Below are 72,089 nucleotides of genomic sequence, written 5' to 3' on the forward strand. Positions count from 1 at the left end.
TAATTTCCTCTTCTATAAAGTGGAGAATACAATTTGTCTTCCATTGTTGCTTTGAGAATTTGAAATAATGTTTGTATAATCCACAACATAAAGTCTGGCATATAGTAATCTTCAATAAATAGCTAGTATACTTATTTCCTCATGATTTTGCTAAATTACCTATCTTAATTGAGCAATTTTGTTAGTAAGAATGACAAGCATTTAAATTTGTCTTTAAAGCATTCTATACAACTGATTTGTAACTACAGTGCTGATAGGCAAGGGATGGAAATTAGCTGTCTAAGAGTACTGGCTTAACCTTAAATAAGAAACAAGATTCAATAGATTATTTGTGTATATAGAAAGAAGCCTTCCTTTAAGATAGAATTGAATTTATTCTGCTTCTAAAGAAAAAAATTGATATTCAGGAGTAAATTATACAAATATAGTGGCGAAGAAACTATTTCATTCAAGTACCAACAACAGGATTATGCAATCCTCTAGATTCATAAAAGAGTAGAGGTTATGAAAAACGGAAGGAAAAGGGAGGAAATAAAATTGTCTGAGTAGCTTTCCCAGAATAAATTAGTAGTACCAATACAATAAAGTACTTATCCATATATTTGATGGAAAGTGACACTATATATCCAACTTTCCCCTTTTTGAACTCCCCAGCATCTTGATCGCTCCTTGTGTGATTCAGGGAAGTAGTCTCTGAAATTAAAGAATTACTGTTCATTCAGATCATCAAAATTGAATAGAAGGGCTGGGGTGTGGCTCAGCGGTAGAGTGCTCACAGGGCAAGTGCAAGGCCCTGGGTTTGATCTTCAGCAGCACATAAAAATAAATAAACAAAATAAAGGTATTGTGTCCAACTACAAATAAAAAATAAATATTTTTTAAAAATTGGATAGAGCATTAGAAATCATTTGTCAAGCCCCCTCATTTTAACTGACACCTAGAAATAGATAACTGAGGAATAACTGCTGAACACAAGAGCAAGGAAGCACTTATTTAAATTAGGATGTACTATATTACATTTCTTTTTATCCCCACCTATGAGTATTCTGGCTCCACTAGAATAAAAGCTCCACAGGTTTTGTAACAGAACTTATAACTTTCCATGATCCATAACCTTAATAATTACCTATTAATAAAGGTAATTCACCCATTTTGTGCCCAGGATAGACCCAATGCCATGTAAAGAAATAAGGAAATGAAGATAAAGACATTATAGAGATAAGTAAACATGATTACAATAATAATGGGGGAGTTTGGGATGGAGGGAAAAAAAAGAGATGGGGAAAAGAACAGAGTAGAAGCTGGTAGGAAATAGTACTTTTAGATTCCTAGGTTTGACAGTGATGATAAAGGACTAGTCAGGACAGAAAGTTTTCTGTAAACGAATCCCACTTGACTAATTTTAACAATAAAATGAATTATGAGTTCACTAGAAGAGTAATAATGTAGAGAAAAACAAGCAGCAGCATGGACTAGGGAAGTATCCCATATTTTCTATTATTGTTTCACTTCTGTAGTTAGCTCTAGTCTCTCTACATCCTTTATAACTATTGCTAGTAAATGCTTGTAAAATACCAACATGAATACGTCATAACAAATAAATTTGGCCATTTGATCAATTTCTTTAAAGTAAGATTTGCCAAAACCCACAGACAAATTCAGGGTGTTTAATTGTCCAAAGACAGAAGTTAAAATTAACATGTAACTGAATTATGTTAGCATAATTAACCTTATACAGTACAACAATGAAATTTTTGCATTTTATTAAGGTAATTAATAAATGTTATTTAAGTTTCAATTAAAGTTATTTATGGAAGACAAGTTTAGGTCCATATGTCATTCTTGTCTTCTATAATCCAAAGAAAAGGCCTGGAATTCACATAGATGAACTAAGAAAAGTAATTACAGCCAAATGGTATGAGTCAAAACTTCTCACTTCATCTGATAGTCTGAAGGGCAGTTGCTTTTCTTCAGGTATTATTCTTGAGACGTTACTATAGTACCATTAACTCTAATTATAGTCAGGCATAGTTTAAATTTTCTTTGGGTACTGGAGACTGAACCATCCACTTTACCACTGAACCACATCCCCAGCGGTTTTTTATATTTTATTTAGAGACAGGGTCTCGCTAAGTTGCTGAGGCTAGCTTTGAACTCACATTCCTTCTGCCCTAGCCTCCCTAGCTGCTAGGATTATAGGGTTGCACCACTATGCTGGTAGGCATACATTTTTAATTAAAGAAAATTATCAACCAGTTTACTTATTATTGGAAATCACCAACCTACATTATTACAGAACAAAAACAATTTTAGAATTTTTAGCTCCAATCCCTCCAAATGTTCTGGGTGAAAAGATAATGTAAGTTATTTCCTTATACTAAACAACATTTTGAAAACTTTACAATTAGGCAGACCCTTTCATTTCACTATAATTTCTCAACAACTTTATAAGGATGGCATTTCTGTTATTATGATGTACATAGACTCCACAGTGAATGATGAAGGATATATGACTTGCCCTGACAGGTTTTGTAACAGAAACTGGTATTAAATATTGATCTTCTGACAGATAATCTGATTTTCTTCCCTTATGATACTTGTACAACTACATTGTTTTTGCTGTTTAAACTGCAGTGATTAAGTGGTCCCTTTTAAATCTACTCTGTCATTATATGACCTTTTGTACCCCTCTTAAGGGTTCACATTTTATTCCATTTTACTCAGCACTGAACATTATATCAAATTTGCAATAGTCTCAGCATGACATATATAATTTAATTCCCCCAAAGCCAAAAGACATTTAATGTGAGCGGTCAAACAATTAACTATGATCCACATTTTGTCATTTTGCCAAGTTCTATTCAATGGAAAAATACCAAGTTACCAAATTATTCCATAATGCCAAAACCTAGAGTAAAGAGGAATTACAGAAACCTGGAGCTCCTGTGATGACATTTCAATTGTGGAAAACAATTTCATCCTTCTCCAAATTAGGGCTTCACAAAGGTTGGACCTAAGTCCTGACCTGATTTTGTTTAAGTAGGAACACAGGTATAACTAATAACTTTTATAGTTTGACGGAAGTATATGAGTTTCCTCAGGTATTAAATTAACAAGCACACCTTTACTTTGAACAGCTGGTGGTAAGCACTTTATCTTATTACCAGTCACCTACATTCAGGAAAAAAAGAAGTGCAGTTTACCAAAAGCTTGTTTGCCTTCAAATTACATTCAGAACTTATAGCTCCACCCAAAACCTTTGGTGAACTCCTGCCTGGTCTCTATTCTCACACCATTCCCTAACAATTTCAAAAGAAGAGAACGCATTCACTGAAAGGACAGGTTAAAAATTTCTCAAGGAGGCAGGGCTTGCAATCAATAATATCAATCAGTGTGGCGATTTCTGAGTCTTCCCAAAGCCAAAACACTGTCCCCGACTCTGGGATGGCAGTGGCTACCAGGGAAAAAAAACAAAACAAGTAGTGGAAACTACCAATTGATACTGGCGCTTTCACTTCTCCACTAATGTACCAAAAAGGTCAAGAAGCCTCCTAGGGCCCTAGCCCTTCAACTCCCCAGGAGCACCTTTTAAGACGGAAAAGACCACTCTCCACTTTAGATTTGATCCCAAAATCCACCCTTCCCGCGCCAGGCTGGTAGGTTTGCAATTCCACTTCCTGTTTCTATTCCCGCCTCTCGGCGGGGTGGAGCCGTGTGCATCCTAGGGGTGGGGCTGAGCAACGCTTCATTGGTAAGGATAAGTTACAGTCGCTTGGGGGCAGTAGAGGTCTTGAGGGCAAGAGGTTACGCCCCTCCCCCTGGGGTCCTTCACGTGCAGTTAGTCTGGTAGTGTGCCTAACGGTCTTCTTCGGCCAGCCAACCTTCTGGTTCTTTCCTTTGTTATACTCGGATTTCTTGATCTTCTACCCCACCTCTTCCCTCAGATTTCGCATTAATCCTGGCCCCTCACCTCTGTTTTCAGAGTTTAAATCCTATCGGATGAAGGAGAAAGGTATAGGGCTTTTAAAGTACTTTTAAAAAATATGTAGTATAAGATAATGGTTGGGGGAGGGGGTTAACGCCTTTGATAATTTTTTGAGTTGTGAAGATCAGTTGAGGATTTTAAAAGACTAACAATCCTTCAAGTTTCAGGTTGGAAAGAGAAGACAAAGTAAAGTTAGACTTAAGAGGGAATGTTGGTATGAAATATGTATTCATAATTTTTTTTTCATTTTACTGTAGACAGTATAAGATACGGCATTTACTATGCAATCCCTATTAATTATGGGTGGGGAGAAGTATGGGTAGTTGTTGGTGTTTTATAGGACTTATTAATACGTATGAAGGTAGTTTATTATGGAAAGAAAGGGATCTTTGCCGTTGAAGTTGCTGCGGTTCGATTTAAATCTTAAGAAATTTCGAAGCAAACCTAAAAAGCATTAGTTTGGAAGCGTACCTGTAACGAATTCTCTTTCTGAGGAATATAAGAAATTTGGTTTTAAAATTTGTAAAATATCAGCATGTGGGAAAAATATGTATATAATTGAATAAGGTTTTTATCCTTAGGATCATTTCCTTTGGAGCCTAAATATTTTTAAAAGCTACTGTTTTATCATTTTGTGTTAATGGTGATTGCTTATAGGCTTCAGAGTAGTACCTAATTATGAGCCCTCAAAGCTGATTAAAAAAAAAACTTTCTGAATACAAGGTTCTGGAGAAATGCAATCCGGAAATCACTTCCACCCCGGAGGACTTTCCCCAGGGAAATTTATTAAGATTATTTTTGTACCACACTTTATATTTCAAATACAATAATTCCTTTATAGAAACAAACATTTTATCAATTTGCATACTAGAAAAACATATTTCACTTTTGGAGAACTTGTTTTTGGCATAAAGTTAAAAAATTTTTTTAAAGATCCTCAGAGACCTATTTAGTAACTAACTATCTATCTATCTATCTCACTGAAGCTGCCTTTGAACCCGTGATCCTGATTCCTTCACCTCCTGAGCTGTTGGGATTACAAGTGTGAATCACCACACACTGCAGTGGCTTAGTATTTTTTAACAAGCTCTTTATGATAAATCCACATATAGACTGGAACAATCTGCTCCAAGTTAAGCATTTCCGTGTTTTATGTATATTAACATTTCATTCTTAGTGTTATATGTATTAGGCAACCTATAAAAATAAGCCTTTTAAAAATATTTATGATTTTCCTTGCAAATTGTAGAATTTTATAAGAGACATATCCTTAGAATATCTTTTTTTAAAGAAAAATTTAGATATGAAAATATTTATGGGTATTTGTTGTTAACGTCCATCTTAGAAATTATAATAACCTGTACTAATAATTTATAAGATTGTTTTATTTTTATGAATTCTGTACTAATTTTGATTCCAAAAATTACCTTCATATTTTTCTTGAATATTTGATGTCTTACACCTTTATTTGAAAAATGTTAATTTAGGCACACTAATAGAACTATATAAAGTAAATATATATTATAACTGCTGCTGTTGAAATCAAGGATTGGATATCTGTTATACAACATTTTTATTATGGAAAAAAATTAAAAAGACTATAAAATTTAGTTGTTTTATCAATGAATACCTATAAAAAACTTTTGTAAAATATGTGCACAGAATAAACAAAGGCAACATAGCAGATACACCCTTGTTGCCTATCATCCAATTTCTGTCAATTCCCTTGTGTACATCTTTCCAACAATATTCCTTTACTTTCCTCATCTGACTGCCTTTGTATTGATTTTATGTATAAACTGATGGCTTTTTTTATTGTGAGTGGGAGACAGTACAGGGAATTTTCATTATCTTTGTTATTTTACCATCCAGGAGGTATTTGAAGAAAACGCTTAAGGAAAGAAAAGGCAAAGACTTTTATCAACACAGATGAACACAAGGTAAAATAAAATATATATGCTTTAAAAGACCACTACTCTGTCCCTCATCCATTTTACTGGACATTGAACCTATACATTTAAATACAAATGCTGCTTTTGTTTATTGTCACTTTCTTATAAGTTTACCACACTTCAGCCTAGATTAATCAGTTCTTGAGATTCAAGTCAAAATTATGTCAAAGTTATTCCCATAGTTAGAAGAAAGCCTAGCATGCTTCATAATTTTTGAGTTCACTGTGTCAGTTACATACATTCTGTGATTTTTAAATATTATTATTCTATAATGTAGTCCTTGAATCTTACCTCTAGAACAGGTTTTCTAAAATACTTCAGACATTTTGGACTGAACTGTTCTTTGTTTGAAGGGGCTGTCCTGTGCTGTGTAGAATATTTAGTAAAATCCTTGACCTCTACCACCTACATAACTGTAAGAACCTACCTACTCTAATTGTAATAAGCAAATCTGTCTCTAGATATTGTCTAATATCCTCCAGAATACAAAATTGCTTCCAGGGAAGAACCACAATCTTGCTCTGGAACCATTAAACACTGCCTTTATATTAAACCAACAAAATGGTTAATAGCAGTAGACATAACCAGAATAAGAACAAACAACAGTATAATCCCTAATTTCTGAACTATTTTACTATGGTTGGTAAAATGGGAATCCATGAAAGTTATTTTAAAGTCATTGTGATTTTGTTTTTCTTTTTACTTTGGAAATAATGGAAGGAACAGGGCATTTGGAGTCATTCAAAGCTAGATTTGAATTTCTGGTTCCTTTATTAAATAACTGATAATCTTATACAGTGTATTCAATGTCTTTTGGTTTGACTTCCTTATTTTCAAGAACAAGGATAGTATTTATTCGATTTTTTTCTGTGATTAATTAAATCATTATGTAAAGTTAGAATATTTAAAGAAGACAATCTCAGAAATGATAATGGCCTCTGTAGCAAAAAAATCAACAAAGAGGTAAGCATCATGAGAAATGAAAAGAGATAACCATAGTATCACAAAAATAAGCTTAGTGCTTAGAAAAATTGAGGAATTTCTCCATTATTCATTGAGAAAGAATTAATATTTAGAAAGGGGCCAGGGAAAGACAATAAAAACAAGTGCCAGAAGTGCTTTGATCAGAATAGATTGTTTAATAATCTTTTGAATAATCACAATAGGCAAAAGTTGATAAAATTATAGTATGTAAAATCATACAGTTTATGATAGAGTAAATACGAATTTTCTCCTGTGATATTGGCAGCTTAGAATAGGTGATCTTTTTGCCTCAGACTACTCTGAAAGACAAACTCATTTTTTAAAATTTTTAAATAAGTTTAATCACATATTCTCTCAATATTACATGATTCTCTTTGTAGTTTTATCATAAATATTTTATAAGAAGTTCTTAAAATATAATAACATATTAGACTACCATGTTTCCATCTTTTTAAAGAATTTACAACACTTAATATTGTCATCCTTGGTTTAAGTCCTTTCATTTTAAAAAGAACAGTAAAGATGAGGTTGAAGTCTAAGTGTAGTCAAAGGCCACACTCACTCGTCTTATTCTTGGATCCTTTTCTTCTGAGACAGCTACTTTCATGAGTTTCATGTGTCCCTTTATATATACATAAATAGTCTTTAATTAATAATATATAATATTTAACATGCATTTTGAAATATACAGTTATTACACTTAGTATACATCTAGGTTCCATACTTTTTGTTCAGCATTGTTTTTGAGATCTAACCTAGTGTCTACATTTATGTAGAGAATAAGCTAACACATCAATATGACAAGTTTTATTATCTATTACCCTCTTTATGAATATTTAGTTATCTTTAATATATTTCATTTGAAAGAAATGCTTTAATGCTATAGAAATGCAGTGTTCCATGTGTTTCACTGTGCACATTTGCGAAAATCATTTAAGGTATAAACTGGAAGTAGAATTATTGGGACATAGGATAGAAATAGTTATTTTATGATAAATAAAAAGTACTATTTTGTATGTTAAAAGGTTTTATATACTGAAAATGAAAGTTCAGAAAGGAGTTAAATTTGCATGCATTTTATGGAAGAGCTGACTTTTATTTGGAATTGGTGCCTTAGAAATCAGACAGACGTGCTTATTTCAAGTACAGTTCAATGAAATATTTATTGCCTACTGCGTGCTCAGTACAACATAACAGATATATCAGAAACAGAATACTGAGCAGGTTGGACTATGGGTCCAATCCAGAATGGCTTTAATATGATGTTGCTCAGTAACAAGGAAAGACTATCTATAAGAGAAAATCAATATATCAGGCAAAGGTCTACAAAGTGTAAGTATATCAGGTTAATGGCATATTTGATTTGGATAACCTGTTGATCACAAATGTTTCATCCTTTCCAAACCTCATGATTTTAAAAACTGTTTTTGACCAGCTGTCACAGAGGTGTAATGAAAGTTACATTTATGTAATTCTTTTCTAAAATGAATATTGGGGAAAGTCATGTGAAGGTATGGAATAAATAAGTAAATTATAATATATAATTTCATACAAAATAATACCTAAATAAATTACATTTAATTAAAAACAGATTTAAACTAATAATTTATGAGAAAATGTGGATCTATGAGAAGTCAACCATAGGTGCTCCTGGATCTAGATGAAAAAGCGACTTATTCAAATAGTATTTATCAGATTTTTCACATAAACTTTCATTGAGTTGATCACTTGAACACAAAATATCTCAAATTCCATATTTTGCCAAAAGAAGTTTAAAATTTTATTTCACAAAAGTTTGTATATATTAGTTGCCTGAAAGCAAAACACTGAATATCTATGGTAACTGAATTCACCTAGCCCATTTCTAAGTTGATAACTAAGTTGAAGTTTATTCATGACCAGGCAGTGATCCAGACACCATAGAAGTTAATAATTTTCTGTTACTTCATTTTTTTCAGATTTAATTCTTGATAAAAAGAAACCATCCAGTACTTCAAGTCTAACTGAAGTTTCATTAACAGGAGGTAAGGTAAAAAGTTTAACAAGACATAGATTTATAAAAAAAGAGGGTTAAAGATGGGTTATTTAACTTAAAGATCATACATTAGGTTGGTGTGAATTAGGATTTATTTGTTAAAATTTCAGCCTCCAGGTAATTCATCATTTAAAATGTACATATGAACAGAGTAGAAAAGATCATCTTGAAAATTACTTTTGACAATTGCATTAATAAATAAACTACAGTTTTTTTGGTGCAGTATAAATATACATAATAATGGGATGCATTATGCCATATTCATACACATGCACATAACATAATGTGATCATTCTCATTCCCTAGTACCTTCCCTTTTGCTCAATTTCTCCATCCCCTGATCTGTTTTCTCTATTCTACTCATATCTCTTTATTGCTTTTTTAACTATGATAGTTATATACATAAGTGGAATTTATTGTGGTATATTTGTGAATGGATATAGTGCAAATTGATAGATTTCATTCCCTAGTGAAGTATGTTTTTAGTGAACCATTGTTCAATGTCAGAAAGTAGGGGGGAAAGCTATAGTCATGTATTTTACAAGCATAAAAATATACGTTTTTTTCTTTGTTTTGTTTAAACCAGTAGTATTTCTAGGTTACTTTTCTTTCTTCTTTCTTGTTAGTCATTCTTTAATTTTCTTTTTTTAACATTGTTTAATTTGTTTTATTGTTTCTTTTTAGTTATACATGACAGTAGAAATTCATTTCAATATAATAATAATGAAAGCATAGCATATATCATGTTCTAGTTCAGACTGCAGTACCTCTCCTTCTCCTTGCCTTTCTCCACCCACTGCTCCCTTCCCTCTATTCTTCTTTGTGCCTTTTACCTATAGTTATTTAAGTAATTTCTTGTGAATGTACTTGATGATGAGATTCTCTGTAGTACATTCATGTATGTATATAGGAAAGTTATGTCAGATTCATTCCACTCTCTTCATTTTCTCATCCCCCACTTTCCCTTTAAACCTGATTGTTTATTCCCCTGAACTTCTGTTCTCCCCCTACTTATTGTTGGTTAGCATTCACATATCAGTGAAACAGTCAACCTTTGTTTTGGGGGGGATTAGCTCATGCTTTAAATTTTGTTTTCTTTTTTTTACTAATTTACTTACTTATCCTTAGTACGACTCTTTGTAAAGTTGACTTTTAAAGTCAACTTCACCAGGTAAATGCAAGTTCAACATAGTTTCTGTACTTTAGACTCAGAATAGGGTCTATTGGAATTTGTAGCAAACAGTCCAATTAAGGTGAAGATTTAGTTAATATTAATAGTTTTATATTATGCAAAGAGGGATCAGACCATATGCATGGGTGCATTAATACTCAGATATCAAGCTTCTTGATATTTAGTAAACACTTTAAAAACTTCTAACAAGGTGTAAGACATTCAGAATGGTACAATCTGTGTGGCATACTTTAGAAAACTTTCTCACATAAATTATTATTACCTTCGTTTATGTGTGCCTTATATCATCAGTTAACGTATAACCTTCCTTAGAACTCCAGTTCATTTTATTTCTTATATGCCTTTTGACCCCTGGAACCAATAGAGTTTCTTTCAAATAATTGAAAATTTGTATACCTTTAATAATAATGAGATTTTATTATCACTTTTAAAATTAGAACTATACTTTTCATTCAGAGAGCTACCTTCATATTCAGTTACATCTCTATAATTGGGAGAAATGTGCAATTATTTGAGAAATTATTTTAGAAGAGACAAATGACTTAGAAAAGAAACTCTTAGTTTATTTTCAACAGCCAACCATGTCTTCTAAAATCATCCTTCTCATTATGTGAATCTTTCTAAAATCAGAAATTCCTATTCAATACAATTAGCAGTCTTTATTTTAAATCTATTAAACACTTTTGATAAAAGTAACTAAGCATGAATCAACTTCAAACAAAATTAGAAGTATAAAATACTACCCAACTTTAAATGTGTTTGAGCTAATAGTGATAAAATTTGATCAGTTTTGGTGATAACATTATTTCCAATTTAATGGCTGATATTTTTATGGATAGTATAATTAAAAGCTACTTAACTAGTGATCCTGTAATTTTAGTTATTAAATTTGTTAGTGTACCATATTAGATTTATTTTTAAGGGAAATATATCCTCTCAAAAACGAAAGAATATTTATATTGCAAATTGCTTTAAAAATAAAAGGAAGAGGGGCTAAGGTTGTGGCTGAGTGGTAGAGTGCTTACTTAGCATGCATGAGGCACTGGGTTCAATTCTCAGTAGGACCTAAATAAAATAAAAGGTCCATTGACAACTAAAAAAAATTTATTTATTAAAAAAAAGTTAAAAATAAGGAAAAAACAACAATTTGCACCATCAGGAAACATGTCCTGTTAATTATTTTAATTATATGAAACATTTTAGTGATAAAATTATAGAAATATCTTTTTAAAATATCTAAAATGGACCAGAAGTAACTGTTTTGAGTCTTGAAATTATAGGAAGAATTGAGATTACACACTTCTCAGAGAATACATAGATTTTATTATAACCAATAGTTTACCTTTCTGTATGAAGCAGATTGTTGGATTTAATTTCTTTCTAGGAAGTTCTTTGAGGAAAGCTTCTCCTTATGTTTTTATACTAATGTCATTATGGTCTGTGGACACCTTTTATTCAGTTAATTCACAGTTTTAGATAACTTCCATTTTTCTTCAATTCTGTATGAAAAAGAAATATAAGTTATGAATCTTCAAAGAAGATACAGTTTGGTTATAGAACTCAAACTAACATATACTGAATTATTAAAGAACATTCAAGTGATAACTTTGAATCACTGCCTCTAAGTTATAAAGAACAGTATTGACTAGAATGCTCAAAGTTTCATGGAAAAGGTCAGACATAAAATGTTTGGATAGGCCAATGGGAAAAGGAAGTATTTTCAGATACTACAACAGTTAGATGGAATGCACAGAAGCAATGATTAATATCTATTTCTACTCTAAAGTTATATTTGTATTTGTTGAGTAAAGAGTTCTACTTCGAAACTTAACTGGGAGACAATGAAACTCTGGGTTTTATATACTTAAATGATGTATGGCTTATTTATTCCTTATTCACTACCAGTCAAACAAAGATATCAAGGAAAATTCCTTGTCATAAAAAGCTGATTGACTCTCTTAAGTAGTAGAACCATATTAAATATGGTAATTGGTTTGGAGTTGTGCAGTATTAAAAATGTTTTACAGGTATCAGAAACAGATGGGTGAGACTGAGATATCAGTTGTCTCTTGTTTATCTATTGTCATTTATGGAAATATTACACTATTTTAAAAGACAAGCAAACACAAATCATTAGAACTCCTATTCTACTACTTGTAGTTATATCATCATTGTCCCTTTCCATTTACTATAACACAAAAGTAAGATGCCACAATAAGATCTCATGAATTCTAACTCAATGGGCAGACAAATAATCAGATAATTTATAAGATGTGAATAAAATTCAGGTTTTTAGTTTTGAAATGCATATTCTTTCTTATTCTGTTGAATTTTAAATTACTACCACCTCAGATGAGAGATCTGCTACCAAACAGTTCTAACAAAAAATATTTCTTTGTAGAACAGAATCCAATTTAGACATTTGAACCATGAGAAGTGCCAGATTAAAGTTTGATTTAAATAGAAATTAATATGTGTTGGATTAACTATACGTTATTTCAAGCAGAATTTTGGCATAAACAAAATTAATTTTGAATTTGTTCTATAAACTAGAACTAGAAAACAGTGTTAGTAAATTATGATATTTTTGTTGAAGTTCATGAATGGAGGAAGTTACTACGAGTTTTACAAGTTGTGGTTAGTCACACCAGATGGGAGAAAAGAATAATATGTTGAATTTCATAGTCTTCCCAGAGAGTTTGGAAATAGACTAAGTGTATTTTGCATTGTGAGATAAACATTTTGGGAAATGGGAGTGGAATGGCCAGTTCCAATTCAATTTATCTACCCAGAGGGGTTGAAGAATGGTAGCTTAGCTTCTTGGGATAATTGTAGTAAAGGAACAGATGAAACAAGGAATTTTTTCACTTTATAAACTGAAACAAAAGTGAAAACTATAATAATGGTAATTTTAAGTGAGTCCAGTTATTTTTGTATAGTATTCTCAGTATAGATGTCCTATGTCTTTGTAGAACAGAATTATAAAAAGTTAGAGGTACTTAAAGATTTCAAGTATATTAAACATCTAGTTCAGGGCTGAATTTGTGACACAGTGGTAGAGCACTTGTGTAGCACATGTGAGGCACTGGGTTCAATCCTCAGCTCCACATAAATATATAAATAAATTTTATAAATTTTTTAAAAAAAGATCTAGTTGAGTGCTTTCATTTCACAGAAGAGCAGACTGAGGATCATAGTGGTGAGGTGACTTTCCAAGTCCAGTATATAGTATTAGAGTCAATATTTGTTTTATTCAGCTTTTTTACTTCTGTGACTAAAAGACCTGACAAGAACAATTAGAGGAGGGAAAAATCATTATGGTTTCAGAGGTCTCAGTCTATAGAGAGCTAGCTCCATTTCTCAGGACTAGAGGTGAGGCTTGAAAATCTTGGCAGAAGAGGGTGCTAGAGGGAATTGGCTCAAGACATCACACCAGGCAATAGAGAGACTCCACTCACCAGATACAAAATGTAAATCCCAAAGGTTCACCCCCACAATGACCTATTTCCTCCTCCCACAGCCTGCCTGCCTCCAGTTACCACTCTGTTAATCCTTATCTGGGAATTAATTGAATGATTGCATTAAGGCTCTCATGACCTAATCATTTAACTTCTAAGCTTTCTTGCATTGTCTCACACATGAGCTTTTGGGGGAAACCATGACATTCTACCCCTGGCCCTCAAAAGGTTGTCTTGTAATGCAAAATACATTTATTCTATTGCCAAGAGTCCCCATATTCTCAGCAGTTCCATGATTGCCCGAAAGTTCAAGTCCTCTGGGATTCAAGGTAAACTTGCATTGTGAGCTTTCATAAAAATCTGAAAGCAAGTTTTATGTATCCAATATATAAAGGTGCAGAGTAAACATTTCCATTCAGAAAAAAAGGGGCATCGAAAGAGGGGATTCAACCAAAGCAAGACTGAAATTGAGTTGAATAACAAGTCCTGTAAATTCATGCCTACCATCTGAAGCAGGTGGATCCTGATGTTCTCTCTAAAGGGCTGTAGCTCTGCCACTCTGGCTTTGCTGGTTGCAGCCCACATGGCTTCTCTGTTGGCTTGTCTGTGCTCAATTCCTGCTTATTTCCTCAGCAGATGTCCCATGTTACTGGCATCTGTTCATTTTTGAAATCACAACTACAGCTTTGGCTTCTTTCTTACATTTCCATGCATCACCCTATTAGTGACCGACCACAGGGACTCTGACCCTGCTGCACTTTGCCTGGCCTCCCAAGCCTTCCTTTGAAATCTCTGTGGAAGGCTTCATGTCCTCCCAACACCAGCATCCTACAGTGCTGTAGGACCAGCACCTTTTGCCAGAGTCTGCCACCATGTTGAACTGTATGTAGCCAGGTCTCCAAGGAACACATTTGCAGTAGCCTCTAAGTACCTGAGTGGCTGAGCATGGTAAAACAATTTCCTAGGACATACTGTGCAAGCAGGGTGCCTCACTGATCTCAAAGTAATTTTTACTTTACTACCTTAAGCCTGAGATGGATGTAGTTTTGCCAATTTCTGAGATTCCCTCAAGCTATCTTTCTTATTATCTGTAGAAAATTCTGTAGCATTTCTTTAGTAGCAGTAATGTCTTTTAACAACTGTAACTACCTTAGCCTCAGTTTTACTCCCGCCTTTCAAGTCCAAGTTTTTCAAATATTTTTGCTTAGATTTCTGCTCCCGAATATCACAATAAACTTGACTAAAAGCCACCAATAATACCCATGCTCCTGCCTGAATACTATGCTGCCTAGAAATTTCTTTTGCCAGATTAAGAAGCATATTGTCTTTAAAATCAGCGTCACAGAAAGTCTCAGGACATTGGGCAAAATGTGGACAACTTCTTAGAACATAAAACAAATGACTTCTAGTTCAATTTCCAATAGTACCCTCCTTTTCCACTGTATCATCTTGAACCCTCTCTTTACTGTCCACAGTTATATTAGCATTATAATCTTTTGAGCTCCTATCAGAATCACCTATTAAATTTCACTTACAAAAGTCTAAAGTTATTCCAGCTTTCATCTGTAAACTTTCCAAAATTCCTCCAGCAAATTCCAGAAAGCTCCCAAAGCTTCTAAACCACATTGTAAGGTTAGATGCAGAATGACCCCAACATCTTGGTACCAATTTCTGTTTTAGTCAGAATATTTGTGGTTGTGACTAAAAGACCTGTCAAGAACAATTAAGGAGGAAAATAATATGTGGGCTCAAGATTTTAGGTTTCAGTCCACAGGCAGCCAGCTCCATTTCTCAGGGCTTGAGGTGAGGCCAACCATCATGGTAGAAGAGTATGGTAGAGGGAGAAACAGTAGAAATCACACCAGGAAGCAAAGAGTCTCACCACTTACAAAATATATGCCCCAAAGGCATACCCCCATGACTACCTCCTTCACCCACACCCTGCTTTCCTTCAATTACCACTAAGTTAATCCCTTTCAGAGAGTTAATTCGATGATTGGGTTAAGGCTGTCATAACCCAATCATTTTACCTATAAGCTTTCTTGTATTGTTTCACACATGAGCTTTTGGGGGACACCACTTATCTAAACCATAAAAATATTCAAATCTCTGTCTCTTCATTTCCAATCTCATCTTATTTTTTGTTTTTATTATGATAATTTGCCTATATGATTTGAAAGTCATTGTTTAAAAGATGGTAAGTGAAGTAAATTGCATCACCATCTTCACATACACCAGAAATTCTCAATATTCATTATTCTCATGTAATCCTTCTTTAGTATTCTCTAAAGGGGATAGAAAATTAAGGCCAGGAATGTTTCAGCATGAATTAGTTCTTAGGGGATAAAAGCTTCAAAATCTGTAGGACATGCAGCTCTTATAAATTTTGATGTGAAAAGGAATGTGGAGTGGTCTAGGATGTTGAATGGTTACCAGAAAGTACAGATTTTAGAAGAAATATACATTTTATGTCTCCCTAGGAATAAGAATGGGAAAGAACATAGAGTAATATGTGGATATGGTATAGTAATGAATATACATTTTATTTTTTCACAAATATGAGAGGAGAAAATAAAATTTTAAGAGAAGAAAATCCCAAAGTCATTTGAATATCCAAAATTTTTTGTAACAAACACTGTCTAAAACACATACCTATTGTTTTTAACAAGCCCTATGGCAGAAGGTATGGGCAAAACAGAGGTGATACTATAAATAAAGTATGAAACAACATATGAATGAGGTTTTTTTTTTCAAGAAATAGAAGTAAATAAGACTCAAATATATAGGGCTCAATTCAGAAGAAGCTACACAAACAGCAGACAAAAATATGTTTAGAATTTTAAATTCAGCCTTTATTTGAAGTAGACATTTGCTATTAAAGAGCTTGTAGTTTTATATATTTATATTCATTTTTATTTAGATGTTTTAAAGTAATGAACTATTGAGTTCTTTGTGACATTTGCTATGAAAGTTACATCATATGTTCACTCTTTCATTTGTGAGAAAAATATTAAAAGGTATTTCCAAAAAGTGAAAAAAAAATCTCTATTAGATTGCACCCTTTTTGCTTCTGAAGATGAAGTACAAAACTAATTGCAAAATTTTAGAGAAATGAAAAAAGATATATTCTATAGAATATGCAAAAGTAATAGGTTATTGAGTTTTATTCTTTCTAGCATGATGGGTCTCAATTATGCTAACCTTTTTTTATTTTCCTTTTTTAAAAAGAGAACATGTGTTCTGTCTAGATTCAAGCAATTCATACTCTGGGCTTGTGTAAATTACCTTATGTTTTGACTTTGTGGTTCTATATATAGTTTTTATAGATTCTAATATAATTAGAAAATAAGTGTGATTAACTAAATGGTATTATATACATGATGTAACCTATAATGAATTAAATAAACCAAATTAAGTGACAGATAAAGGAGATATATTCTATAGCAGCAAGTATATATGTTCAAACTGGTTTGTTTTTCCTATTTCTTTCCCTTGGCTCTTATATAAGTGCACTTTCCCTTGGTTCTTACATAAGTGCAGTCAGTACATTGTGTCAGAGATCCATTTCATTTTGTGCCATCAACTTATCTACCTTTAATCATACTGCTGATTTGTGAACTAATTCACCAATAAAAATCTTAGTCTTTCTGGCATCTTTTAAAATTAATAAAAATATAGATAAGCAACTGAATTTCTAGAGTGTACCCTCCACAGAAGACCTTAAATGACATATTGAGGTTTTCTTTTTTAATTAATTTTTTAAATTTATATATGATAGAGGAATGCATTACAATTCTTATTTCAGCGGCTGAGGATGTGGCTCAAGTGGTAGCGCGCTCTCCTGGCATGTGTGCGGCCCAGGTTCGATCCTCAGCACCACATACAAACAAAGATGTTGTGTCCACCGATAACTAAAAAATAAATATTTAAAAAAAGTTCTCTCTCTGTCTCTCTCTCTCCCACTCTCTCTTTAAAAAAAAACAAAAAAAAAAACCACAAACAATTCTTATTTTACCTATAGAGCACAATTTTGCATATCTCTGTTTGTGTACAAAGTATATTCACACCCAATTTGTGTCTTCATACATGTACTTTGGATAATAATGTCCATCAAATTCCACCATCATTTCTATCTATGTGGACTAATTAACTGGGTTGAGGTCCTTGGCAAAAATATTTCTACAAATATGCTAATATCATGATAGTCCAGATTTGGTTATAACATATGACCTACCTAGCTTTAGTAATAGCATGATGATTTCCAGGCACTATATATACATTGTAATTATTCAAGGATTCTACATTTGTGAACTTTCCTCCTCACTAAAATTTTTTGTGACCTCCATATCAGTACTTTGTAGTGTTTTTGCTCTCCTTTGCCAAATTGCATGGAAAGGTGAAAATTTTGAGTTTCCCAATATGCATGTTGGCCCAAAAAAGGTTGAACAGGATGGTACTTTGCCTTTTTTTTCCAACTCTTTTTAAAGTATTTTTTTTAGTTATAGATGGACACAATATCTTTATTTTTGTTTGTTTATTTTTATGTGGTACTGGGGACTGAACCCAGGGCCTCACACATGAGAAGCATGCACTGTACCACTGAGTTACAACCCCAGCCCTTGTTTCAACTCTTATATTGTAAATAAGTGCTCCATTTACCAATTATGTAGTTCCACATTTTTTTTTGTGGAAATTTTTTGGTGATTTTGCTGTTGAAAATGGACTACAGTCATGCTGAAGTGCTCTCTAATGTTTTTCATCACAAAAACACTGTGAGGTGGTTCATAAAGAAAATATATATGTTATATAAGCTTCATTCAGGGATGGATTACAGTGCTGTTGGTTGTAAATTCTATATCAATGAATCAATAATATATACATATACATATATATGTATATTTGTGTGTGTGTATATATATATATGTGTGTGTGTATATATGTGTGTATATATATGAGATTTTTAAACAAAAAGCACACCAAGGAATCTAATCCTGAATTTTCCTAGGAGAAATTGTTTATTATTTACTAATTTTATGATGATTCTATAAAGAACACAATTATTGCAGATTATGAGAATCTGTAGCATGTATTCTTGCTGTCTAATGGGAAATGAGTTTTGTTTTCTGTATTTATAAAATAATTTCTTCCTGGACAATTAATGCTAAGTAGCTGCTCTGAATCTTTACTACATCTATGGAATCCTCTCTCCTCATTTATATTTATATTTATGTGTGTTTATATATATACACACACACTTAGAAGACTCTTTCTCTAGAGAGTCTTCTAAGGTTGATATTGTGTAATTTTGTTCTGTAATTAAATGTATAATATCCAAAAGAGCTCAATTTATAAATGTTGTAAGTAACCTGAGGGAATTTGATGTTTTTAACATTCCAGTGCCATCTAAAGCAATAATAAAATTTATTCAGCCTTCTTTTAAAAGTAAACATTTTAGTTCTGTTCTTCTTTCTCCCTAGTAACTGACCAACAGCATTTCAGTGTTTTGTCCTTGGCTTTCTTATTTCTCTCAGTTTACTCTCTTGTGCCCTTTTTCTCCACTACTGGTTTCCTGTGCATTGATCCTGCCTTTGTAGAATATCTACTGTAAAAGACTCAACAATACAACTCTTTAGGATGAGAGCCTCTTTACTGGAATGTAAGTCTCTTTTCATTCAATGAAGAAATTTCTCAGCATTTCTTATGAACTGTGAAATAAAACATAATATCAATCAAATGAATTAGACAATTCTTATATGTTATAATTAGTGTCAGTAACCTTTTATATAAATTATTTTCTTGTCTGAGAAAAGAAAGGTGTTTCTAGGTAAAGGTAGGTTTATAAGAACAAACAAAAATGAATAAAAATTTCAAAATTTAAAACTGTGAACAGAAAAAAAACAGACTGTTTTAAGAAAACACATGGAAAATTTTCATATAACATTCAAACTGATCTACTCATGATATAAGATTTTACTTTCCTCAAACTATTATTAATTTAATTAAAGTGCATGCAATTATAATCAGGAATTTTGAAGATTTTAAAAGTACTAAACTATTGACAATTTGAAGGAAAAAAATGAGTTTTTAATCTTTTTGTTTAACATTTATTTTACCCAGGAATAACACTACTTTTCTGTGTTCTTGGTAGACTCAGAATAGGTTCTTTATTAATTATCCTAAAATAACATGACATTTTGTTATGTAATTTTTTACTTCATCATGGACCAATCCTTAACTTATAGTATTAACTTAGAACACATTGTGTATAAATACAGTTTCCCTTTTAACTTAACATCCTTAACATGAGATGGAACATAATAGCCATTTTTGTGACTATATATGGGTTAGAGCAGAATTTGACCAATCTCTAAATTTTACCTTTAGTGTCATGAACTTTACAGAGCTAATATTTTACTCTAAACCCTTTCACCAATAGTAACTTAGAAAGGTGCGTACTTTTAGATTTTTTCCTATATACATCATTTTAATGGTATTAATTTAATGTTTTATATGATGGATCATATGGTACAAAGTTTGGAATATACCCTAAAGTCGTCCAGACCCTTCTTTACAAAACACTTTTCTGTCTTAGTTATTATAATAATATACTTTCCATGTTTTAATCCCTACTCTCTGCTACTTCTTTTTAGTTTCCTTTCTAGGTTCAATGGAGGCATAGAAATTTTGGAATCAAGGTATTAAAAGATATGAAATATAAAGGCAAAATTGTTAGAGAACAGAATACTTAGAAAGCAAGTTATTGTTAAAGAATATAATATGGGAATAAATGTCTTCCATTAGACAAGAAACAATATTATTTGATAAGAGGGCCAAGATATGAAAAGCAGTGATATTGGAAGGAGGAGCATCAGTGTGGATATTAAAATAAACAACAATTTTGAACTTTTATGCATGTGTGCATGTGTATATACTTACATGCAATATTTACCTATATCAATATAAGGACAAGAATATTTACCAAAACCATTCCATTATCCCAGGTGTGTCTCATAGAGAAAAATACCAGCTATGAGTCAGAAGATTTGAATTCTAGCTTGGCTCTGTAGTTTGCTAATATACCTCATGATCTTGAGAAAACCAATACTAAATTAATGTTCTCAAATTTATTTTCCTAAAACTCATTTATTCATCAAAATATTTAAGCATTTTTAATAAGCTAGACATACATTAGTGTTAGGGAATATATTGGTCAGAAAATACTGAGGATCTCTACTTGTAAAGGACTTTCAATCTGACTATGTGAGGTTATCCAAAAATTGCCACAAGATAGCAGAAATACATTGTTTGGAAAGAACCAGATTGGAATCTGTACTTTAACTACACTATAGTGATGAATACAAAATTGTGAAGTGTCAGGACCAATCTATAGCTATGGTAGAGTAATTCTTACTAAAACTAGAAAATTATTTTTAATAAGAGGGCCATTTTATCAAATAAAAGATTACTTAAAAATTGTTAAGAGGTGCATTTTTTACTACTTGAAATAGATCAGGATTCTATATAGTTTAGAACACTACAGTTGCAAAGATGAAGTAAATTTAAAAATGATACCTTAAATTGCATTATATCTATAGAAATAATTTTGGATAAATATTTTAGTGTTATTCTTGAAACTCTTGGAGTATATATATATACATTTTTAAAGAATAAGATAACTCTTTGTTATGCATTTTATTAAAAGAGCTACAAAAGCAGCAATAAAACATGTTAAAGTAATATTTTTTTTGATGCTCCTCTGTAGCTCGCAGTCCTCTTTTCTTTGTTTTAAATAATTATCTCTATTAATTTTGTTCACAGTGGTCATATTTCTTTATAATGAACTCCATTTATATTAGCTTACTTTATATGAATTCATTAATAGTTATAGCAGGGTTTTTGTGTACTCTTTAGGGTTTTCTAGACTATGTTGTTATCAAATATCTTTTTGTTGCTGTGTTAAAAACTTCTAATACTGTAATACACAGAAATCAGATACATGTTCATTAAGCATATTCACCTCAAGTTTTCTTTGTTGTCACTGAGTGGGCTTATGGGGATGTGGCTCAAGTGGTAGTGCACTCGACTGGCATGCGTGCGGCCCGGGTTCGATCCTCAGCACCACGTACAAACAAAGATGTTGTGTCTGCCAATAACTAACTAAATAAATATTAAAATTCTCTCTTTAAAAAAAAGAGTTTAGAAGTATTCTCACCTCTTTGAATTTTTTTTTGGGGGGGGAGTTTTTGAAGAGTTGGTATTAGTTCTTTCAATATTTGTTGGAATTTAGCAGTGAAGCTCTCTCAGATCCTGAGGTTTTCCTTGATGGGAGAATTTTTTAACACGTCAATATCACTCACTGGTCTATTCATATTTTCTATTTCTTCCTTATTCAGTCTGAGTAGATTGTATACTTGTAGCAATTTATACATTTCTTATAGGTTATCTAATTTTTGGCATGTAACTTTTCATAATAGTGTGTGATTTTCCTTTGCATTTCATTGGTGTATGTTGTATTATCATCTCTCTCATTTCTAGTTTTGAGTCTTTTCTTGGTTACTTTAAAGGTGTAATGTTTTTGTTTCTTTTCAAAAAACTCTTGTTGACATGTGTAGTTTTTAGTATCTATATTTATTCTCTTTTGTTCTTTATTATTAATTTCCTTCTCCTAACACTGGACTTAATTTGTTGTCTGTTTTCTATTTTCTTTGAGGTGTAACATTAATGTATTTGTGATTTTGTTGTTGTTATTTTTTTGATGGGGATGTTTATTTCCATAAACTTTCCTTTTAAAACTGCTTTTGATTAATTTCATATGTTTTGATGTGTTGTATTTCCATTTTAATTTGTGTAAGATATTTAATTTCTTCATTGATCCATTGTTTGTTCAAGAATGTGCTTTTTAATTTCTATGTACTGGTGAAATTTCTAAAGTTCCCTCTATTATTGATCTGTAGCTTTATAGCATTTTGTGGTTAGAAAAGGTACTTGATATTTTATTCTTCGCTAAATGTGCTAACACTTGTGAGCTAACATGACATTTATTCTAAAAATTTCTTTTTGTGCTTAAGAACAATGTATATTCTGCTGCTGTTGAAGAGACAGTCCTATACTTGTCAGGTCTATTTGGTCTAAATTTTTAAGTCCAGTTTTTCCTTATCTGAATGATCTGTCCTTTTTGAAAGTGGTGTATTTAAATTCATACTGTTATGTTAGTGAAGTATGTCTCCCCCTTCAGATCATTTAATATTTGATTTATATATTTATATGTTCCACTATTAGATACATATGTTTTTACAATTATTTTATCCTCTAGATGACTTTATCATCATATAACTTCCTTATGTTTACACAGATTTCAACTTAAATTCCATTTTTCTGATACAAGTATCACATTCTTTACCTCTTTTATTTTCCATTTGCATGGGATTTTTGTCATCTTTCACTTTTAGTTTGTCTGTCCTCAAAATTGAAGTGAGTCTCATAGAAAGCATAGTTGGAATTCATCATTTTCTATCTTTGATTCACTCTGTCTTTTTGTTGGAGAATTTAATTCATTTACTTTTAAGATAATTATTGATCATTTTGTTAGTGGTTGTCTGATTATTTATATGCTTTGTTTCTTTCTTCCTTTCTTGAAGCCTGTGTTTGTTGTTTGATGGTTCCTTGTAGTGATAGGTACTGAATCTTCTCTATTTTAGTTTGTCATTCCTGAAGATTTTCACTTTTTTTATAAAGAGGCTCACATAGAATATTGTACCTTTATAAGTCTAGTTCAAGCCAATAACATTTATCTTTAATAACATAAAACTCTATAGTTTTTACTATTTATCCTTTTATGTTATTTAAATTGACTGATTGATTCATTCATTCATTGGTACCAGGGATTAAATCCAAGGGCACTTAACCACTGACTGAACCACATCCCCAGCACTTTTTCTGCTTTATTTTGAGACTGTCTTGCTAAGTTTCTTAGGGCCCTGCTAAATTGCTGAGGCTGGCTTTGAATTTGTGTTCCTCCTGCCTCAGGTCTTCCGAGCTGCTGGGATTACATGCATACACCACTGCAACTACTTCTATACTTTCACTTCCACCCCCACATTTTATAATTTTTATGTCTGAACTTATATAATTTTGTAACATGTATTTTTTGGAATTTATTTTGGCTATAATTATTAATAATAAATTTGCCCTTTGGCCCTCATATTAGAGATGAAAATATGTTCATAGCTCAGTGTCAGTAAATTATAACAAAGTTAAAATAGATGAATAAAAATTTTAAAAATATTTTAATGTCAATGTATACTTCAATCATTTTTATATAACTTTAGAGGACTCTTATAAAACTATCTTGCTAATAAAAATTATTTATCTGATATTCAATAATTTCTTCAGCTTACCATCAGTTTCTTTGCCTGAAACATATTAAAATTAAGCTTAACATTTAAATTAATACCTTATCTTTTGGGAATAAAATTTTTTATTTCTAACCTTCCATATGATATATGCATAGTGAGAACAAAGTTCTCCAGAATGTGATTCATCAACTATTAACTCCAGTAGGATTCAAATAACTTTTTCTATTTCAATTTTATTTTTTCTGTTATTCAGTTATGTTCAAGTGTATGTGTATGATTTTTACTAAATTAAAATACTGTGATATTAATTAAATGCATTTGAAATAAAAATTAAACATACTCTGGTTCCTTCTTAGTATTTGAAATATAGAATCTGACAAAATATTTAGCAAAATGACAAGTTAAAATACCTTTAATACACTGTAAGTGACCTGATAATATGTTGCTAATTTCCTTTCTAAAACCAGGAATTTTCCAGCATTTAAATTTTTTTTCTTTTGGTTTTAGATGGACACAATACTTTTTATTTATTTTTATGTGGTGCTGAGGATCAAACTCAGTTCCTCACACATGCGAGGTAGTCACTCTGCCACGGAGCCACAATTCCAGCCCCTTTGCCAGCATTTTTAAAAACTTTAACCTCTCTTACTAGCAATACATCTTATTGATACTTAGGCTGGATTTTGTTTTGTTTTTTGGTGGGAAGTGATGCTGTGCTTTTATAGGATGTTTACAGTATCTCTGGTTTCTACACACTAGATGTCAGTAGCAATTTCCCAACACCCAATTGTGACAGCATTGCCAGTTACATGCGTAGATGTAAAATCACTCCCAGTTGAGAATCACTGTGAAAACAGTACTTTGAAATAACTGTTTACACACATCAGTGTTTTTATAGTAGCTCAATTCATAATAGCTAAACTATGGGACCAAACTAGTAGTCCTTCAATAGATGAATGGATAAAGAAAGGATATATATATATATAAAATTTCCCCCCAATGAAATATTACTCAGCTTTAAAAAAGAATTAAATTTTGATATTTGCCAGTAAATGAATAGAGTTGGAGAATATCAGGCTAAGCTAAATAAGCCAATCCCAAAAAACCAAAGGCCAGTGTTTTCTCTAATATGTAGATGGTAATTCACAATAAGGGGGGGGGCACTAGAGAAGAATACAGTTACCTTAGATTAGGTAGAGGGAAGTGGAGGGAGAGTAGGGGATGTAGGGATAGAAAGGATAGTAGATTGAAACAGACATTATTACTTTATGTATATATGTGACTGCATGACCACAATATGATTCTACAACATGTATACTCAGAAAAATGAAAAATTATATCTCATCTATGTATAATATATCAGAGTGTATAAATATATTATGCAGGCATGTATGACTAATTAAAAGAAATAAGATTTTTTTAAAATCCAATGGGGGGGCGAGAAATGAGATTCTTTGTTGCTTTATGGCAGTGCCAACACATAACTAAGGAAGAATTTATTAGGCTCTTGGTTAAAATTGTCCTCTGACCTTATTGTCTGAATCATTATCCTTCAAGTAACCACCATATCTTACTCTTATTTTCATCCTTTGTTTTTCCCCAATACAGGAACTCAGAAAGTAAGGATGGTTTTATAATTCATGTATTTATATGTCATCAGGCCTACCACTTATAAATTAGTTCAAGTTCTGTAGATCTGATTCAACCTAATCTAATTGAGAAAAGCATTGTGTTAGATCTTGAATAATATACAAACATGAAAAATACTAATCTCCATCAAGACATATACATATGTAGTAATAGTGCTGAAATAAATAGATAAAACTTTAATAGGAAGAAGAATCTGCTGAAAGCCATAAGAAAGTTACAAGCATATCCAGATGTGAGGGAGATCAAGAAAGGTTTCAGTGATGAAACAGATTTTTTTAATATGAGCCTGAAGGATGACTAATAGGCATGTTTAGGGAGAGGATAGTACAGGATTTTGCTAGATATATTTAAAGGGATCATGGATTTTTTGTTATAAAAATATGAAAAATTATTAGAGACAGATGTTCTGGAAATATCACAAAACTTTTAGTAATACAAAATTCCATTAGAGGGGCTAGAATTGTGGCTCAGCAGTAGAGTGCTTGCCTAGCATGAGCGGGACCCGGGTTTGATTCTCAGCACCACATAAAAATTTTTTAAAAGGCATTGTGTTGTATCCATCTACACCTAAAAATAAATAAATAAATATTTTTTAAAAATTCCATTAGATCTTGCTTGATAAAAATCATGTTTTATATTTTAATCCTGCCAAATATAAAATACTTTTGTAAAAAAAAATCATGATGTTGTATTTAAGGTGTGAGTGTATTTTAATTTCTAGAAAGTGTACTAATATATAAATGTTTAAAAAATGATACTAAAGTAATGGGACTTTTTTCTTAAAGCTTTTTTTATTGTGGGAAACAACATGAAATTTACAATCTTAACCATTCAAAGTGTTATGTTGCTTTACTTTTTGTTATAAAAATAAACTAAATTATTCTTAGCAAGTTTACAACTTGTCTTTATTTTTCATTGTTTTAATTGTAGCCATATGTAGTAAATTTTAAATTTGTTTATTAAATGTTTTCATTTTATTATTTCTTCCCCATGTAATGTAAGATTGCTGTACCTAAGTGGCAGTAGAGAGTTAGAACTCTCAAACATGGATGAATTTTTGTTGTTGTTGTTCTTGTTAGTCACACATGACAGTAGAGTCTATTTTGACATATTTATGTAATGTTCATAGCAGCTCAATTCACAATAGCTAAGGTATGTAAGCAACCTAGATGTCCTTCAATAGATGAATGGATGAAGAAAATGTGTGTGTGTGTGTATGTGTGTGTGTGTATACACATATATATATATATATATATACACATATTTTTATTTGTTTATTTTTATGTGGTACCAGCACTCTATTCTACCACTGAGCCACAACTCCACTCTGGAGCCAAATATTTTTATTTTATAGTTTTGCAACTATCTTTTTGTGAATTCAAATTGTCATAGTTTTTGAAATACAGATTTTGGTGAGTACATATATATGTATATATGTGTATATATATGTGTGTGTGTGTGTATATACACACACACACACACACACACACACATATATATATATACACACACACACACATATATATATATATATATATATACATATACATATACATATACATATACATATACATATAACACAGCATGGATGATTTTAGAATAGAAATTAGCCATAGGATTGTAGTTTGCCTTTTTCCATATGAACAATAAGAAAAAAATCTTTATATTCAATGAAATATATTTTAAAGTTCATGAAGTAAAGCATAATATAAAGTAAATATGAGGTGCAAATGAAAGTGAATGGGAAGCTTAAACTTTTAGTTATAGTCTAATATAATGGTTCATGAAGTGTAGTTCAAGTCCTTAGGAATCCCTCAGGCCCTTATGGGGGCCCTGGGGTTAAGAACTATCTTTATAATACTAAAATGTTATTTTTCTTATTCATTATGTTGACATTTACACAATGCATACAATGATGAATAAACCACTAGTATAAATCAAGTCTCCAGTACCAAACTATTTATTTTATTCTTTACTACTATAAACTCATAGGGGGAAAAGCCAGCTTGATTTAAGAATGCCCTTGGTGATATAGTAAAAAAAAAATAACTTTATTTGATCAAGATCTTTGAGAGTATGTATGTGTAATATATATTTTGTAATATCTTTTTAATAATCTATGCAAAAAAAGTAAGGGGAAAAAACCTTGTGCCTAATACTAGGTATGATGTTTGTCTTCAGAAAAAAAACATTTGTAATAATGTTTGAATTGTCACACCTAACTGTGGTTATTCTGACATGAGTATTTTGCAAACATTTTCTCAAAAGTAAACAAAGCCTCTCACTTCAAAGACAACTGGCAGGATTTGTTGCCCATGATATAAATGTAAACTTTCAGATGAGAGAATTTTGGAATTTTTTTTAACTCTCAATTTTCATTTCTGATGAGTAAATCTGGAAAAAAATAAAACTTATATTAGCAAAAGCCCATCAGTGAGTATATATTAGTATTCTTTATCTAAGTAGGTCTTTTCTGATGACAAAAGTTTTCACTTATGATTGATGTTACTGGTCAATCATATATTCATTTATATACATCAAATTTTGAGTCTTGCCTTACTAGCAGCTTACTCTCACGAGCACATTGGAGGGTGCTTTGCACTGTCCACTCTAAATTCACAACCTGTTAACCTGATTGTTTTGTTTATTTTTGTTCTGGCCCTTCAGAGAACAATTTCTCTGCTGTTTTTCTCATAAGAACTCCAGAAAAGAATCAAGTGTTTTGCCCTAGAGTGTGACAAATCACTCAGTGATTTTAATATTATTCTTATTCAAAAACAGGCATGCAATGTTTTTTAACATATGTCAAAATTTAGTCAAAAAAGATATGGCACTGTATCAAAATGGGTATTGTGAACTTTGGAATGAATGGGTTGAAACTAGATACTTAGATTGCTAAACAGCCATTTAGTAATAGTTATTTTTTACTTCTGTTTTGTCTTTTTCTTCTCCCAACACTTCTATCTTACCTCATTAATAATTACAGTGTATTTATTTTGTTACTACATTGTTTTAACTTATTTTATGTTTGCAAATACTTTTAAAAACTATTGTAACAAGATATTTGAGAATGTGAGCCATATTTAATATATATTTTATATAGACTTATAGAACTTTGCTGAATTGATTATTGCTGACCAATGAAATGTTCTTATGATATTTTAGAACTTATTCACAATAGCTCTTGATTTTATATTAAATGGCCCATTTCAAAATACCTGATCTTTTATTCTACTTAAAACCTTTCCCCCACCTTCTGCCTGCCGATCTAACTCAGTCCATCCTGGGCCATTTTATCATTAGTCTATTCATGAATTCCTTTGTGTAAGTTGTTATTTGTTTTTCATTTGTATCATGGACTCTCTACTGAATTCTTTATATTCATCTGACTAAGGATTAAATAAGATACAGTGCTTAGCACAATTTTATTTCTAATATATAATCTTCAGTTATTATTTAATTGTATTTAAATTTTCTATGAAGTATTTAAAATTGAAAAATCTGTATTCACTATTGCATAAAATGCGTAGTTTTCATATTTTTTATTTAGAAACTATATAGATATATACTTAATTTTGATAGTCTTATTTAAAACCTTTATTGGCTATTAGAATTTACTGATACTGAGCTATGAACATATTTTTATCCCTAACATGAGGGCTAGAGGGCAGAATTATTAATAATAACTATAACTAAAATAAATTGCTAAAAGATACATGTTACAAATTATATAAATTCAGACATAGTTATGGGGGTGGAAGTGAAAGTATAGAGAGAGGTGCAGTGGTGCATGCCTATAATCCCAGTATCTCGGAAGGCTGAAGCAGGAGGATCACAAGTTCAAAGCCAGTCTCAGCAACTTAGCAAGACCCTGTCTCAAAATAAAACATAAAAAGTGCTGGGGATGTGTTTCAAATGTTTAGTGCTCCTGAATTCAATTTCTGGTATAAGAACAAAAACATTTATGGGATAATTATTATAGACTGGACATACTATAAGAAGACATGTTGGGAATAATTCTTTTAAATAGTTTTTGTTCATTTTTGGCATTCTAATTATAAAATATAATGAATCGCAGTGGTTTTTGACTCTTGAAATATTTTTTAAATTTTTATTTGGGGAGTAAAAGTTAAATGGATAGTACTCACCAAAATCTGTATTTCAAAAACTATGACAACTTGAATTCACAAAAAGATAGTTGCAAAACTATAAAATAAAAATACTTGACTGCAGACTGGAGATGTGGCTCAGTGGTAGAGTGCTCATACCACATAAAAATAAATAAATAAAAATAAAGGCATTGTGTCCACCTACAATTAAAAAATATTTTAAAAAAATACTTGGCTCCATATTCATCTATATGGGCTATCTATCTTTACTATTTTTAACCAAGATTTAGGTAACTTGAGTAGCATGTTTTTAATATTTAATATGTCCCCCATAGCATTTTTTTTCCTTCAGGCTTAGAATACAGACTAGAATCATTTAAATTTCTCATTTGAAAAGTATTTCTAACTTTAAGATCATTAATGATGCAATAGTAATATTCTTTGTCTCCTGGCAACAGTATCTATGGTATTGTGGCAAGTGAGGTACCGAGAATGTGGGGAGATCAGTTAATGGGGAGCTCTGGAGAAGAAAGTCTTCAGAGTAGGAGTGTTGATATATTTGAATTCAACAAAGTGTGTTATCAAAAGATATGGTAAGAAATGCTGTAGTAAGGGGCTTTCATTACTTTTCCTTTTAGTTTCTACTACAAGTAGATATTGAAATTGACATTTAATTTACATTTTATCCATAAACTTATTTTATTCAATTCAAATGAGTATCTGTACTGAACATCTTAGAAAATATATTTTACTGATAGTTGTGCCCATAATCATGGCTGTGGGTAAACTCAATCTGCTAAAAAAGTCATCAGTAATTTCTGAACTAATTCAAGAATAAGAGATGAAAGATATAGTTGATATGTTGATATGGTATCCAGAATTACATTTATTCTTAATTTTAAGGTAAAGGAATTACAACCCCCCCTCCAGATTATTTGGCTGACACATTGACATCCCAGTAAATAGCCTGAGAGTTAGTGTTTTCAAAATTAAACTTAAGACATTTCTAAACTAAAGCTTTAAAGTAAGTTAGTTCTTTTTCAGATATCAAATATCTTTACTACATATCAGGGAAAGAAAGTTATGTCAGGTAATCAAGCATGTTTACATATATATGTAATTTTCTATAATCCTGAACTTCCTGTCTAGATTATTTTTCTTTCTACAAAGTATTCATGAATCATCTCTTTTGTATAGTTTTTACATACCTTAAAAGTGAATTATCTTTACTTCTCTCTAGTAGAACAATTTAATAAAAGTTTACAAACAACTATCAAATTAATAGTAAACAGTGGATTTAATTAAGGCAATTCTATTTTAAAGTTTCAAGAATTACATTTTGATGGGGCTGGGGTTGTGGCTCAGTGGTAGAGCACTTGCATAGCATGTGTGAGGCACTGGGTTTGATTCTAAACATTGCATAAAAATAAATAAAGGTCCATTGAAAACTAAAAAAAAATTAATTGCATTTTGAAATTGTTTCTTTAAAGAGTTACTTTATCCAGCTGTTTTCACTTACAAGTTTTTGCAGAGTGAGAGAAAATATGAAGACCTGAATATTTCTAGCCAAACCAAGAGCAAAAGTATTGAAGTGAGGGAGGAGACTCCCCATGATAAAGCCAGTTAAGAAAAAATCTGCTAGAAAAATAAAACCTACTTGAGTTTGGCAAAATTGCCTTCCAGGCATGAAATTAAATTTGTGTTTATGTTGGAAATGACCGAAGTAAATGCAGGGAGGAGGAGAAGTGTGTATGGTGTACATAGCAAGGATGAGAGGCAGGAAAAGTGGAGGGACCAGGCAATATTTACAAGAAAGAAGAGGAAATTCATTTTCAATCCAGGAAGGGAAAAAAAAGGGTAGTATTTTTCCCTTGGAGAAAGTTTAACACTGAATGAGAATGGAAAGTATTAGATCACTCCACCTAAGGTATGTAAAACCTATATGACACAATACTACGGACCACCTTAGATTGTGTGAGGTGGCCATGGAATGGTTTTACAGGACAAGAGTGGGGAAGGAATGAGCCTGAAAGGAAGGGAAGTCTGTAGAGTTGGTGAATGGGACTAGAAGGGAATATTGGGGAAGTTATTTCATCACCCAGTTGCCCTTGGACAGCAGTGGCTTAGCAACCCTGGCAGCTATTGCAAGTGCTTGCTCTCTATGCTCTCATTCCTTTCTTCCTTGATTTCTTTCTCTCCTTTTTTTCTTTAGTCCTCTCTTTTTAAAAAAATTGCATTCTCTCTCTCTCTCTCTCTCTCTCTCTCTCTCTCTCTCTCTAATAACTCCCTTCTCCTTGTTTACCAGCAGGCTCCTTCTGGAGCCTCACTCTAGCACCATCCCCCTCCTTGAGAGGACTGAGGATTTGAAGAGAACAGCATTTGGTGAAGTGAGTTTTAATGACTTAGAAGGGGATGGTGAGGGGATGGAGAAGAGCTCTTAACAGAGAATTTTTTTAAAAAGGCTATTTTTGTTGTTGTTTTGTTTGTTTTCTGGAGCATTCTGGTTAGTTCCTATTTCCCTGCTTCTCAGGACAGTGTTTATGAGTCATGTGGAAAGTGCATGTGGTATTGGTTACAATTATGAAGTCCCTTCAGTTGTCAGAGATTCCTTAATCCCTTGATTGTTTACAGACATGTCCACAAGAGAGATTAGAGATCTGGAATGACTTGAGAAATGCCTATGAGGTTACTGGATTTACTGTGAGGGTCATGGTGAGCTATATAGCATCCCACTACATATCTTTAGTTTCCAACTTGCTAGGAAGCCCTTTGCACATTATTATTGACATTCTCAACCAGTCATTAGCTCAAAGGGCATTGGAGTTATCTCTTACCATTGTGTCTCTCTGAAGTTGGTGGAAGTTTCCAGAAGTGGCAAGTCTGCATCAAGTATATGAGAAGCAAAAGAAACTGGACTATTGGCTGTTGAATTTGCATAGCTGTAACCCCTACTAGGCCCTATAAGGAGCAGAGAAAGAATAAAAAGGAGGCTGTGCTGCCATTAGCTCACACATCACACTGCAGGGAATTGGCACTAAACCTGAAAGGAATGAGATGTTTTCCTTCTAACAGTGCACACTTTTATCACTTAAATAAACAGGAAACAACCACAGAAACAAACAATAAACAATAACACAGGAAGTGTATATGTGTGAGTTAGGGAAGAATGGAAAGAAAGTGATGAGATTTTCTGGGATTAGGGGCAGATGGTTAGCCTCAGGGGAAAACATTTCTTTTAAGCTTCTGAGTATCAAGTTTTTAAATCCACTGCAGTTCTTTTTTTGGATCCTGTGTGTTTCTTCCTCTAGGTGTTCAGGTACCTTGCATGTTTATCCTAAATGTTCCAATGCACTTTTCATGTAACCCTTTTAACTCACAGCCCATTTTAAGCATGATTTCACATATTTTGAGAAGTTATTTCTCTATACATCAGTGACAGGAAATTTGGCATTTGTATAAATTCTCTGTAAGAACACTTTGACTCTTAGAATAGGAAGGAGTGTTAAAATAGCACTTGAAAATAAATGGTCATAAAGTGAAGAGAATGAAGACCAGGATATGAATAACATTAAAATAGAAAGTTTATGCTGGCCTTTTATGTCTGAATAGAAACTAAACTTTTAACACTACAGTCATCTTTGGTAGAGGAGAAAGTGATGCCCTCCTCCCCCTCCCAGCAAGGGCCACAAGCCTGATTACAATAAGTCTATTTATAATCTGAGCACCATCCCATTTCTAGTTGTTAAAAATGTATATAATAACTTCAATTTCAATACATAAACATTGATTTTTAAAAATTAAATACCATTCATAAAAATTTCACAATTATCTAATTTTCACTTATTAGTGTGTACCACTGAACATTGTGATTTACAATTTATTTTATACACATTTTTTAAAACTTCAGCTATCATAGGCATAAGTTACTCTAATAGCCATAGAGTAAATCTGTCTTTTGGTGATGCAACTAAAAATCTTCATTTAAAGATAAATTGGATAACATTGGGGTCAAGTGTAAATATATGTACATATATTTTCTTACATCTTGCCATTAGACTCACCTGGTATAAAACTAAACTATTTTATGGAGTCATCTATGCTATTTGGAGGGGGCATACATTCTGATTTTCTGATTACTATAAACATTACTTTAGGGTTATCTAGGTAAATGTAGTAGACAATCAGAAAAGAAAATATGTATAATTATTTTGAATTTGAAATAATGGGAGATATTGGGGAAGTTTTCAATGTGTAGTGATAACTGCCAAATATCCACAATTTCTCATTTATTTTCTCTTTTTTGATGGAGGGCTTCAGGGAATGATCTCAGGGGCTTTCAACCACTGAGCCACAATCCCCAGCCCTATTTTATATTTTATTTAGAGACAGAGTCTCACTGAGTTGCCTAGTGCCTCGCCGTTGCTGAGGCTGGCTTTGAACTTGTAACCCTCCTGCCTCAGCCTCCCAAGTCTCTGAGATTACAGGCATGCGCCACTGCGCCTTGCCTCATTTATTTTAATCCCATTTATATTAATATAACAAGAGCTAATTTTAAATTGCTTTCTCTGTAATACAGCAACTAAATCACTAGAGCTCTCATGATATAGAGATCACTTTTATCACATTTAATTCAAGTTATTTGCTTTGATTTTCACTACTTTTACAATTGTTGATATCTCTGTGCTTTGGGAAAAGAAAAATTCTTTGCAGTTTTGAGAACTGCAAAAAATAAATAAAGCCTGTTAAGATAATTTGGTTTAAAAGGTTTATCTACTTTATTCCTACAAAGTTATTGTAATAGTTTTTCCTTAAACAGTTTTCTCCTCTAGTTCTTAGCAACCTAATCATAGAATTTGATTTGAGCAATCAAGTACTTATTTGAAATTATAGCTCTATTTTTCAAAATCAAAATAACAAAACAGTGGGCATCTTACATTTTTTCATCATGAAACAAGATACAAAGTAATAACTATGAAGGGATGGGGACTCTTTCTGGCTCCACCAGACTTACTTTGTTCAGATATCCCACTCTATATTTTATAAAATATTATTCCTTTCAGATTCAAATCAATCAAATATGAGTCATTCGTTTTCTTTTGGGTTAAAGTAAAACTATAATCTTTACTTCAATAGAGCAAAAGCAATGCAAGATGCTTCTGTGAGATGATTAACACTGTTTCATAACTTTTTTTAATGTACTGCACTATTAATATTGGCCAGGGCATTTTGTCTTATTGAATACAGCATGGAAGCATCAAAGCAATCATCATGTTTTCTTCCTTATATAAGGAAAATGCTATTATTTTTTTCTGAAATTGGTATCTCTATTTGTAAAGGAATGTTTGGATGTGATTAAACCATAATTAGATACTGCACTGTTGTTTCCAGCTATTTCTCACAGGCATTAATATTATTTCTTGGAAACAAATGCAGTATGTCAAAATATTCATTTCCTGTAAAAAAATACCTATTTCCTGTAGTCAAATAATATTTCATACTTCCTTGGACTGATGAAATACAGTACACTAGGGAGACCAAAATCTGTCTATATATGTATTGGTAGTATGTGTGATTATATAACTTGAAGATTTCTAAAGTCCAGGAACTCACTTCTGTATATATTCATTTAATATAGATAGGGAAACTAGTTAAAACTTCTGTTTTAGAATAATAATACAAGCTTTAGAAAAACTTACCATGAGGCTTAATGTCTAGTTGAAAAAAATGTTGGATAGTTAAAACATTTTTAAAAGTCATAGTTTAAAAACATTCCTAAGTTCCTGGGTTCAGTCCTTTGTACAAAAATGCAATTGATTAGACTTCTCCCACATTATTCAATATGTTTTAGATGAAATAGAAAAAAAATTATAAGGTACTCTTGTTCAAACTACTCTTGCTTTACCATCCTTTTTCAATTTCCTTTTGTGAAGTGATTCTTAAATTATGTTCCCCTGACCGGGAGCATTAATATCTTTTGGGGGAGTTGTTAAAAATGCAGATACTCAGGCTCTACCTTTGTCCAATTGAATTAGAAACTCTGGAGTTTGGACCCATAAATTTGTGTGTTGACAAGCCCCCCATATAACTCTCATTCATGCTAAAATTTTAGAGCCATTGTATTAAAGTAATATTTTCTATCTTCTGTGAGTGTATATGTACATAATTTGTTGGAATCCTGGCCAGGAGCATCAAATTACTTGTATTTATCTCTTTCTGTTTTTCTTTCTTCAGACTGGTTGTTTCATGACTTTATTCATTAATAATATGAAAATTGCTGTCTTCACTGAAAGATCTGCTGAATCATCATATTAAATATAGTGCATCTTTGAAAGTTATCCTTCCCATGTAAGTCTTTTATTTTTATTCTTTTTATATATACATGAGAGTAGAATCTATTCTGATGTATTTATACAAATGTGGAATATATCTTATTCTAATTATGATACCAGTCTTGTGGATTGCACACAATGTTGAGACTCACCATGTTGTATTCATGTATATACACAGGAAACTTATGTCAGATTCATTCTACTATCTTTTATATTCCTATGGCCGTTCCTTCATTCCCCTTTGTCTAATCCACTGAACTTCCTTAAGTTACTTCTCATTTTTCTTTGAAAGTAATAGTTATAGCATTAATATAAGAAAACAGTGGCTGAACCCCCTTTTACTTTCCATAGTCAGAGGCACTGTAAGGTTTTGGCAGGGAGAACGATTATACTTTATTTTACAAGTATCCCTTTATAGTCCTTGGTAAATTCTTGACAAATCTTTTGCTTTACTTTGCATTTTCAGATTAATTTAATTGGTTAAATAATTAAAATCACTTTTTAAATTTCAGGGTTTACTATAGTCAGATACATTGTAGGCAAACCAATCTTTTTAACTACATGGGGAAAGAATTAGCCTAAAGGATAAGTAAATTGGGAAAGTCTGAGTAAGATTAAATGATCTGTAAAAATGAACTGGTGATCTTCACATTTTGACAATGATTAGAAATTTCAAGTTTTGTACTTGTGTTCAGGCTTATGAAAAAGCACTGAAGAGCTTGAATTTGGACATACAGCCCATGAAAATATAACTTTATACTTCATGTTCAAAAGTGTACTTTCAGTAACTGAGAGCTGTATTGTACCCAACATAGTACTGTAAGGAATGTAGATGGTTTTGTTAAACTTGTTCCCTCTTTATATTTAGCTGTGCTTTTTATTTAGCCATAAAGAACACATTCAGCAAATTCAATTTGTTTCCCAAGTTTTCAAATGTGTTATTTCTGTCTTTGATGCATGGTGGATTGACAGTACTACATGAAGTATGACAGTTAATGCTAAGCCATAGTCCATAGTTGAAAATAAGTCTTACTACTTTAATGTCATATTTAAAATTTGTGTTAATAGCATAGCAGTATTGTCTATTATATTAAAATGGACAATAGCAAAAGAAGCATACTATTTCCATCAAATCTTGACTATCCATGTTAATAGAAGTGAGCGTTGTGGGAACTATCAATTGCATTCCATATCAATGCAAATGACTAATATTTATGTCATTGTGACATATATTTCATTATATTTTGTGTGCTCATATGTCTAAATGTGCATATGTTTGTGTGTATGTGTCACAGATTTGTTATAATTACATGTTTTTTCTAATGCAATTTATAAATTCATAATGTATTTACTATACATATAGTAGTAGAAATGATCATGAGATAGTAGCTTAGAGTTCCTCAGTAATATAATAATTTAATGGAAAAAACTATTTTAAAAACAGTTTAAAGTTATGGTAAGAGAAATGTAAAATTAAAAACATAAATGATTGTTAAAACTCTTGAGTTTGACAGTTGTTCATTCAATACCACCATTTTCCCCACATACTAGCAAGTTCTCTGCATTATTATTTTCTTATACTTAGGCCTAAATTACTAATTCTAGGCCTAAATTACTCTATATATGTAATTTTTAAAGCTCTCTAGATAATTCCAAAGACTAGAAAGTTTTGAAATCGTGAACACAGGCAATCAGGTGGCAAGTGGAATGTTGAACATTGATGAACAGTTTCCTTGTGCCACTTTCCTACCATAAAGTGAAGTTAAAATTTGTACTTGTTTCTTTTCTTTGCAAGGTCTTACTATGATTCTGTTCCTTCCTTCTTCCTCTAATATCTATAAACAGATCCACGACATTTAATAGGGATTTCTAGTTTTCATTTGAAAGACACTTGTTATCAAGGACTTCTATGTTCTGGCAATTAGCTAATTTAAGTATGTCTTTGGGTGGTTTTATTCAAAAACTTCTTTATGAAAAATAACATGTTAAGTTTGATAATGCCAATATAGCAACATTAATATTGTCCTTTATTTTCATGATTTATGTGGAGATTGTAGGTCTAGGATTAGGTCATTGAATATTATTGCATTATACTTATACACAACAGTGGAATTTATTGTTATTTATTTGTGCATGCACAATATAACAGTATAATTTAGTGAGTTTCATTCCCCAGTTTTCCCTCTTTCACTTTCCCCCCTCCCTTCCTTCCTCTGGTTTCCTTTTCTCTGTTGTTTATCTCCCTTTTATTTCCACAATATCCTCTTCACTTTTTTTTCTCCTTTTTTCTCTCTAGGTTCCACAGATGATAGGCAATATATGACCATTATCTTTCTTGGTTTGGCTTATTTCACTTAGCACTATGTTTTCCAGTTTAATTCATTTACCAGCAAGTAACATAATTACATTGTTCTTTATGGCTAAATAAAATTCCGTGGTGTATATATATTACATTTTCTTCATCTATCCATCCATTCGCTGATAGATACCTGGGCTGGTTACATAATTTAGATTTTGTAAACTGTGCTGCTATAACCATGGGTATGCATTTATCAATACATTATGTTGACTTTAATGTTAAGTTAATTACCAAGATGTGGTATATGTGGGTCATATGGTGATCCATTCCTGGTCTTTTGAGGAACCTCCGTACTGATTTTCATAGTGGTTGTACTAATTTATAATTCCACCATCAGTTAAAAAGAATTTCTTTCCCCCCCCACATCCTTTCCAACGGTTATTGTTATTTGCATTCATGAAGGCTACCATTCTAACTGGAGTGAGATGAAAACCTCAGTATAGTTTTATTTACATTTCCCTTATTGCTAAAGATGTTGAATATTTTAATTTGTTCACCATTCGATTCTTCTTTTGAGTTGTGTCTGTTTAGTTCCTTTGCATATTTACTGATTAGAATTTTTTGGTATTAAAGTTTTTTAGTTCTTTATATATTCTGGTTATTAATCCTTTATAAGAAGAGTACCTATCATATATTTTTTTCTTTCTGTAGGATTTGTCTTTATGTTCGTTTTTCCTTTTACTGGGCAGAAGCTTTTTAATTTGATGCCATCCCATATACTAATTTCTCATATTATTTCCTGAGGTTTAGGTATATATTAAGTTATTTGGTGCCTGTACCAATATGTTGAAGTGTTGACCCTGCAGTTTCTCCAAACAGTTATAAAGTTTCTGGTCTAATTTCTAGTTCTTCAATCCATTTTATTTTATTTCATTTTAATATTTTTAGCTGTAGATGGACAGAATACCTGTATTTTATTTATTTATTATTATAAATAAGTAAACCTCAGCCATACAATCTATTTTAATTTGTGTGCAGGGTGAAATATAGGGATCTAGTTTCACATATTCTACATATAGATATCCAGCTTTTTTAGCAGCATTTATTAGACAGTTATCTTATTTACAATGAATGTTTTGGGTGGCTTTGTTAAAGATCAGATGATTATCTGTGTGGATTAATCTTTGTGCCTTCTATTATATTCTGTTCTTGTCTTTTTTCTGTTTTTTTTTTTTTGCCACTATCATGCAGTTTTTGATATCACTGCTTTGTAGTGTAATTTGTAGTCAGGTGTTGTTGGACCTCTAGTCCTGTTCTTTTGCTCAGTATTGCTTTGGTTATTCTGGGATATTTATTCTTCTTTATGAATTTTAGGACTGATATTTTTTCTGGTTCTATGAGTAATGTCATTGGTATTTAGATAGGGATTACACTGAATCAGTAAATCACTTTTTGTTACATGGACATTTAAAGAGTATATATTCTGTATATCCATCAATATGGCAGGTCTTTTCATCTTCTAGTGTCTTCTTCAATTACTTTGTTCAGCATTATGGATTTTTGTTGTAGTAGTCTTTTACCTTTATGATTAGATTTATTTCTAGGGTTGTTTAAGGTTATCATTAGTGGAATTCTTTTCCTGATTTCTTTTTCAGCAAATTCATTATTGGTGTATAGGAAAACTATGATTTTTATGTGCTGGTTTTGTATCCTGCTACTTTGCTGAATTTCTTTCTTAGCTCTATAAGACTTCTGGTAGAATTTTTTGGATTTTCTAAGTATAGGATCATATCCTCTGCAAACAAGTGATAATGTGACTTATTCCTTTCCCACGTGTATTTCTTTTATTTCCTTCTCTTGCCTGATTGTTCTGGCTAGATTTTCAAGAATTTTATTGAATAGGAGTGAAGGGTTTGGACATCCTTTATTGTTCATGAGTTTAGAGGAATTACTTTCTGTTTTTCCAGGCCATTGATTTTTTTTTTCTTCTTTGCACTAACACTAATAAAGAAAATTTCCATTAAGGAAAGGAAATTTTTCATTTGCAAAATAAGCTTTCATATTAAGGAGAAATTTTAGAACATTTTCTATAACATCAATTAAAACTATATAGCTTATATGTGATATTTCTAAAATATTAGGATAATTTGGTTTTTTTCATTTTTTATTGGTTGTTCAAAACATTACAAATATCATATTTCATACATTAGATTCAAGTGGGTTATAAACTCCCATTTTTACCCCAAATACAGATTGCAGAATCACATCAGTTACACATCCACAATTTTACATAATGCCCTATTAGTAACTGTTGTATTCTACTACCTTTCCTATCCTGTACTATCCCCCCTCCCCTCCCCTCCCATCTTCTCTCTCTACCCCATCTACTGTAATTCATTTCTCTCCTTGTTTATTTTCCCATTTCCCTCACAACCTCTTATATGTAATTTTGTATAGCAATGAGAGTCTCCCTCCATTTCCATGCAATTTCCCTTTTCTCTCCCTTTCCCTCCCACCTCATGTCTCTGTTTAATGTTAATCTTTTCTTCCTGCTCTTCCTCCCTGCTCTGTTCTTAGTTGCTCTCATTATATCAAAGAAGACATTTGGTATTTGTTTTTTAGGGATTGACTGGCTTCACTAAGCATAATCTGCTCTAGTGCCATCCATTTCTCTGCAAATTCCATGATTTTGTCATTTTTTAGTGCTGCGTAATACTTCATGGTGTATAGATGCCACATTGTTTTTATCCATTCATCTATTGAAGGGCATCTGGGTTGGTTCCACAGTCTAGCTATTGTGAATTGTGCTGCTATGAACATCGATGTGGCAGTATCCCTGTAGTACGCTCTTTTAAGGTCTTCAGGGAATAGTCCGAGAAGGGCAATAGCTGGGTCAAATGGTGGTTCCATTCCCAGGTTTCCCAGGAATCTCCATACTGCTTTCCAAATTGGCCGCACCAATTTGCAGTCCCACCAGCAATGTACAAGAGTACCCTTTTCCCCACATCCTCGCCAGCACTAGTTGTTGTTTGACTTCCTAATGGCTGCCAATCTTACTGGAGTGAGCTATGGTATCTTAGGGTGGTTTTGATTTGCATTTCTCTGACTGCTAGAGATGGTGAGCATTTTTTCATGTACTTGTTGATTGATTGTATGTCCTCCTCTGAGAAGTGTCTGTTCAGGTCCTTGGCCCATTTGTTGATTGTGTTATTTGTTATCTTATTGTTTAATTTTTTGAGTTCTTTGTATACTCTGGATATTAGGGTTCTATCTGAAGTGTGAGTAGTAAAAATTTGTTCCCATGATGTAGGCTCCCTATTGTTCTTCCTAAAACTTTTATATTAATCCACCCAGTGTTAACGACTATTACTTTTCTAAATTGAGAATTTGAGAATTAAAAAAAGAATTGTTAGCTTCAAATAATTCAATGATAATGCCAGGAAAGCAAATTTAAAATCAGGATTTCAAGTTTATATTGCACGTACTATCAATTCATTAGCTTCTTCCTCTTTCCAATATCCAAAAGGCACTATGCAGATCATTTTACTTGATGGATGAATGAACGCAATAAAAAATATGATTTGTAGTCAATTCAGACAATCAGTCTTTAAGCATTGATTTGACTATTCACATATCAGATTGTACACACATTTGCAATTAATGTAGCTTCAAATAAAATACAACCTATCAAATGACCATATTTTCACCAAACAAAAATAGACATTAAGTCTTTAGTTCTTTCTTATGAGAATTGCATATAGAAAATCAGATTGTTTTGTCTTCTTATTGAGCTGAATTGGACCTTAGAAAAAAGGCTTGAATTACCAAAGTCTGTTCTACAGATGTCAGATAAGGTAATTATATTTTTGCTAGCTTGACTAGGGAAGTATGTTTAAACTCTAAATATTTGGCTTGCTCTAAAAACCCCATAGATAGGCAATATAAGAATGACATCCATAAAAATCTGTCTTAAGAATCATATAGTTTTTATTTCTGTTATTCAGAAAAGAATGCCTAATTTCAAAATTATGCCCACAATGAACTTTAATTTCCTAGATTTATTTGCTTACACAACTTAATAGAGCATGTATTCACTGTAATTATTCCTAATGAAATAATTATATCTAATTACACTTATAGTGTTTATACACACTAGAACATTTTAATTTCCTGACACTCCCCTAATTGTCAAATTTTATATTATATTGCACATCTGCTGTATATACTTTTTCAAGCTCAGAATTCTTATGCTTTTGTATATTATTCCACTTATTTTGGGCACAAAATAAATAGTTTAATTTGATTTTCATTTCAAAGTAACATTCGCTGTATCCTTCAACTGATGTTTCTTAAAGGACTGCTGTGTTCATAGAAGAGGTGATGAACTTAGTACCGTCCTTAACCTCAGTAAATCCAAGGAATTAATATTCAATGAATGACTTCAGTAATATTCCTTAAAATGTGCACACAAATGAATATGAAATGATGTTTATGATAATGGTCTTATATTTGGGTAATAAAGATGCTATACATTGTTTTTAGGCACTGTAATATTCAGTCTGCGTGATCCAACAAACTCAGACATGCAGTCTAATTTTACTTTTTGTTCATGACAATTAATCTCAATGATGTAATATGATTACACTGTGAACAAAATTTACACCACCCAAACAAATAACACTATTTTGGTATTTACATAAAGATTGAAAGAGGCCAATATTTTACATCAACAGTAATCATAGCTCCAAAAAATACATGAGAAATCTATTTACATTTATCAGTGAATCTAACAAATTTTGATAATAATCATCATGGCTTTTATTTTACTAGATTTAAACATAATCATGTAAGTTGAGAATTTATTTTCTAGTATTAGCTTAGTTTATGTTAAAGTTAACTGTGGTTTGGGTGTAGTGATGCATGCCTGTAGTTCTAGCAACTCAGACGTCTGAGGCAGGAGGATTGCAAGTTCAAATCCAACCTCAGCAATTTAGAGAGGCCCTAATCAACTTAGGGAAGCTTTGTCTTAAAATAAAAATTAAAAAATATAGGGGATATAGGTCAGTGGTAATGCTTAGCTGATATAAAAAAAAGTAAGTCTGTTTTTAACTATTTCATATACTTTAGTTATAACAGTGGTTTTAAGATGCTAATATTTCCTCTTAATGTTTTTCTTGCTCCCTAGTTGATCTACTGACTTCATAATGTCTGAAATCAGATTCAGCAATCTCACTTGGGAGCAAGTTATAACACTGGATCACGTGTTAGAGGAAGTAATTCCAATTCATGGACGGGGAAATTTCCCCACACTGGAGGTAAAACCAAAAGATATCATTCATATTGTGAAAGATCAACTCATAGAGCAAGGAATTATTGTTAAAGATACCAGATTGAATGGTTCCACAGCAAGTTACATACTTGCAAGCCATAATGGAATCATCTATAAAGATCTGGACATAATTTTTGGTGTTGAACTTCCAAGTGATCAGGAATTTCAGGTAGTTAAGGATTCAGTTCTAGGTTGTCTACTTGACTTTTTACCAAAAGGTGTAAAAAAGGAAAAGATTACTCTAAAGACCATGAAAGAGGCTTATGTGCAGAAGATGGTCAAAGTTTGCAATAAGCATGATCGTTGGAGTCTCATCTCTCTTTCAAATAACACTGGGAAGAATGTAGAATTAAAATTTGTGAATTCACTCAGACGACAATTCGAATTTAGTGTAGATTCCTTTCAAATCCTTTTGGATCCCATGCTAGACTTCTACAGCAACAAAAGTGCTAAGCTAGCCAAAGAATTCTGTCCTGTTGTTGTAGCTGAAAGTATGTATGGAGACTTCCAAGAAGCAATGATGCATTTGAAATACAAGCTGATATCTACCAGGAAACCTGAAGAGATTAGAGGTGGTGGCCTTTTGAAATATAGTAACTTGCTGGTTCGTGACTTCAAGCCAGCTTGTGAAGCAGAAATCAAGACCCTGGAACGTTATATGTGTTCTAGATTCTTCATTGATTTTCCTGATGTAGGAGAACAACAAAAGAAAATTGAATCATACCTCCGCAACCATTTCATAGGTGAAGAAAAGAGCAAATATGACTACCTTATGACCTTGCGTGGAGTTGTGAACCAAAGCACTGTTTGTCTAATGGGACATGAAAGAAGACAGACTCTCAACATGATCACCCTTATGGCTTTAAAAGTACTTGGAGAACAGAATATTCTACCCAATACAGACAATGTAACTTGCTTTTATCAACCTGCTCCATACTTAGTTGGTGAGGGAGGGTATCCTGTTTATTATGTAACATCTGGGCCACCACCCATTTTCTTCCAGCCATATCATGCATTGCACTTTCATGTGCCAAATGGTATGGTTTAAGAAATGAAGATACAATAGAAACTTTGCTTTAACTGAATACCTCTTAAAAGCAAAGTTTCTGAAGTCTACAAAATTCACAAGATCTGGCTTTATTTTTTGTGCCGTTACCAACAAATTTCCATCAATTACTGTTTATACCACCATAGTAAACACAATATCATCTGTGAACTGACAGCTTTAAATGACTTTTGAATGTTATTGACTGGTTTTAACTTTCAAATGTTATGGACCAATTGAAATGATTTTCAGATCTTGCTGACGACTTAAGACTTTCAAATTTGCTGTGACAAATACATTTGAGATGCCTGCATCTTTGACTAAAATGTAAGAACACTGCTCAAGTTTTAATTCTGAGGTACAGTGAAGACAAGTGTCAAATTTTTGTATTCAATCAATTATTTTATTATACTCTATTTTTTTCTAGTGAGTAATACCATCAATGAATTCTCAGTACTTAATAGAAATGTGTAAATTTAAAGACAACAGATTCAGAAGATATTAAAGCCCTGGACTTTGTAAGCATTTATTTTGTTTCCCAATTAAATTAGTTTGGGTTCAAACTCTGGCTATAGTTTGAAAAAACACTGGAAAAATGGTTCTGAAAATATTGGAATTAGTAAATTATCATTTAAAAACAAGATACTTAACCAATTTGTTGTTTAGAAAAATAATACCGCCTAGGTGTTCACTCAGTGCTATGACTGGTTATGCAGGATTCCTTCTCTTTTTTTTTCCTGAAATAACTTGAAAAGAATGAAATTCTCTGAATGTTAAACCTTTCTGTCATCATCTGTTAAAACAAAATTCTGAATGGCAAAAAGGAGGAAAAAAAAGTGGCAGCGATTTTTACCCGTGTCATTTACAATTTGCCCAACATCTTAATATATCTGGAAACATTCACTTTTAGTAAGTGAAAGTTTTTTTCTTTATCACTCAATGAAGCATTTTCTTCATTTTAACATTACCAAAGATTTCTGATATGCCACTCAAGTGCCTCCTAGGGTTAGACTTTTCATAACACTGTAATTTATTCAGTGATTACATATGTTTACAATATATCTGAATATCTACTCATTTTATATCAGATATGCCACTAGCAAATTTGCCAGTGGGGATTCAAAATGAATATCCTTTACATAATGAAAATGACCCATGGCCAGTATTATTTGGATGATAGAAGGGGAACTGACCTGAAAGTATCATTAAGACCATCAGAAAACTTCTATATTTCTACTTGCTTCTGATTCTGATTTTTTTCTGAATTTTCATCTCAGTTTTTATTGACCATCAAAAGTTTATACATCACAACAAGTCCCAACAGTTATATTCTGAGAATTTGTCAATGATAGACTATTTTAACCTGTCTTCTCTGTATTACAATACAGAACACAAGAAGTACACCTTATATGGCATTTTCAAATAATATTCAATATTTCTGACATTTTATACCAGAGCAATATATTTTTAAATAATTGTATTATGTCATCACAGAACCCTGAGGCTTTAAAACATATGGACTTTGTCCCTTTTGGGACAAATAAAGAATTTATAAATAATATATTAAAAAGAAAATTCAGCAATCTGTGCTTTGTATTGACTAAAGATGATTGATCTTTCTTTCCCAAATACACTCTTTACTTTGAAGTTAGTAGAAATGCATGTACATAAGACTAAAGGTATTTATCAGCAACAAAATATAATTCCAAAATATATAGGAAAATGTTTAAGAATAAAAAAACTATGTTAATGATGTCAATGGTGAAGGTTCAGTATTTTCCAAAGTGACGTTTTATAATGAATAATAGAATTCTTATGATGTTTAGAAACATCCCTGTGTGCTCCTATAACTGCCTTTAGTCTTACTGGGAATTAAGACTCTTGTCTTCCTTAAAAAGTGATTTCTTCATGGTATTTGCTAAAACTTTAAGTCATAATGGAAGAATAGTCTGACATCTTTATTTTTTCTCCTAACACATCAAGCATGTATTTCTCTTGGGGACAAAAGTTCAAAACTGTTATGTAAGATTTTCTCAAGAGAGAATCTTAACATATTGAATGGGAAATGACATAATAGAAAAGAAAGCTCTGTATTTATTTCTCATGACTTTTTGTTTATAGATACTATCACTAAATTAGGCTTTCCTTTGTCCCCAACTAACCAGAAAAAAATAAATTATTTATCTTCAATTGTATATGAGTGTCTCCCCAGGATTAGGCTAATTTCCTTGAAAAGCAGTATTAACTCATTCTGTTCCATTAGGATAATAAATGGGAAACTTTTACATCAGTCAATTAATGCAATCTTCACCTAAAGGAGTTAATAGAAATTAGTACTTATAACTTCACTCTAGAGCATGTGTCATCCCATTACTTGAGAGACTACTTACTCTGTGACCATTTCATTTTGTGCAAATCCAGGAGTGTTTTTGGTTTAAAAAGCCTTTTTTCCCCCAGAAGCTTAACCAAAACAAAAAAGATAAATTTGGTATCTGCTGCAGACAAACATTCTTTTAAACCAGAATATTCTTATATTTCACACATATCTACACATTATTATCAAAGTTCTACTAGTAGGTTATCTGTAACTTAAATTTAGAAGTATTCTTCTAATAGTGACTTATGTCCAGTTTAATCAAAGAAAATTGAAACAGAAGGATTATCTTGTTTGGGCAGATAACCCAGCTGAATTCAAGACAAAATAACAGAGCTAGAATAGCTGTGAACTGCACCTACAGCAAAGTAGGAAAGTATCCTGTACCCAAATTCCATTTTCTTATATAAGTAAGATCCTACTAAAATGCTTCCAAATTGTAAAGGGTCTTTAAAATTTGTGTTTAAAAAAACTTTTTTGTTTTAGGCATTAATAAAGATAGTATGTAAAATGCTTTAGATATAATTAAAAGTTCTTTCAGTCAGTGTATTATTTGAAGTATTTCAACTTTAAAAATATGGAAAGGTAAAACATAATTGAGAAAATTGAAGTTTTAAAGTTTGTGATTCTTTTCAAAGTTATATTGATTTAGGAAAACAACCTTTCAATTCATAGAATATTTAAGAAATATTTTATTTTATATATTAACATTTAAACAAGATTGGAAGGTGCATGTGAAATCAAATTGATAAACATTCTCATGAAAATGACTTTTGCAAGGCATAAAACATTTCAACCTACTGTGCATTCCATTTGCTTTACCATTATAAAACATATGTAATGATGTTTTGTTTTCAATTGTGCTGTCCTTTATAAGGTTATATTCTTTATGCAATTTCATAGTTTATGTAATGGGTGTTGGAAATTGTATTGCATATCTGCTGCTTCTTTTTTGAACACTTATTCAGCATGTTTAACTGAAAGTAGCAAATTTGTCAGACTGTCAGTATATTGTTGTTAGTTGCTTTCTTTAGAAAACAGTTTTCCCTGATTTTTGCAGGTTTGAGCAAAAACATACAATTTGGAGTATGTAATGTTTGGATAGCAGTTTAGCATGTAACTGGTAAACTTTGAGCTTAATATGTGACTTTTTAAATTTGCTTTATTATGAGAGTGTGCAAATATTATTCACAACATTTTTGCATTTAAAGTAGTGCTACATGGATCGCATTAGTGTTTGAAACTAGAACAGCAGCAGCAGCAACAACTTTTTGTTTAGCTGTAACCCTTGAAAGAGCAATGGATGATTTATAGATGAATACTATGTGCATGTGCTTCTTATGACCATTCAAAAAGATAAACCTCCCTATCTATAAAAATAGTACCATATGGATAAACCATTTCATACCTCAGGACAAAATAATGAACTCCTGTCAATGCATAGAATGTCCTAATGGAGAAATGTCTTGAAATGGCCCTCTTTGCCAGCTATTCTTAGAGTTCCCAAATTAAAAGTGATAGATTAAATAAACCAAGGAATATAATTTAATGGTAATTTATGACAACTTATTCTAGGACTGGTGGTAGACTTTGAACCATTCTCTAAAGTGTTAATTAAGTAATCTACTTTATATTATAAATAGATATGATCCAGGCATACTTAGTCATTTGACTCAACTAATTAATCCAGAAACATGGGAATGATTCTTGTTTTAGCATTGGTACATCTCTGGAGGTTTTAGTAGGAAAGATTGTTCTTGAAAATGACAGCAGAGTGTAGTATGAGTATTCTAATATCCTATTCATCAATTTCATTCTTAGAGAAGGACAAAATAAAGTTTTCTATAAAAAGTGGGACTTTAATACCACAAGAAAAATTATAAAGATAATATAATGTGCTTGTAATATCAGAGTTTAAAAATTTCTGTATGATCATTTTAGCCACTAGCTAAATTTTCATTGAAATATAAATTGATATTTGATAGTAATTGACTTATATTTTCTGTTTTAAAAGTTTTAAAAAATATTCACCTTCCCCCAATAAAATTAGAGTCAACACAAAAATATATTAGCAGATGCTTATGCAAATAAAATTGTGAATTATTGTATAAGTCTTATATATGATCTCTTTGAACAAAAGAATCTCTGTGTAAATTATGTTACTTCTTGTTTTGTGAGTTTTGTAGAAAAGCTTTGGGACACTGAGGATTAAATGCCTTCAGAAACCAATGATTGCAGTGAACTCCAATTAGCTGTTGTCAAATAACTACAACAGCTCCATATTTTCTGTGAAGCAAAATGCTTTCAGATACTATCATCAGGTAAAAAGTGTAAATTATAACAAGTTTTTGGATTAAATATTGACTTAATTTGAGAGCAATTTAATACATATTTAAAGTGAAAGGCAATATTTTCTTTCAGATAAATAATCTATGTACTGAAAGAGAACCTATGCCAGGGAAGTTATCTGATTTAGAAATGTTAAGGACCATATTTAATATGTTGCAAATAGATTTATATGAAATTATGTGCCCGTTTCTAAGTTAAGGAGAATACCCTGTAAACGAGATATATAAATCCTAGCAATCCTGATAGTTTCCAAATGAGAGCATGCAGTCTATTTTCCTGAAGAGCAAGAGTTTAGCTGATTTTAAATTTGTATTTAACCTATATTCAAAAGTACAATATTGCATGTATTAATGGAATACCATGCCAAGTTTTGAGACAGGTTCAAATTGCATAATATTTAAATTGGGTCTAACTTGCTTATCTCTTAAATATTTGACATTTCGTTATGGTGCAAAATTTAAAAATAATTTCTTATAGCTTTTTTAGGTATTAATTATCATTTAGGTATTAATATTTTTAGGTATCAGTGCATTATTTTTGTTTATAGTCACCCTTCTGAAGAGAATAACCCTTTTAATCATTTCTGTTTTTCCTCCACCTTTTCCTTGTATATTAAATGACACTTCTCTGTTCTCACTGTGAATATATGCAAAAAAATAAGAAAAATCTGGGGAAGTTTATTACCATTTATATTATCAAAAGGTAAAATTGCACTATTTCCAATTTTAGTTCCTAGTTAAGAGAGTATCTGGAGATATCATGATTATTGAGTCAGGGAAGATTGTGTTCCTAGATGGTCCCATTCTATAAAAAACAAGTATCAATACATATGTATAGTAGAGAATTCAATTTCAGGATCCCCTGACTTTTCAAGATTACCTAGGAATTTTAAAAGCACAGTAAATTAGAAGCCATGATTTTAAAGATAAAAATTCACTTTTCAGTTCTGGAACTCTAGGCAACTCTGAATGTGAAGAAATCACCTGATTGGCTTATTGTTTCATTGAGTTTAGAGTGGTGTAAATTATGAACTAATTTATCAGTGAGTAGTAGTCCTTTTAACCATTGTTATATGCTATTACATCATTTTTTAACGAAAGTTTTATTTCAGCTTATAAGTATAAGACAAAAAACATTTATACTTTTCCAAAAACAAAAACCAAATTTCGGTTGAGATTTAATATATAACATTATGTCAAACACATGAAATTTTAAAATTCGTACATAATTTATATTACATTAAAACAAAACTATTAATAGATATCTTCATAAATTATAATGCAATGTCACACTTATTGAATAACTAAATGTCAGTATATTATATGTATTTCATTCTATTTTAAGTGTCTTTCATTAAAGACAGGAAATAATCTGTTGAATTATCTAAATCTTCCTGATCGCAATCTATTAACATTGGATGATATTGCCTTGTAACTATGTTTTCAATTTCCCTTTAAATTCTTTAACCCAACTTAGTTTTCCTTTTGATAAATGACTTATGCTAAACCATAAGGTGACATGTCAAATAATGACTGTTATGTATGATATTTTGCTATTGTAAAACTCATCCCATATACCTCTAAAAATGGTATTCACTTTATATCCATACATTGTCAATAGATTTAATTGAAAATTAACATTTACTTTGGAAATTTGTGGCAAAATCTTTAATCTCAGATATTTCCCATTAAACTGAGTGAAATCAGTGTTAGTAACTTTTTCTTCTAGTTTGAAAGGTATAAACAACTACAAAATTCTTTCTTTAAAGTTCATCTGTGTGGTAAGTAAATGTCTCAACCTGCACAAAAAAGAATTAAAGCAATTATCCAGACAATTCAGACCAGAAATATGTAACTTAGACTATGCTGTGAATAATGAAAGATGAAAATTAATTATTTATGGTCCACATTATTGAATAATTGTTTTTGTCCATATAAACTAGGTCAAAACTATTGGTTATGATAAAAAAAAATTCTGTAGTACCATTTAATGAGACATAAAACAATTCATCTGAGAATAAATTTAAAGTTAGAAAGTCTAACTTCAGACCTAAGAAAACAAATTACATTCATCTGTATTTCTCTTAAAGATATGTTTCAAGTTTCAGTAAATTCACATACAGATGTTTATCATTATAGAAAATACCAGAGAAAAATATTATAGTCAGAGTGGGAAACTAAGTAGTAAAATCTCAGTGTAGTTGCCCAGAATACAGTAAAATTGCTTATGTGATTTTCTACATTATTACATCAAAAAGAATGATCTACATTTTAACATGAAACAATTCAGCTTTTTTGGAAATCAGTGAATGTAAATGTAGTTATAAAGTTTTTATGTGCCTTTTTAATATTTATATTTTAGATTTAAGTGGACACAATATCTTTATTTTTATGTGGCGCTGAGGATCAAACCCAGTGCCTCATGCATGCTAGGCAAGCACACTATTAGGTGCCTTTTTAGTCTTATAGTCCACATAACCAATTTTTGTCTTTGAATGAAAAATTTTGAAGAACTTACTGTGTTTCTGTAAATGAAAATATTCAGGCATATTTAAGATATGTATCTAAGATATGTTTGAAATATCAAAGGTTGATTGAAATGTGGATCTTTGCTTTAACGCTCACAATATGTTAAATCACAATAGTTTCTTTACTATGTTATTCTGTTTTGAGATTTGAATTGTACTACTTTAGAAAATGTATTTTACTGTTGGCAAAAGTTGTGGTATATGAACAGTGAAGGATTCTTTCAGTGCAAACTATTTTGAATTGGTTATATAATGATTATTTACCATTTATTAGTTATAAGTCTTATGCCTGTATCATTTGCTTTGTTTTGTGCTTTTGTGCAGTATGTGGAATAAGAACTGTAAATATTATTAGGTTAAAATGAGTTCTGAAATAAAATCACTGAAATATACAGTGAGGTGCCAACTGCAAAATGGGTAAATGCCTATTATTTCAAATAGTATCAAATTAATTCTTTACAGCGTGTTCCAAAAAAGTATGTAGCAATTTTATCTTGGAATTTGTATAGAATCATCATTGATTTCATTAGAGGTCATACACATGGAACATGGCAACAGACTGACCCTCTAAATATTATGACTGTATAATTAATTGACTTTTACCATTTATAACAGATTAACCAACAAATAGCACCAACCAAAAAATAACAGTATTCACATAGCCTAATTATATAAATGGTTTGTATACACTCATTTCCCTAATTTCATTTCATTTTATATTGGTAAAGCTTTCTCCCCCTCGAATAGTAGTAACTACAACATTTGCATAGACACATTGGTTGCAAAATTACTAAAATGGCAAATTGAGAGAAATATGTCAAAAATATATTACAGATATTTGAATCTAATTTCCTATACACACAGAAACATCCACATCACAAGTTTAGTACAGCCAAATATTGATTGTAGTACTCTGTATATACTGATTGCATATCATATGTGATCCCTCTACAGAATGCAAAATAGTTTTAAATATAGGCTTTATTAGAAGAATAAGAACTAGAGAAATAGTAATTGGAGAGATAGCACAATACTCAATATAGTTTATTTGAAGCTTAAACATCTTTAGCAATAGTCTAGTCATGCTGAAAAGTATAATTATCAGAAATATGCAGTAGTATGTCAGTAAATACACTTATAATAAAGATGAGGTATTTTCTTTACATAATTCAAATTACCAGATGACTAAGGCTTGAAGAAAAATAGGTAATTATAATAAAAAATCACAATGACTCATCAACACAATTGAAATTTTTATAAATCTTTTAAAATACAAAGATGTTATGCCTTGTTGAGTTCTTCAAACATTGCCATAATCCCTAGATACAGTCTACACTTACATAAAAATAGGCACTTTAATTTAAGAATAAACGGGTAATTAAAGAAAGTCTACTATATTCCTTTAGTTGTTCAATGATAATTTTCTTGTACCCTTTCAGTTAAATCATGGGTAATATAAAAAAGACACCATCATATATATATGTAATGTGTGTATATATGTGATGTGTATATAATATAATATATATATATATATATATATATATATATATACACACACACATAATGTGTACACATTACATATATAGGTCTATATGTATATTGTGTTTATACATATATATAATGTGTATGCATACATATGTAGGTCTGTATATATATTGTGTTTATACATATATAATGTATATAAATATATAGGTCTATATATTGTATTTATACATATACACCTATATATGTATGTATATACATTATATATGTATATTGTGTTTATATATGTAATGTATATACATACATATATAGGTATATATGTGTATTGTGTTTATACATATATATAATGTGTATATATACACATATAGGTATATATGTATATTGTTTTTATACATTATATATAATGTGTATACATATATATGTATATATGAATATTGTGTTTATGCATATATAATGTGTATACATATATATAATGTGTATACATATATATATAGTCATGTATATTGTGTATATACATAAATGTGTGTACATACATATATATGTGAGTGTGTGAGTATGTATATGTGTGTATAATACATTTTTTCAGGCACTATAACATTTTATTACTGAGCTTTAATAGAAATTAGATTAATTTACTTTTGGAACCTTGACAATAATAACATTATCCTAATTTCTGATTAAACTGGGTGTGTGCTATACTTAACCTCCCTCCTCATTATTTTCAATAGTGAAGTGGAAATGTGAGAAAGGGACTGTGTGTGTGTGTGTGTGTGTGTGTGTGTGTGTGTGTGTGTAAAAATAATATATATCTCATCCCATATTGGGTCTGCTCTGTAGCAGGATTACCTAAAAGTATCTAGTTGCATGATAATATGCAAGGGTACTCTTGTATCTTCAAATCTGAACAATCATCCCATGTTTAAAAATAAAATCTGTACCCTGAGCATATCATGTAAGAATCTGTTTATTTTGGATCCAATCACAGTTTCTATTGCATTTCTCCTAAAAATAAAAATATAGACTTTTACATAAAAAATTATCTGTAAAGATGCAAAAGACTGTGTATAGCATGCTATTTCCCATTATTCCTCATATTAAATATTATTGCATAAATATGTAGCTCTTCCAAGTTTCTTCCATATTCATCTATTTATCCTGTGAATTATAAAATCTTCTAAACTCACAAGTAAATGTCATGGAAGGAATTAAAACATAATTTGAGTGATATAACCAAAGCAGGAAAGTGAATCTCCTTTAGAATGTAGATATATCTGAAAATGAACCTCACATTTTCTTCAGCTCTACACTAGAGACACCCACCCACACCAACATAGCCAACTGTAGCAGGCACTTAATACATAATATGGGAGAAGTCACTTACACTTTTGAAATGTAGGTAGGTATATCTAGATTCAGCGTTCTGACATATATATATATATATATATATATATATATATATATATATATATATATATATATATAAAATCTTTAAGTAATAGATAAAACTTTTAATTAAACTGACCATTTTTCTGGGCTCATGAAAGATGGGAATAATATAGTGTCTTGAACTGAGTCATTTTTATTAACATTATATAAATTTTAAAAGAAAATGAAGAAATTCAGAGTAGTGTTATTGGAAGGTAATTATCACATTCCTATAGGTTTCTGGCACCTGGGTTGATTCTAAAAGAGATTAAAAACTCTCTCTTGTCTCTGAAAAGGTATCTTATTTCAAAACTCACCCTATGAAGAGTTGATTTTCTTCTCTCAGTCCAGTGGAAATATGAAGTATCTTTAAACACAGTTGTTGAGGAAGGACACGGGAAAATTAAGTATGGCTTTGTCATTTCCTTCTGAGGACTCAGATTCCTAAGTATTTGTCTCTGCAGCCTAATACTGCTTCCATATCACCCCACTAGCTCATCTACCTTATACATATGTATCCTAATATGATTTCTTCATGAGGTACACCCAAAACATCCCTACATCAAAATATTTACAAAGATTCCTGTTAATGGTATGTTTAGATCATTTTTACATGTCCAAGATGAAGTCAAAAAAATGTTGAAGTACAGGAATGGGAGAGACAGTAGAATGAAGCTGACATAACTTTGTTATATACATATATGAATACACCAGAGAATCACCACATCATGTACAAGCACAAGACTAGAATCCTAATTAGAATAAAATATACTCCATGTTTAAAAATATGTCAAAATATACTGTACTATCATGTATAACTAAAAAGAACAATTTTTTTAAATAGTGAAGTAAAACTTTGAAAAAAATGATGGAAAAATTATAAATTGTTAGCATTAACATTTTCAAAACACTGGAAATTATCTAGAAGGTTGCAACAATTCTAGGAGAAAAAAATGGCTGAATATTAGAAGAGCAATTTTTGTGGCAATCTAGAAATAAATTTTATTTTTAGAACAGTTTTAAGTTCACAGCAAAATTGAGCCAAAAACAGTTCTCACAAATCTCCTCATGACACACATTCAGCCTCCCCTAATATCAACATACTACATCAGAATGATACATTTGTTACACTCTGTAATCCTACACTGTTAAAGTATTATCATTCAAAATCTATATATTATATCAGGGTTAATACTGCATTGTACATACAATAGGTTTTGACACATGTACAATGAAACATGTATCTATAATTATAATATGTGGAATAGTTGCAGTGCCTGGGACAGGGGTGGAGAATGTGTCCTCTGCATATTCATGCATACATTCTCCTTACCCCTGAGAATCACTGAATTTTTACCTTTATCACCTGTTATTACCTCTTCCCTGTTCTTTTTAGGTTATGCATAACATTATGATTCATTTTGACACAATCCCCAGTATTTCCCCTTTCCCTTCCCTCTACTCTGACATTTCTTATATATATAAAATAAAGGTTAGTGTCTTATGGATATACATGATGACTAGTTTCTAGTTTCACTGTAGTATATTCATATATCAGTTTTTATACCAGCAAAATTCACAATAGCTAAGCTATGGCACGAAGCAAGGTGTGCTTCAACAGATGAATGGATAAAGAAACTGTGGTGTATTACAGTGAAGCATTACTCATCCATAAGGAAGAATGAAATTATGGCATTTGCTGGTGAATGAATGGAACTGGAGACTATCATGTTAAGTGAAATAGTCAGACTCGGTCAAATGTTGAATGTTTTCTCTGATATGCAGAAGCTAATCCAAAGTAAAGGAAGGAGGTGGGGAGGGGAATTCCATCAAAATAGAAAAACGATCAGTGAACTAGATGAAGGGGACGGTTAAGGGATGGGATAAGGGAAGAACAGAGGAATGAATCCAATGTATGTATATGTATGTAAACACTGATCTTTTAATGAAGTCCAGTTTATCAATAATTTCCTTATTGAATTGTACCTTTAATGCTTTTGGTGTTGGATGGCCAAGCACAAAGTCATCTAGATATTTTACTACTTATTTTTAATAGTTGTAATTTACATTTAGTTCTATATCCACTTTTAATTATCTTTTGTGAATGATATATGGTATGTGGCTAGACTCATTTGTGTATGGATAGGAAGTTGTTTCAGGACCATTTTTTTGAAAAGACTACATTTTTTAATATTATCAAAGATCAGTTTACTGTATTTATTTGGATCTGTTTCTGTGTTCTCTACTGTGTTCAACTGAAGTGGTTATTCTTTCACACATACCATACTGAATTCATTAATGTAACTTCATAATAAGTATTAAAAATGGGTAGAGCTAGTCCTCTTTGTTGTTCCTCCTTTAATATTGTATTGGATATTATAGTTCTTCTGACTCTCCATATGAACTTTAGAAATATTTTTAAACTATCCACAAAATAACATTCTGGGATTTTGATTGGAATTGTATTGACTCAGTAGATCAAATTAGAAGTAACCTACACTTTGACAGTATTGAGTCTGCATGTTCAAGAACATATTTATGTATTTTTCTTTGATTTATTTTGTCCAAGTTTTGTAATTTTTCTTATAGAGTGTATGAATATTTTGAGTATGCTTCTAATAATGTTACTTTATTTTGACTTTTAATTCCACTTGATTTTTTTCTTATATAAAGAAAAATGATTAATCTTTTGTGTTATTTTGGTATCATGCAATTTTTCTGAAATTATGGATTAGTTCTAGAAGGTTTCTGTTATAGATGATGGTTCTTTTGAATTTTCTACATTTATGATCATGCCATATGTGAACAGAAACAGTTTTATTTATTCATTCCCAATAAATATATCTTTTAGTTCCTTTTGTTGTCTCACTGCATTAACTAGGACTTCCAGTATGATATAAAAATGGGGATATTTTTGCCTTCTTTCTGATCTTAGCAAGAAAACTTCAAATGTATCACCATAAAATATGCTTTCAGCTGTGGTTTATAGGATTTTTATTAACTTTATTAAATTTAAATTTTTATGAAATTGAGGATGTTAACCCTGTATTTCTAGTTTGATGGGAGTTTTTATTATAAATGAATTTTGGATATTGTCAAATGTTTTTTCTGCATCTACAGATATGATTGTGTGGGTTTTTTTGTTGTTAATCCAGTGGTTACATTAACTGATTATTGAAAGTTGAATAACTTTGCCTATCTGAAATAAATCCCATCTGGTCATCATATATAACTTTTGTTATACATTGCTGAATTCAGGTTTTTAATATTTCTAGTTTGATGGGAGTTTTTATTATAAATGAATTTTGGATATTGTCAAATGTTTTTTCTGCATCTACAGATATGATTGTGTGTTTTTTTGTTGTTAATTCAGTGGTTACATTAACTGATTATTGAAAGTTGAATAACTTTGCCTATCTGAAATAAATCCCATCTGGTCATCATATATATATCTTTTGTTATACATTGTTGAATTCAGGTTTTTAATATTTTGTGAAGGATTTTTCATCCAAGTTTGTGAGAAATATTGATCTGTAGGTATCTTGTAATATATTTGATATTTGTATTAGGTTAATGCTGGCTTCACAGGATGTTTAGAATTATCCCCTCTGCTTACATCTTTTAGAGGAAATTATAGAAAATTTGTATAATCTATTTCTTAAATATTTGATAGATGTTAAAGTGATTCCATCTGTATCTTATTGATTAACTATTAATTCAATTTAGTTAATTGCTATAAGCCTAATCATATTCTCTACATTTTTCTTGTATGTGTTTTGATAAATTATGTCTTTCATGAAATTGATCAATTTTACTTGTGTTATCAATTTGGAGGCACAGAATTTTTCATAAATTCAGTATTCTATAATATTCATAGTGTTTATTATCATCATAATGCTCATAGAATCTGTAGTGATGTTTCCTTTCATTTCTGATATTAATAATTTGTATCTTCTTTCTTCTTAGTTGTTCTGGATAGGTTCATCAATATTATATCGTCAAAGAATCTGCCTTTGGTTTATTTTAATTTCTGTGTTGACTTAATTTCACTAACTTATGCTCTAATATTTTTTATTATTATATTTTTTCATTATTATGCAGCATTTTTGTCATTGGAGAAGTAGTGACAAATGGCATGTGTTGTAGAGCCCAGGGATGCTTCTAAACATCTTATAATTGCTGGAATGGACTTCCACAACACAGACTAAATGTTAATAGTGTCAAGGGTTTCTTAACTCCTGTAAAATAGAACTCAGTTCTCATTTTATGAGTAGCCTCACTATACAATATAATTCTGAAAACAGGATTTACTAGTTGAATAATACTATATTTTTAAAAATGATTTAATCTTACCAGTACCAAAAGTATTGAATTTAATTATCAAAATGATAATTTCAAAATGTTTAAACCACAGAATCAACTTAGAATGATAAAAAATAGGATGTACAGTTTGCCATATATATCTTTAGGTTACACATCCAAGGATTCAACCAACTGTGCATTGAAAGTATTTAGGAAACTAATTGCAGCTGTACTGAATATGTACAGACTTTTCTTTGTCATTATTTACATATCAATTATATTTTATTATATATTATAATCTAGAGATTATTTAAAGGAGGACGTATATAGTTTATATGCACATACTTTATTATCTTATATAAGGAATTTGAGCATTCACAGATTTTAATAGAAAGGGGGTCCTGAAACAAATTCCACGTGCTTAGTGAGGGATGACTGCACATCATTTAAATTCTTGAGCAACTCTCTACTAGTTTAATGTGTTAGCAAAGACTGTTTTGAGATAACTAAGCAAATAGCTTCCTCTGATCATTTTTCTGGACTATGATGAAAGCTAAATGATATATAAAGAACCTGGCAAATATCAAAGTATTATGAAAATATTTGACAAAAACATAAAAAATTGAGAGCTGTTTTGTTTCTTCACATTTTTCATAACAATGCATTTGGAACATATTTTGTTTGTTCCCTCATTTTACAATAATCTCATAAATGTCTTTTACAAATAGCACTACATATATGTGTGTATGTGTGTGTGTGTGTGTATACACACACACACATACACACACATACACACACACACCATATATACTGCTATATATATGGTATGTAATACATTATTATCTGTTGGTTTTTTCCACACAAATTCTGGATTAAAAATTTATGTATTCCAATTTAAAACACTAATAACAAAACATTCTAAGATTACAAGGAAATGAAATTTTTCAATAATCATTTATCCTCACATCACATTCTACATATTTTCATATGGTCAAGAAACTGATCTAAATGATTTAAGTTATCCTATCATTTGAATAGAAAAGTCTCTACAGTAAGTTTGTAACTATGGTGTTATCTCAATTTCACCACTGGCTATTTTTTTTTCAGAAGTTCTTCTACATCTTTCTTTGACACATAACAATAGCCTTTAATCTTGTTGAGCCTCAGGACTAACAGATTGTTCATCACCCACAAAATGTAGTCAATTTTGGGTTCATTCTACACATCATCAAATTGTACTTTGTAGTGAATTCATGTTAGATAACTTCTGGTGTAACCACTTCAAAGGGAATTATTTATTCAGGTTTTAAATGCCTCTGTTTTTTTTTTCTTAAACTAATGACACCATTTTCTTCACTTCACCTAGATTTCTTAATGGATGACTATAAGAAGTATAAGTAAAACATCCTGGAAATATAATTTTAGTATCTGATCTTGGCTCTATCAGTAGTTCATTTTCAGTGATAAAAAAGTCACTAGAAGCTCAATGAAATATTTCTTTCTCAATATTTTCATTCAAGTAGTAATTGTTCTTGGTGTCAGTCCCAATTTTATTGTCATTTTTATCAATAAGAATACACATGTCTTCCAAAGGTTCAACCTATTGCTCATGTTCAGTATTTGAGTCATCATTATAACATGTCTGATTAGTGTTAGAATACTGGCCTGAGGTGGTTGTGTTCTAACATGTATTATTTATTTTTTTCTGTTTACTTTGGATTTAATCATTTTCTCTGTTTTTTAAATTTCTGTTTTAGTCAGTTTTTTTTACTGTTGTAACTAAAAGGACCCAACCAGAACAACTGCAGAGTAAGAAACGTTTATTTGGGGGCTCATTGTTTCAGAGGTCTTAGTCCATAGACAGCAGACTCCATTCCTCAAGGCTTGAGGTGATGTAAGACATCATGGTGGAAGAGTGTGGCAGAGGGAAACAGCTCACATGATGATCAAGAAGCAGAGAGAAAGAAATCCACTCTCCTGATACAAAATATGTACCCCACTTCATCTAGCCACACCCTACCCTACCTCCAGTCACCACCCAGTTAATCTTATCAGGGATTAATTCACTGATTAGATTAAGGTTTTAACCCAATGATTTCTCTTTCAAACCTTATTGCATTGTCTCACATTTGAGCCTTTCAGGGACACTACATCTAAACCATAACATTCTGCCCCTGACCCCCAAACACACTCATCTGAAAATGCAAAATACATTTAGTCCATTCCCAAGAATCCCCATAGTCTCAACTTGATAGGTCAAAGTTCAAGTCCACCATCTCCTCAGGATCAAGGCAATCTGGCATTCTGAATTACTATAAAAGTAAAAGCAATTTACAAGTATCCAATGTATGATGGTACAGAGTAAAAATTCCCATTTCCAAAATTAGGGGTGAAGAAAGAAAGGACAGGACCAAAGCAAGCTAAAATCCAGCATGGCAAACAAATCCTGTAGCTCCATTTGGGGCACATGGCATTGTGATTTTCTCTACAAAAGGCTTATGTAGCTTTGCCCCTGTGACCTTGTTTGATGCTGCACAGTGGCCTTTCTATTGGCTTTTCTTTGCTCAATTCCTGCAGCTTTCCTAGGATGATGTCCCACATTACTGGCATTTCCTGGGGGTCTCCACTGAAACTTCAGCTTCCTTTTTACATCTCCACATTTTCACTTCTCATGGAGTGCTCCCAGGGACTCCAACCCTGATGTACTTTTTCTGGCCTCCCAGGCCTTCCTTTTAAAGCTTGGTGGAAGCCTCCATGAACTCCTTACTCCATCTTGAATTCCTGCAATACCAGCACCACATGGTTGATGCCAAGGTCAGCTGCCTCCATTTGCAACTCAGTTAATCCCACCAAGAATTAATTCACTAATTAGGTTAAGACTATAACCCACACATTTCTCCTCTAAACCTTGAATTGTGTCACATTTGAGCATTTCGGGGGACACCACATTTAAATCAAAACAATTTCCTAAATAAGATGTTAGATTATTGATTTTAGGACTATCTTCTTTAAAAGTATATTCACTAGGGCTGGGGTTATGGCTCTGTGGTAGAGTGCTTGCCTAGCATGTGTGAAGCACTGGGTTTGATCCTCAGCTCCACATATAACCTACAACTAAAGAAATATTTTTAAAATTTATAAAAAAGTATATTCATTAATACAAAAATAATCCTAAGCACTACTTTCATTGCATCCCCCCAAATTTGATACGTCTTCATTTTAATTTAGTTCAACATACCTTAACATTTTCTTCACAATTGTTATTCATGTACTCATTTTCTGTATATTTATTCATTTGGTAACTATTTGGTGCCAGTTATTATAATATAATGCCTTATGAATATTTCAGAAATGACATTTCTACAAGAAGCTCACTATCAAGGGAAATGAGGAATGTATATATACAGATTTGTGTAAAACTGTATATAGCTTTATATATACAGGAGTAAAGGGTAAATAGTAGCTTGGGAACACTGAGGAAAGCCTCATGAAGATGAATAGATGCATGCCAAGGCACTATATAAAATAACTAGAAAAAAACTAGGAAAGCTTATTCTCGCTATAACCACATTCCTGTAAGAGTTCACTCTTGTATTTTAACATAATATTCTACTTAATTATAATTCTTAAACATTGGTAATACCAAAAAATCATCATCTGTCCAGGTGACATTTATGAACATCATGCTGTCTATATGATCATTTGCTTTCATGAGGAGAGAGAGACACCTTTGGAATTCCTAAGGCAACTATCATTATTGCACACTTCCCAGCCCTTTTGTAATAGGAAAAATAATGATTTAACAGAAAATTTGGAAAATATGTGGACATTCAATTTTCCTTGAAACTAACTGTAACTCCTAAGTATTCCAAGATCATTTCTCATGGACTTAACTTTAACCTCACAATATACTTGATGAAGGAAAAATTTAGAGATGACATAATGTTTCAACTAGTTTTACAGAAGCTGTTGACACTTTATTCAATATCTTTTTGGTGTACTTCTGAGGTCATCTGCAGCCTCAGTTTTATTAATCCTGGCAGAGAAAAACAGCCTTAATAGCTCCACATTTAGCACACAAGAGTCTTTTATTTTAAACAGGGAAATTTGGTTATTAGAGCAGACAATATTCCTCAAACCAAATATTTTAATTCTTGACTGGGTGTTCTATGTTGTTGGAATTGTCCTGTGCACTACAAAGAATTGAGCAGTATTCTTTGCCTCTACCTATTATATGCCAATAGCATACCTATCTGTAGTCATGAAAAGATAAACTGTTTCCCCACATTGCTAAATGTCTCCTGAATGACAAAATCACTCCAGGTGGAGAATTTGAGGCCTGTAAACAGGGCATCCAGAAGTCTGTGTGTTGATAACCTCCAGGGAAAACCTCAATTAATAGATAAATTTTATATATTAAATCAAAAGAAGGCATTTGCTAGTAAGTGAATGGAACCTCCTGCTAAGTGAAATAATCCAGACTCAGAAAGTCAAGGGTTGAATGTTTTCTCTAATATGCAGAAGTAAAACCAAAAAAAAAAAATATTGGGGGATAATCACATGAGGATGGTAGAGAGATCACTGAAGCAAAGGAAGGGATTAAGGGAGAAGGAAGGAGGGAAGCTAAGAGAACTGTGGAATGAAATTGATCAAATTATGCTGTATACATATATGAATACATCACAGTGAATTTTACCTTTATGCATATCTACAAAACACTAATTAAAAACTATAAATAAATAGAATAAGAACAGTCGAATTGTGGAGGAAGAGATGTTGTGAGGAGGGGAGGTTAGAGGAAAGAATTGAGGACTGAAGTGGAGCAAATTATATCCTATGCTTGTATGATTATATCAAAATGAACCTCAATATTGTGTATAACTATAATGCACTAATAAAAGCATAAAGGAGAATACAGGTGTAAAACTCAAATGACCACCACAATAGATACAAAAAATTTTTTTGAAAAAATTTAAAACCCTTTCAAAGTAAAAATGTTCAACAAAGTATAGAAAGAATGCACCACAATATATAGAACCCATCTGTGACAAGTACACAGGTAACATTATAATGATGAAAAAATGAAAAGCTCTATTCCTGTATTATGTTTTCTAGAGGAACAGAACTAACAGAAAATATGATTGTAGAAGGGGGACTCATTAGATTAGCTTACACAGCCAGAAGCTGGATAGTCCACAATGGCTTGCATTCAGGCTAGAAAGCCAGAGGAACCAGTAGCTACACAATCCAAGAGACTGAAGCCTCAGAACAAAAGGAATCATTGATGCTGTCCCAATTCAAGACTGAGGGCTTCTGGATACTCTGGAGAATCACTGACAGTCTGATTTGGGAGAGTGAAGGAGCAAGAGTCTGATGTCCTCAGGTGATCATAGCAGCAATCAGGAACCTGTTCAAGAAGAATAGAGCTTGCGTATGCTGCTGCTTACTTGTTCTTCCAACTTATTTTTTTTAAAGAGAGAGTGAGAGAGGAGAGAGAGAGAGAGAGAGAGAGAGAGAGAGAGAGAGAGAGAGAGAATTTTTTGATATTTATTTTTTAGTTATCGGCGGACACAACATCTTTGTTTGTACATGGTGCTGAGAATCGAACCCGGGCTGCACGCATGCCAGGGGAGCGCGCTACCACTTGAGCCACATCCCCAGCCCCTCTTCCAACTTTTATTCCATCCAAGTCTCCAACCTTTTGGATGGTCTGCCTACACTTATGGATGGTCACCATTTTGGTTTACTATACAACATGCCAGTCACTCATAAATTCACCCTAATTGCACACCCGAAGCCTTTTAATCTTTAACATCCCTAAATCCAATCAAGTTGACAATTCAAATTAACTACTACAATACCTAATACCAGGTACAAGAATTTATATTTGCCGATTTTATCTAACATAATATTTATTGGAAGTCCTACCCAGAGACTTTAGACAAAAGAAATGAATACAAATCAGAAAGTAATAAATAAAATGATCTCTAATTGCAAATCCCATGGTACTATATATAGAAAATCCTATGGACTCTACAAATAACTGTTTTAATTGATAAACAAATTTAGTAAAGTTGAAATATAAGAAATCAAAATGCAACACACACACACACACACACACACACACACACACACATATAATGAGAGCCTTGGGATTCCAGTGGCTTTAGAAGGATGTATGATTCAAGAAAGCATGTTCATTCTGTTCTGTATTTTCCCCTACATTTTATTTTTCATCTTTTCACAATTGCTGAAACCATAATAATTAAGTGAAAAGTGTAGCCTTCCATTTTTTAAATTTAACAAACACACACACACAAAAAAAGAACAAGATGGCAGACTATAGAGAAGCTGTATTTCTTGTCATTTGGTGACCTGGGATTCAAGCAGCAGGAATACACTTCTGGAGGTGGGTAAAGAGACATTTCACTAAAATTCAATATTAGATATTCAGAATGCCTTAGAGATATATAATTTTGGGGGGCATACCAAACAAGGGAAATGGACAAAATTAGAGCTAAGCTACTTCCAGGAACAGTGGGATTAAGACAAAAGGACGGGAAAAGATGAGAAATACTATGGACAGATTTAACATGGAAAATCCTGAGATTGGAGGGGCATCCTTCCTAGGCAAATACTGAGGCTGTTCAGCACAATAAACTGTTACACAATAGATGCCCCTTGTTTCCCAATTGCCTACAGAGAGCTGAGGCAGGAGCAATCTTGAGGCCCATCACACTGTGGTGGCACCAATAGGAGTTAGCAACTTGGATCCAGAAGATTGGGGCTGGCTCTGATACACAGTCCTGGCAGATATCAGCTGCATGACCTAGACTGTACCTAGAAAATCCAAAGAAAATCTGGCACAGAAATTATTTTACCCAGGGGAATACCTCTCCCCACTTTGAGTCCAGTGGCTTACAGGACAAACTGCAGCAGGTCACAAATTTGAATGGGCAGGTGTGACCGTGGTCAGGGGCTGAGCCTGGGAGTCTAGAAAAGGCAGTATCTGAAGCAACAGAATGGTGAAGGATTGGGTACCCTGTGCCTGGGGAGACTCCTGGGTTACATTCTTCCAGCATAGATCAGCAATTGCTGGGCTCTAGAGGTGCTCAATAAAACACCATGGCACACAGTAAATCACCTGGGTCCTCACTAGATCTAAACCCCACCCTCAGAATCTTCACATACAGGAACTTATATCTCACAACCCAGTAGCAACTTCATTCTGGGAGTGGAACTGACAGCCCTTCCCATTCTGCCCCAAATAATAACTGCCAAGAAGTCAAGATGGAATTTTTTGAACTCCAACTGGCATCTCGGTGAACAACACACACACAAAAACAGCCCACAGCCCCTACTACTGTACTCTGTACATACCTCAAGAAGAAATGGAAAGAAAGAAAATTGGGCCCAGATGCCACAACCGGCATGGCTAAACTCATGGTACTGGCAAAGGGCAATGGGGGGTTAGAAAATAAAGAGTCACACATGCAATATGAAGATAAAGGTGGGATCAGGTGGAGTGCTGCTCTCTCTGATGTAAAAGTAGATCTTACACCAGCAATCTTTACTTATATATGACTCATTATCAGGTTAAGGACTATGCAAGCATTATTCTTTTTATTCAGGAAAGTTGTAGAACTAGAAACATCTATGCTGCTTTTCCATAGTTGCAGTGAGTGATCTTAGGAGTTTTATGTATAGCTCAAGGAGATCCATTGTTTCAGGTTCCTGTTAAGTGGGCAGACTCAGGAGTAGCAGAGCTGGTGAAACATTGAGGCTGTCCAGCATAGGAATTCCTCTATCCTGGGGAGCTGTGAGCCTGAGAACAAGGTCAAGACTGATAATACTCGTGTATAAATCCTCCTCAGGCAAGGTGCCACCATAGCAGCTAGGCATCCCATGCCCTTGCACAGAAACTCTCCCAGGCACCAGGCACGCCACAGCCATGAGGTCATCAGAGACCCCCAATCTCAGTCACTGCTCTTCCATTTCCTGTCACTGCTATCCACACTCAGACAGCAAAAATATATTCACTGATTATCTTTGCCACCACAATGGAAATAATTCCTTAATTTTTCATAAAGATTCGTGTGTGTGTGTGTGTTTATATGTTGGAAAATTCATGAACCTTTGTCCTTTATACATATACATATTTGTTTCTGTTTTCTCATTTCTAGCATGTTTTGAAAGTAGTTATTTTTCCTTACTCTGTCTTTTTAGGATAAGAATTTTTGATAAGTATATTTTGGTTTTGTTTGGTATTTTTTCACTATTCTGTTTCCCTTGTTTCTCTTTCTTTTCTTTTTATAACAGCCAAATTCTATTATTCTCTTGTTCACTCTTTTAAAAATTTTTGCTTCTATTTTTCTCCTCTCACCTCATAACTAACACAAGATATATCTCTGTATTTTTTCTCTTCACCTTTTAAAATTGCCAGCTCTTTTCTACCCATCTTTCTCTTCTTTTTTCATCTTAATTAATTCTGCTTTTAAAATTTTTATCATTAATAGGTTTATATAATGCCAGCCCCACCACTAATTTTAAAGCAATTATTTTTTAAAAGAGAGAGCGAGAGAGAGACAAAAGAGAGAGAGAATTTTTTAATATTTATTTTTTAGTTTTCGGCGGACACAACATCTTTATTCGTATGTGGTGCTGAGGATCAATCCTAGGCCACACGCATGCCAGGTGAGCGCGCTACCACTTGAGCCACATCCCCAGCCCTTAAAGCAATTATTAAGTGACAGAAGTCATATATATAACACCTAATGTTTGATTTTATGCCAGATGCAATACCTAATTACTGTTTTACTGATGGAAATTGCTGATCTTACTATTTTTATTCATTGTGCCTATTAAAATTGTAGATGTTACAGTAGGAAACAAGTATTTAGATTAATGCTATATAGGGGAGACAAATAGTAGCAAAAACCTGTATGATAATATATAGCATTAATATAAATACTTGCATACAGGGACACAATAAGTTCATAGGTTTATTTAAGTCTATCATCCACTTCAAGTTCACCTGTATCTAGATCCATGTTTTGAATGCAGATGTCCAGTTGCTTAAGCACCATTTGTTGTAAAGTGTCTTCTTTCTACATTCAATTTTCTTTAACCCTTTGCCAAAAATGAGTTGACTATATTTGTGTGCATTTATTTCTGTACTCTCTATTCTGTTTCACGGATGTATTTGTTTATTCTTTGCCAAATACCACAGTGTCTTCATTACTGTAGCTTTATATTGCCTTGGTGTCAAGTCATGTTAGTCCTTCAATTTTGTTGTTCTTCAGTATTATGTTGGATACTCTGGGTCTTTTGCCACTCCAAACAAACTTTAGAATAAGTTTGTCAATGTATATTAAAACATTATGCTTGGTAAAAAAAAGTGGAAAAGAGAAGTTGAGCTCAATTCCTAATAAAACAAGTAAAAGTGAGAGTTTCTAACCAAGGATCTGGGTCCCAAGGATCCAAGGAATGTTATGGATGGGAAATTACTAAGAGAAAAACATCAGAAGTGGAATGAATAAAAAACTGTGGTATATATACACAATGGAATATTACTGAGCCTTAAAGAAAAATGAAAATACGGTATTTGCATTGTGGATGGAGTTGGAGAATATCACGCTAAATGAAAAAAGCCAATCCCTCCTCCCCCTAAAAAAAACTCTGCTGCTTCAGATCCATTCAGATATATGGTTACACACACACAAACATTATAAAAAAGCAAGGCAACACACCATCCCACACAACCCAGAAAGCTACAACATCAGACCCCATTGACACTGCAGTGAATGAAATGTCAGAGAGGGAATTAAGAAAGTTCATAATCAAACTGGTCTATGAATTTTTTTTAAAAAAATGATGTATGGAGTGAAATCAAAGAGAAAAGATAAAAAGTGAAAGCTAACTTCAATAAAGTGATAGATATTCTGAAAAAGAATGAAAAAAATCCTCATAATGAAGGAATCAGAGGCTGTGGCTTAGTGGAAGCATACTTGACTGGCATGTGTGATGAAGTGGGTTCGCTTCTTAGCACCACATATAAATAAATAAAATAAAGGTCTATCAACAATTAAAAATACTTTAATAAAAGAAGGAATCACTTAACCAAAATAAAAATTTAATGGAAAGCATCACCAATAGACTAGACCACTTGGGAGATAATAGTTTCTGGCAAATAAGATAATATATATAATCTTGAAAATAAAGTTGATCATGGAGAAAAGATGTTAAGAGGCAATGGTCAGAATTTTCATGAAATGTAGAATAATGTTGAAAGTCCAAATCTGAGATTCATCAGGATAGATGAAGGCTCAGAAGTATAAATTAAAGAAATAGAAAAATCAAATATAGGAGGCATACAAGACTCTAAATACACAAAGTTCCAACAGAATCACTCCAAGGCATATTATTTTGAAAATGCCTATCATACAGAATAAGGATTGAATTTTAAACTCTGCTAGAGAAAAATGATTAGTGACTGAAGTAAACAAATCTGGATCTCAGTTGACTTTTTAACCCAGACACTAAAAGCTAGGAGGTCTTGGAAAAATATATACCAGGTTCTGAAAGAAAATGGATCCAACCAAGGACATTATACCCAAGTAAAATTCAGAATTGCAGATGAAGCAAAACCTTCCATGATAAACAAAAATTAAAATAATTCACAACAAGAAAGCTGGCATGCACTACCAAACATATTCGATAGAATATTTATGAAAAATAAATGTAGAATACAAATGAAAACCAGTAGAGGAAGGAACTACAATAGAATAGTCAGTCAAAAGAGAATTTAACTCAAACTTAAAAAATAAAGTTACCAGAAATAAGTATCACCTCTCAATAATAACATTGAATATAAATGGTCTAAATTCATCAATCAAAAGACATAGGCTGGTAGATTGGATTAAAAAACAAGACCCAAGAATATGCTGTTTTCAAGAGACTCATCTCATAGGCAAACTCATAAACAGACTGATTGAAAGTAAAAAGATGGGGGGAAAACATCATTCACATAGATCTCATAAACAAGCAGAGGTGTCTAATTTCATATCAGATAAAGTGGACTTGAAGCCATAGTTAATCAGAATAGATGTATAGCTTAAGGGAGCTATACAATGACAATAAACAATAATCATAAATATTAATTCCTCAAACAATGCAATACTCACATAGATTAAACAGACCCTTCTCAACATCAAGAATCAAATAGGGCTGGGGTGTTGGCTCAGTGGTAGAGTGCTTGCCTAGCATGTGTAAGGCACTGGGTTTGATCCTCAGCATCACATATAAATTAACAGATAAAATAAAGGCATTCTGTCCCATCTACAAGTACAAAAAGTTTTTGGAAAAAAAAATAATCAAATAGACCACAACATAATAATACTGGGTGACTTTAACATGTCTCTGTCATCACTAGATAGATCTTTCAAACAAAAACTAAATAAAGAATCTACAAATGGCCCACGTGAGTGCCTGACCGGCTGGCGCTGGATCGGGAGCTGGCCTGCCCATGGGGTCTTGGGTTCGAGGGCCTGTGGGCCTCGCTGGCAGCTGGCACCCGCGTGGGACAGCGGGCACACTGGGGCATGTGGCACGGTGACATTGAGGCCGGTCACCGGGCTCCAAGCGCGGGGTCCCTCAGGCAGCGGCCTCCGGGCGGCCTCGGAGCCCTGGGCTGGGCCGCATCTGCCCCTCCGCAGACACAGGGCATGCGGGCCTCAGGCTCTGACCTCGGCGCACCGCTGCGAGGCACAGGCCTCCGGGAGGCTTGCCGCTGCGCTGTGACCTCGGCAGCTTCCTTCTCCGCGTCCCAGCGACTGGGTCACACGGGGGCCTCCAGCGCTTGGCCTCCCCGCCAGACTCCCACTAGCTGCGGGCTGGGTCCTGACGTCACGCCGGTTTCTTTGCCCTGGGAGGAAGCATTTTCAAGGGCTTCATGGGCCTTCCCTGCAGGACAAGCGCAGGTGCAGTGTGGATGCGACAGAGCGGTGCAGAATGTTGGCTACCAGGGTCTTTAGCCTAATCCGCAAGGGAGCCATTTCCACCTCTATGTGTGCGCGAGCACGTGAGAGCGTGGTGAAGAGTGATAACTTTGCTTTCCCCAGGTATGTCAACCGGCGCGACTACCCATTGCCTGACGTGGCCCATGTCAGGCAGCTGTCCCCCAGCCAGAAGGCCCTGAGGGAGAAGGAGAACGCCTCCTGGAGCAACCTGACCAGGGATGAGAAAGTTGAGTTGTATCCTATTCAGTTCAATGAGAGCTTTGCTGAGATGAACAGGGTTACCAACGAGTGGAAGACTGGGGTGGGCGCAGCCCTGTTCTTCATTGGCTTCACCGCCCTTGTTCTGATCTGGGAGAAGCACTATGTGTTCGGCCCCATCTCGCACATCTTTGATGAAGAGTGCGTGGCCATGCAGACCAAGAGGATACTGGACATGAAGGTCAGCCCCATTCAGGACTTCTCCGACAAGTGGGACTATGACAAGAATGAGTGAAAGAAGTGAGAGCCCGCTGCTCACATGCTGGTCACTTCATATAGCTCTGCATCTTTACTGGAAACCCATTATGTCAAACAGAACCAGTGCTAATAAATGATGAGGGTAAAAAATACAATCTACAATCTAGACTGAACACACATATATAGAAAATTTCTTTTTTAAATTAATTTATTTTAATTAGGTACATATGACAGCAGAATGCATTTTGATTCATTGTACACAACTGCAGCACAACTTTTCATTTCTCTGGTTGTACATGATGTAGTGTCACACCCTATGTGTAGTCTTACATGTATCTATGGTAATGATGTCCATCTCATTTCACCATCTTCATATATAGAAAATTTCATCTATCAATGACTCAACACACTTTCCTCTCACCAGCACATGGAACA

At 32.4% G+C, this 72,089-nt stretch overlaps 1 protein-coding gene and 1 pseudogene across 1 annotated transcript; both read left to right on the forward strand.

The window, feature by feature from the left end:
- Nucleotides 1-43,552: 43,552 nt before the first annotated feature.
- On the forward strand, nt 43,553-44,725 carry Tent5d (terminal nucleotidyltransferase 5D). Its single transcript, XM_077107461.1, has one exon. It carries the CDS (start codon nt 43,553-43,555, stop codon nt 44,723-44,725), a length of 1,173 nt encoding a protein of 390 aa, XP_076963576.1.
- A 26,465-nt stretch (nt 44,726-71,190) lies between these two features.
- Nucleotides 71,191-71,691, forward strand: LOC143639279 (cytochrome c oxidase subunit 4 isoform 1, mitochondrial pseudogene; annotated as a pseudogene).
- The last annotated feature ends 398 nt before the right edge of the window (nt 71,692-72,089 follow it).

This window comes from Callospermophilus lateralis, chromosome X (assembly GCF_048772815.1).
Source record: "Callospermophilus lateralis isolate mCalLat2 chromosome X, mCalLat2.hap1, whole genome shotgun sequence".
NCBI lineage: Eukaryota > Metazoa > Chordata > Mammalia > Rodentia > Sciuridae > Callospermophilus > Callospermophilus lateralis.

Excerpts from the sequence above, each read along its gene's own strand:
- Tent5d (XM_077107461.1), top strand. The coding sequence starts at position 43,553 with ATGTCTGAAATCAGATTCAGCAATCTCACTTGGGAGCAAGTTATAACA.